Source organism: Camellia sinensis, chromosome 4 (genome assembly GCF_055761805.1).
Source record: "Camellia sinensis isolate YWXY chromosome 4, ASM5576180v1, whole genome shotgun sequence".
Lineage (NCBI taxonomy): Eukaryota > Viridiplantae > Streptophyta > Magnoliopsida > Ericales > Theaceae > Camellia > Camellia sinensis.
The window spans coordinates 198,385,957-198,458,045 of NC_138964.1; the positions used below are offsets into that span (position 1 = coordinate 198,385,957).

Sequence of the window (72,089 nt, forward strand, 5' to 3'; positions counted from 1 at the left end):
ATATGAACCTTGACTGTTTATTTCGGCTAATAATTGGAATACTTCGTCGGCTAACACTTCAAAAATATTTTGAAATATTTTTATAAGTGCTCGTTTCTTTAAAACTCATTTAGTCAAGTACTGCTTCTTTACTTCTATTTGTTGTCTTCTATCAAGACTACTTCTTTCCACCCTTTCCAAGCCTGGAAACCTGGTTCACCATCTCGGCTAATATGTATCTCGGATTCTTTCAATATTACCTCGGCTAACTTTAACTTTTAAATTTTCCTGAAATTTCAACAAGTATTAAGCCAATTCTAGCCTGTAAATTTTTCTATAAAATTTCAACGAGTCCCAAGCACTTTAAACTTTTAAGTTTATTCATCATTCTACAGCTCTCTGCCCCCTAATGTGAACCTAAGTTTCACTTAAGTTCACATTAAGCATTTATAGCCTTTCGCCGAAGTCAGATTCGAACAAAGACTAGCCGAGGTGTTCAACCTGGGTTTCTCTATTAATCCGATTAAAGCACACTTAGTTCCATTTGGAGTTTAACTCTGCCGACATGGCAAATCCAGGTTAATTCAACCCCACTACATGCAAGTATAATTCAACTCTGCCATATAATGGGTCTAAGTTATTCGTCATGTTTCACTCAGAAACATCGCCAACTTAGTTCAATTCTATTATATGCAAGTATAATTCAACTATGACAGGTAATAAATCTAAGTTATTCATCATGTTTCATTCAGAAACATCGTCAACTTAGTTCAACTCTATTATATGCAAGTATAATTTAACTCTACGATATAACAAGTCTAAGTTATTCATCATGTTTCATTCAGAAACATCACCAACTTAGTTCAACTTTATTATATGCAAGTATAATTCAACTCTACCATATAATAAGTCTAAGTTATTTGTCATGTTTCATTCAAAAACATTGCCAACTTAGTTCAACTCTATTGTATGCAAGTATAATTCAACTCTGCCATATAATAAGTCAAAGTTATTCGTCATGTTTCACTATAGAAACATCGCCATGGGACTGATCAGTTCTTTCACACAAATTTCAAATTCATCAAACTAAAATTTTATTACTACCTCGACTAATAAAATTATGACATATACTACGAAAAAACAAAAATATAATGATAGAAAAACTTCAAGTTGCAAGTGTTCCAAGGTCTTGGCAACTCTTTGCCATCACTGTCCTCAAGCCGATATGCCCCATTGCCGGAGAACGAGATGATTCTATAAGGCCCTTTCCAATTTGGGCCTAGCTTGCCCTCCCTAGGATCCTTTTTGTTGCCGATCACTTTCCCCAAAGCAAGGTACCTCACTTTAAACTCTCTTGGTTTGACCTTCTTATTGTAAGCCCTAGCAAGTTGTTGCTGGTATGCCCCCAGCCGAATTGTTACTCTCTCTCGTTTTTCCTCCAGTAAGTCTAGATCTCGGGCTAGAAATGCATTATTAGTACCATTTTCTACTCCCTAGGTTCTGATCCCTAGAATGTCAACTTCTAGTGGGATAACCGCTTCAGTGCCATAAGACATGGCAAACAGAGATTCCCCAGTTGATCTCCTCGACGTAATCCGATATGCTCAGAGTACATTGGGCAACTCTTCCACCTATTTTCCCTTTGCTGCTTCCAGCCTCTTTTTGATCCCACCTAAGATAGTCTTATTGGATGCTTCTGCCTAATCATTACTCTGAGCAAAACTTAGAGTAGAGTAGTAGTTCCTGATTTTGTACTTTGCACAGAAGGTTTTGATTAGCTTACTGTCAAACTATGTACCATTATCTGTTATTATCGCCCTTGGGATCCCAAACCTAGTGATGATATTCTTCTATATGAAGTTCTTTACATCAATATCTTGAATCTTCGCAAGGAGTTCAGCTTCTACCCACTTTGTGAAATAATCAGTTGCTACCAGCAAAAACTTCCTTTGCCCAATTGCTTGGGGCAATTGTCCAACAAGATCCATGCCCCACTGGGCAAATAGCCAAGGGCTGGATACTGTGTTCAAATCTGTTGTTGGTTGATGTATCAAAGGTGCAAACCTTTGACATTTCTCACACTTTCTGACGTAGACTTCAGCATCCTTCTGCATGTAGAGCCACCAGTACCCATGAGTAATGGCTCTATGAGCAAGTGATATGCCCCCAGCATGGCTGCCACATACCCCTTCATGTATTTCATACAAGAAGTCTTCAACCTGGGAGGGGTGCACCCACCTCAAAAGGGGGCCAATAAAAGACCTTCTGTAGAGATGTCCTTCTACTGTTAGGCTAAATCTTGCCGATTTGAATCTGGTTTTGTGTGCCTCTTTGCGATCATCCGATAACTTGCCATCCCTTAGAAACGTCACTATTGCATCCATTTAACTTGGACCCATCTCCACACATTGCTTCATACTCTGTGATTAGTGGTTTCACACTTGGGCTTGACAAATAATCAACCATTATTGTCCTTGCCTCTCCTGATTTCATTGCACTAGCCAAGTTAGCCTGGCGTCAACATCGGCGTGGTTGTTGTCATCTCGACTGACCTACTGTAGTCGGCAATCCTAAAACAAGGCTAGGTGTTTAACAATTTCTTTGACATCGGCTATCATTCTTTCATCTCAGGCTACATATTCGTCTGTTGCCTGGTTTATAATAAGTTGGGAGTCACAAAAGACTACCACCTCGTTGGCTTCCATTTCTGCTGCTAACTTTAACCCTACGATTAGTGCCTCATATTCTATTTCATTGTTTGAGGCCTTGAACCCCAAACGAATAGACTGTTCTAACATTTGCCTATCTAGTGATACCAACACTACTCCTGCCCCCGCTCCTTGACGACTTGAACTTCCATCAACAAATAGGTGGAAGGAGTTGCCGATGTAAATATCGCAGGACTTGGGTTTTTTTTCTTTCTTCTGCTTTGTTATGGGATTTTTCATTCCCAACTGGGTTTCTTCTTGTTCCCCTAGACACCCTAAGCTGCGGCTCACCGGAGCCTGACGTGGGATGGCACCGAGTGTGAACTCGGCCACAAAGTCGACCAGAACCTGGCCTTTGATTGCCGTTCTAGGTTTAAACTCTAAATCATACTGGTCTAATACCACTACCCATCTGGTTACCCTGCCTGTCAGATCTCCTTGTTGCAGCAAGGACTTCAAGGGATGCTCAGTCAACACCACAATCTTGTGGGCTTGGAAATAATGATTCATTTTTTTTGAAGCCATCACCAAGGCTAGTGTTAACTTTTCCAGGGATAAGTACCTGGTCTTTGCACTTGTTAAGGTTTTACTCACATAGTACGCTGCCCTTTGTTCCCCTTTCTCTTCTCTAACTATCACTGCACTTACTGTGTGCTCTGAAACAACCAAGTATGAAAATAGCTCCTCTCCAGGTACTGGATTTGACAGAACTGGAGTTGTGGTCAGATATTTCTTCAAATCGGCCAATGCAACTTCGCACTTCTCTGTCCACAAAAAATATGTGGCCTTCTTTAATAAACGAAAAAATTGTTTACATTTATCTAAACTTCTGCTTATAAACCTATTTAGGGCTACGGCCCTTCCTGTTAACATCTGCACTTGTTTTGCTGGCGTGGGCTTTTCAAGTCTAGGATAGTCTTGATTTGATCTGGGCTTGCCTCAATGCCCTTTCTGGTAACCAAGTATCCCAGGAACTTACCATACCCAACTCCAAATGCGCATTTCGAAGCATTGAGTCAGAGTCAATATGTTCTAAGGATATCAAAACTGCTTTTAAGTCAGCTAGGTGATTCTCAAGTTCTTTGGTCTTCATGACCATGTCATCAATGTACACTTTTACTGTTTTGGTAATAAGATGTCTGAACATCTTGGTTACCAATCTATGGTGGGTTGCCCCTGCATTTTTCAACCCGAAAGGCATCACTATGTAGCAATACAGCCTTTTTAGAGTGATAAATGCAGTCTTCTCCTAATCAGGAGGGTACATTGCTATCTGATGGTACCCCCTATAAGCGTCCAAAAAGCTCATCCTTCCATGCCTTGAAGTGGTATCCACTAATTGATCGATCTTGGGGAGTAGAAAACTGTCTTTGGGACAAGCCTTATTCAGGCTGGTGAAGTCCACGCAGACCCTCCACTTTTCATTCTTCTTTTTCACAACAACTGTGTTTGACAACCAAATTGGGTAGTTTACCTCTCGAATGGCTCTGGCCTCCAACAATTTGTCCACTTCCTCTTCTACTGCCTCCACATAAACCAACATTAGCCTCCTTGCTTGCTGTAGACACCCCATTTTTGACTAACCTTAAGACTCAGACGTCATCGTTTGAGTGCTCGATGATTGTACATGTTTGTGCTCGTTTTGAGTTTCCAGAGCCTTCGGCCGAGCGCCTTGTCTCGGGACCTCTTAACTTCCTCCTCTTGGCCTGGTTTTTGAACCATGCCTTGTTGCCTTTGCCTAGAAGGAAACAGAGGTCCGTAGACCACTTTTTGTGGCCATAGACCACCTTTCTCTCTCGTAGACCACTTTTTGCGCCCGTAGACTAGTTTTCAGGGCTTCCGGCTGCGCGCCTTGTCCCGCGGACTTTTGTCTTGCTTCCTTTTTGGTTTGGTTTTGAACCAAACCTTGTTTTCCTTGCTTGGAGGGTGGAATAAGGGGTGTAAACTAGTTTCTCACCCTAAAGACCACTTTTCTTGCCTGACAGCCAGTTTTCTGGTCGGCCAACTGGTCTTGGTGGTCTTTGGACCACCTAAAGTGGTCGGCAGCCATGCCACCACCTTCCTCTCTTTGTGCGGACCACCTCTCCCTCCTTGTCGACCAATTGTTCTCCTTGCAGACCACTTTTAGTGGTCAGTCGACTAGTGGGAGTGGTCGGCCGACCACCTCAACTGGTCGACACCTTTTTTGCATTTTTCTACAGATATTTTCTTGCCAGCTGTTGGGCACAGAAAGCATCCTCCATACACGTGTATAGAGGGATGGCTTGGAGCCTCTAGCTTGTTGAACAAGCTTGGAGCATGGTTTTCTATAAAAGGGAGCCTCCTCCCTCTTATCTTAGGTTTAGAAAATTGGTTGAGGGCTATACATGTCATCTATCTCTATACTTCATCCTTTCTCTACATATTTGTGCTTAAAAGTGTCATTTCTTCACACTTTTGCACACAAACACATAGTGAAACACCTTCATTCTTGAGCTGAGGTTCTTGAAGGTTTGTTTGAAGCTCAAAGGCTTGGTTTTCCCTCAGAAGTTACTGATTTGCTGTGTTTCTTCAAGGGTGAAACTCTATCCTCTCTAAAGCTTTGTTTTGCTTAAGTCTTTGGCCCTATTTGCATGATGTTTTAGGCTTAACTTTACACTGCAAAAAGTTCTGATTTTAAGTGTTAAGAAAGGTTGTTTAAGGCCTCTTTGGTGTTGGGGGTGTTCTACCCCCTTTTGTACCTCATTTTGCCTTATTTTGAGCTATCCTTTTAAGCTATTGGGACCACCTCTTTTTGACCTTCTCACCACTAAAACTTAGAGGAATTTCAGTGGTGGAAAGTGTGTTTTGAGGTCCCAAATAGGAGGGGGTCATCCCCTCTCCTTCTGTCTTGGTTGCTTGCCTTGTTGGCCTCATGTTCGAGCATATCTTTCTAGCATGTTTTGGCTCCATCTTAGCATGTCTTAGGCATTATTTCAGCATGGCATAGCTTTGTTTTGGGCTGGATTGATCATTGCACTACAAGAAAATGCAGAATTGGCGACCAAAATAAGTATTTTCGTCGCTGAAAGTAGTACCAATGGCGACTAAAATCAGTTTTGTCGCCAAACCTGAGCACTTTTGCCGACTAAAGCACTTTAGTCGCCGAATATAGGCCTTTTAGCGACTAAAAGTCAGTTTAGTCGCCGAATATAGGAGTTTCAGCGACTGAAAAAATTTTAGTAGCTAAAAGGCATGGTTTTTGGCGACTAAAAGCATTTAGTAGCCAAAACTATAGGTTTTGGCGACTAAAAACTACTTTAGTCGCCGAATATAGGTGTTTTACCAACAAACAAATTTTTTGTAGCCAAAAGTAAAGGTTTTTGGCTACTAAAAAAAATTTAGTAGCTAAAAGTGGACAAATGGCGACTAAAACTGAGTTTAGTCGGCAAAAGTGGAGCTTTTGGCGACTAAAAATTAGTTTTGTCGCCGAAAGTTGTTTTTTTTGGGCGGAAATTCTGCATTTAGCGACAAAACAGCATTTAGTAGCCAAAAAGCATAGAATTGGCGACTAAAATTCATATTTAGTCGCCAAAAGTGCTCCCCTATTTTTTTTTAGTAAATACTTTATTTTTTTCGTAAAATATATTAAATAAAAATAATTATTTATATATATATTGTTTTCTATTAATATTGGTCAATATATAATATAAATAATATATGTTGCAATTATATACATGTGAAGTTCTTGTGGCGTAGTGGGTAGAGTGTTGGTAAAGGTTCCCAGAGGCTGGGAGGTTAGTGGTTCGAAACCTGGGAGTAGCAAAGGTTGAATTTTTTTTTCGGAAAAATGCTTTTAGCGACTAAACTGTTTCGTCGCCAAATGTGTTGTTTTGGGCGACTAATGAGTTTAGTCGGCGATTCATGACCTATTGGCGACTAAATTAGTTGTCGCTAAATGGATAATTTGAAAAAGTGGAATTAAGTATTGGCGACTAAAAGTTTTGTCGCTGAAAACCTGACTTTTTGCCGACTAAAACGTTTTTAGTCGCCAAAACCTTGGGCGACCATTTATTGGCGACAACACTGGCGACAAAAAAAATCAGTCGGGGAAGGTATTAAAGTGACTTTTGGCGACTAAAAATAGACCTTTGGCGACTAAAAATTTAGTCGCCAAAGGTGATTTTTGTTGTAGTGTTGGTTGCTTGCATGTTACACTAGTAGTGCAAATTTTGCATACTAGCCTTACATGCTTGTGTTGGTAGCTCATCTTTTTAGCATGTTTTGGTCCTATCTCAGCAAGTGTTTGGTGTTATTTTAGCATACCTTAACACTGTTTTGGGTTGGTTTGATTACCTCTTGCATACTCCTTGCACTTGTAGTGCAATTCCATTCGCTAGCCTAACATGCATCATGCTTTGGACCATCATTCTAGCATGTTTTTGGCTCCACTCTAGGAAGCTTTTACCCATGTTTTGCCATGATTAAGCTCTGTTTTAAGTTGTTTTGGTCATGCATGCCTTGCTTTGTATAGTCATAATGTATTCTAGCTCACTAGCTTTGAGTTTCCAAGTCACTAGCATGCATTGCTTGGGCTATTTGTATGATTTAGCATCATTTGATATGCGATTTCAGTGCATGTAGTGTGGCCACACACTCACATGTGTCACTCTTTCAATGCTTTGGAGGGTTGGTGCTTTATGCCTTAATCATGAGCCATTATGTGTATGCCATCTTGCTTGAGCTTTTGGGCTACCATCTCAGTGGGTTTTTGGTCTTATTTTGCTATGATACAACTCTAATTTTTGTTGGTAAATTCATCTCATGCTTGGTTTTGGTAGGTGTAGAGTAATCATGCTCATTGGCCTAACTTACGTGATGTTTTAGCTTACCATGCTAACTTGTTTTGGCTATACTCCATATATGTTTTATCATTTTTTTGACATGCTTTAGGACTGTTTTAGGTGTTCTTAGCCTTTCGGGGCTTGCTTTGTATAGCTATAGTGCAAGTGCCTATGCTAGTTTCAAGCTTTAGGCCTCCTAGCATGCTTCATTTGTGACATGTGCATCATTTGGCATCATTTAACATGTTATTTCAGAGCATATAGCATGGCCATATTCTCACTCCTTTCATTCTTTGAATGCTTTTAAGGGTTATGCATTATTGCCTTGTTTGTGGGCCAACTTGCATGCATGCATGCCTAGACTTGTGAGCTCCCATCTCAGCATGTTTTGGTCTTTGTTTTGACCTAATTGAGCTCTGTCTATGCTGGTTCAGTCATTTGTGCCATGAATTGCACGCCTCTTGTATAGTTCGTTTTAGTAGCCTTGTGCCTTAGGGCCTCTTGCATGCTATCTTTGAGCTATTTGGATGATTTGGCATCATTTAATACTTGATTTCAGAGCATGTAGCATTGCCATATTCTCATGCATATCACTCTTTAATTGTGTTTGAAGAGTTGAGTATTGTGTCTTGTTTGTGGCCTAACATGTATGCATGTTTGTTTAATCCATTGAGCCTCAATTCCAGCATGCTTAGGCCTTTGTTTTGGCATGCATGAAGTCAGTTTGGGGTTGGTTTGGTCCATTGAGCATTGCATTACATAGCCCTTGTGTTGCATCCTTCACTAGCTTTCATGCTTAAGGACTCTAACTTGATATGTTTATGTTGCATTGCATTATGTTTGGAATGTTGTTGCATTGCATTGTGTTTGGATTGAACGTCAATCTAAACACGAGAAACGAGGGACGTTTCATACTTGAAGTGATGAAACGTGCCTCGTTTCTCGGTCGCCGACCCTCTTGATCATGCATATAGAGGTTAAGGCCCTAATGTGTTATTTGTGCATTCACTGACATTGAATTATGCAAACTTGGCTTCTCAGCCATCGTGCATTGCGATGCTCGGTTGGTGGCCCGAGAGTCGAGTACCGCACTCCCTTGAACTTGAGAAATGATAGGGAGGGTGGTTGCGCACACATATCTTACAAATACACTGTTGTGCCCCTTCTTCTTCTCTGTTGCAGCAAATTGGAGCTTGGTAGGATTTTCTGGTCGGCAAACCAGAAAAAGTAGCTGGCCGACCACTTTTTCTGGTCTGCAGCTTGTTTAGGTGGTCTACAGGTGGTCTACAACACCATTAAGTGGTCGGGAACCTTCCTGGAGGTCTCCATGTTGGAGTAAAAGCTATCTGGAGGTTTGTGAAGTGTTCTGAAATCAAATGCAAACAGAGGCAAGTTGGGGCATAGCGATGGATTTCCAAGCGAGGCGACCGAGCATGCATGCACTTCTCGCCCCGAGGCTCCTTTTAACTACTTTGCTTAGCTAGTTAACTATTTGGTTCTGTAATTAAGTAGTTAATGCACTTAACTATTCATTTGTGTTTGTAATTAGTTGACTTATTGGTTAATTAGCTTCATTTTGTAATAATTAGTTTAATTAACTTAGATTAGCTAGTTAGCTTATTATTCGGACCCTTCATCGAGAGAGCAAATTTTGTAACAAGTGTGCGTGTGTGTGATGCATGTCTTCCAACCCCCATTTCTTTCTCTCTTTTACTTAACCGCTTTCGATGGTTAGTTTAGGGTCATTTTCAATTAGCATCCTTATGCTTTGCATGCATGCATCATTCATTTGTTTTGCATGCACCGGGCTCGGCGCATCATACAAGCTACATTGTATTTCAATACCAATTTGAATACATGTTATCGAGTTGCATTCATATGCCATTCTAGATAGCCGAGCCTATTTTAGTTGCAGTTTGCATGTGTTGCATTAGGTATCTTATATAATTAGGATCATGCAGTGATTTCTAATTGGTTTCTGTTTTGGCTCAGAATACTAGGTAAGATTTTTACACTTTAGCATACTACATGAGATGTGTATGTTGCTATGTACAGCATGCTTGCCATGAGGCTAACTGCTTAAGTGTTTAACTGTATGAATGCCTGTGGATGAAGGCTTCGTTGCTTGAAATTGGAACAATTCATCAAAATGTGCGTTTTATGCCCACTTGAGAATGGCAAAAACATGTTTTCTAAGCCCACTTGAGGGTGGCAAATCCGCGTCTTAGCCTACTTGCGAGTAGCACTTTCAAACCATTTCCCAAAAAACAAACATGAGATGTTTTGTTCCAAATTGAGTGATTTAGTCTATACTTGTATGCTGTGCGTATCACGTAGTAAACTAGATTAATAACCGAAATAAAAACACATGTGTTTTCAAAAACAACATATCATGTTAGTAGAGGCCGATCCTTTGATCGGGCGAGCGGGGGTGCTCATTTCAGGACCTTCCCCTCTTGTACCCAAGTTCCCGAGCTGAGGCAACTTTGGTGATGACGGACACGTGGCCTTAGGCACGAGTCAGGGTTTCCTAAATTTCCCAAAACAAAATATTTAGGTGGCGACTCTGAAATCTGGCAAAGCAGTCCATGTTTGGTGCTTTTTCATTAAAATCGATTTTCCAAAACGATTTGTCGGATTTGGACTCTTTGGTGATTTATCAGTCTTACATTGCACTTTGTGAGATTAGATTTAGAACCGTGATAGGATTTCGAACTGTAGTAGCTAGAACTACAATTCGCGCCCTCGCGCGCGGAGTGGAGTTCGGGCGGTCTACACTCGCTGAATGACAGGTTTAGCTGACCTGTCTACATTTAGTCTATAGCAAGTGACCTCGGGATCAATGTCAGGCATCTCGTATGGCATCCAGGCAAACACCTCTATGTTTGCTCGCAAGAATGACTCTAACTTCTTCTCCTCCTCAGCCAAGCTTGAGCCGAGAAGAAAAAAACACTCTTCATCCCCTTGTCGTACTAGGATTTTCTTTAAGGCTTCCTCACTTTTGTCGGCCGGCTCTTTGCCGACGTTATCCAGGACCTCCATATCTTCGTCCTCAATCTCTACTGTTTCTGCTTCTCGCACGTTGTACGTGGATTTCATTGCTACCATGGAGCAATTCTTTACCTACACCTGATCCCTTCTGATCTCCTCAATTCCATACTCTATTGGGAACCGCAATAGCTAGTGCAATGTTGAGGGAACAGCCCTTACTGCGTGCAACCATGGCCTTCCCAAGATAACATTGTAAGGGGAGAGGGTGTCAATTATTGTGAACTCTATGCTTACCTTCTTGGTGCCTGCCTGCACCTTCAAATTTATTGCTCCCAAGGGCCATGTCGGCGTTCCATTGAACCCAACCATCAGGCTGTTGGACTGCTCCAAATCATCTCGGTGAAGGCAGAGTTCCTTGTAACATCTGACATACATGATGTCACAAGAGCTTCCTTAGTCAATTAGAATACGGCTTATCTAGCATTCTCCAATCTTGAGGGTCACTACCAAAGCATCGTTGTGTGGATGTTGCACCATGTCTAGGTTTGCTTTAGTAAAGGATACCATTTGTCCCTGGTGCTCGTTTGTCCTAGGCCTCTTTTGCTGGACTTGATACACATGTTGTAAGTGTTTCACCTTCTGAGTCTCTCCACGCACCTCGTTCTCATTGACCCTTAAGTGAATCACATTGATCACTCGAGGTCCGTCTGCTTGCGGTTGTGGTGCTGGTGGAGGTGGTGTTGTCGGTGCCTAGGGCAACCTTGCCTGTTCTTTCCTCGTTCTAGCCTCATTTACTAGGTCCCTTAAGTGACCTTGTCTTACTAGATCTGCTAAATGTGCTTTTAGGGCTCTACAACCCTTTGTTAGGTGTCCATCCTTATTGTGGTAAGCACAGTGCTTTCCCAGGTTTCTCTCCATAAATTCGCCAAGGATCCTCTCCGACGCTTTGTAATACGGTTGGTTCTTAATCCTCTCTAGAACTTTATAAATTGGGATCCGGAACACAATGGTGACTGCCTGCGAAGCCCTTAGTCCTGTTTCTTGTCTATTAAATCCAGTATTACCTTGGCCTTGCTTCGGCGAGCCGTTTCTCTTTTCTTGCTTCAGTGCCTTTGCTTCCGGTGTATCCTTCTCTGCTTTGGCATATTTCTCGATTCTTGCCATAAGGTCCTCCATACTCTTTGGCAAAGTCTTTGCCAATGACTTTCGCAACATGTAGTCATCCTTTAGGCCGTTCTTAAAAGATACGACCGCTAACTCCTAGTTGCATCCTGGCATTCGGTTGAATACCTCATAATACCTCTTAGCATAAGCCCTGAGGCTTTCACCCTCGCCAATTTTCAGAGCCATTAGGAAGTCTACTCTCAACGGCTGCTATTTGTTTGTAACAAACTTGGCCACAAACATCTCGGCCAGGCCTTCCCAACTCTTCACAGTTCCTTTCGGCAACTTATAAAACCAATCTGATGTAATTTCCCCAAAGGATGAGGGGAATACCTTACAAAGCAACGGTTCATTCCTGGTATACAGTGCCATTGAATTCAAATATAAGCCGACATGAAAGTTTAGATCGGACTTACCGTCATATATTTGGAATCTCGGCATGTGGAACCTTTTTGGGACCTCAAATTTATCCAACTCCACTGAGAATGGTGTCAGCTTGACCGAGGATGTGACCTCGGCATCCTGTCGCTTCCTCTGGAGGTAGTCCCTCAAATCCTCCTTAGTCTGACCAGGAGCTCGGTTGTCAATGAATTTCAGCCTTTTTGGTGCGCTACTCTTAACATAGTTATGAGTCCTCTTGGACTTCTCTTCATTAGTCTTGTCAAAACAAGGTTCCTTCCCCTGAACATGCCGATGTTCCCTAACATAGGTTCCTTTTGTATGAGGTGTCTTCTGAGACTCTTCTCTTACTGACTCTCCTCGCCCAACTTCCCTAGAAGGCCAATGTGAATGCTCATTCGTCCTGTCATGCTGAGGGGCCGCTAGGACTGCTCTCTGCCCCCTTTTTTAGGAGTCGTTCTTGGCCGCTGGAATCGGCGTGTCCTTCAATGGAAACGATGTTTGCATGACGTTGTTCTGCATCATGAAGTTGACAACTGATTGTAGGTCTGCTAACTTGTTTTCCATTCCTTTCATCTAGCCGTCCCTCCTCAGACATCTATCTTTCCATACCTGGAAGTCGCTTTCATTATAATACTCATCTCAGCCTGATTTCTTCGGTGGGTCTCCCTCTTGGCCGACATCCTTATTCCCGGGATTCTAATCCTATGGTCCTTCATTAGGGTTCTCCTATTCCATGTTAGAATCGGCATGTTTGCCACTCCCACTAGAGATGTCATCCCCGATCTTTTCTTTATGTCCGTCGTTGGCTATCTATTCTCCTTACGTTTCCCACAGACGACGCCAAACTGTGGGTATTGATTTTTGACCACACAAGACAAAGAAACTCAGCAGGAGAGCACCGGCAGAATAGATTAAGCCCAAACAACCTGTTATAGAAAGATAAGAATATGGCAATAGTTCGTCCACCCGGGGGCACTCCGACGATCCAGTCAGTAATTATCTCTCAAAGATAGTCAATCGTGCTTAACTCACTAGACAAAGTATAAAAAGCATACCTTAGACCGACAATGGTGCCCTACTTTTATAGCTAGCACTAACCTGATCCCTATAGAAACCTAGTTTCAATGGACTTTGGCTCAATACTCATCTGGGACTCTCAACTAGATAGAGATAAACTCCCTAAGAAGATTATCTTTATTCAGACTGAGGTCCTCCCCAATTATAGGACTCCTATCCTTTATCCGTTCATCTCGGATTCCGATATCTCCGTAGATAACCTTGGCCTAGCCGAGATCATCTTGGCGCATGACCAAGCCACATGATACCTCGGCTGACACGTCAGCGTCACCCTGACCACGTACTGCCATTCACGAAATATGCCCTCACAGTATTGATTTTAGTTATTCCTAACTAAAGTATACTCATTAACTTATTAATTATTTAACTATTTTGGTGTCCTATCAAAAAAAAAAACTACTTTCGTGAGTTTTGATTTTCATTATAATCACTTCATAATTAATGCATTGTATTTCTAGTATGATTATTTATAATTTTAATCCTTTTTAAGACTCATTGATTATAATTATTATTAATTATACTTTAACAAGCACGTTAGGTGCACTTGTTAGTATGATTCTTTGTTTATGAGTCTTGTTACGGACAAATCATTTTCTATACCATACTGAAAATAGGAATGGAGGCCACGTATCATCATGGCGTCGGTTCTATGAGTAGAAAGTAAAAATTCAGACAAAAAAAAAATATTTAATATTATTTTTTATTTATTATATTATGTGTCAATACTGCATTAATAATAAATATAAATTGTGAAATTTATTAAAATAATACAACATTAATACATGAAAAAATTAACAAAATACAAAAATAATTTCTTACTTTACTTTAAAAAAAATTAACCAGTACCTGACATTAGCCAATTAGTAAATGCGAGGAATTTTAAAAAACTTGGCAAAATGTTTTGAAGAAAATTTTGGCCCCTTTCACAATCATTGGTAAACTTGGTAATAATTTTTTTCAGAAATCTCTAAAGTTTGGCATCTTCTATTGATTAGGGGTAGTGCTAAAAATACAATTTTTTAAACATTTTTCAGAGAAAATCATGGTAGTTGAATATCGTACTCACAAAAATGAAAAATAAAATAAAATAGAATAGAATTATTAAAGGCTCAAAAACAACAATATGACTGCACCCATCTAATTACAAACATTTAAGTGTTTGCTTTGTGTTTTCAATTTCTTTAAAAAAAGCAATATATTTTCTTATTATTAAAAAACATAATACATAACTTTTCTGTAATTCATGGAATGATCAACAGGTGTATCCAATTACTAATTTTGAGGCAATTAAATTGTTAATAAATATATTATTTATAATATTAATTAATAAATATAAGCTGGAGTTCAAGTTGTGGACCATAAATAAGTAATTCAATGGTAGGTTGGGACTAGTTGCCAGTCAATTTGCTATATTAGTGGCCAAGTTTCAGTTGAGCTTGATCTTCCTTCTGCATGACAATGACAATTTTGTGAATAGAAATAGAAAAATTTATAAATAATTTAAGATGTGTCTGAATTGGGGTCACACACTTTAAAATAAAATACACATCAAAATAATTTTCAATTACAAAAGTGCCATCGCGTATCAATATTTATTTATTAATTTTAGATTATAATTTTCCTAAACTTGTGAATTCATTTGCAAGTCCTCTAACCTAGAAATTAGAAATGTAAGAAAAATCAATGAAATTGAATATGATGTATTTTGATTTTGACGAATTTTACATTAGCAAGGACAAAATATATATATGTTATATTCAAATGCTTTTTATATCTTGATTTTTTTTAGTATTAAAAAATAAGCGATCATTGCTAATAAGAGTTAAGGAGAAAAACATTTATAGAGCAATCCTCACCTTCTCCCGTTTATTTAAATGTAGAATTCTTTTGATTTTGTAAAATTCTTAAAGCTTTCTTGCAATCCCTTATTTACACTTAGCTAAAAAATCGACAAAAGCAAATAATATGATCGGTTTCAATTCATCAACTAACAAAATTGTAAAACTCAATTTTGTGCTAAATTTTATCTCGGTGTTAACTAAACCAGTAGGTACAAGTCTACCAAGTTTAAGTCAATAAAATAACGTATATTAATCTAACTCTACTAAAACATCTAACCGTGTGGCCAAAAAAAAAAAAATCTATGAGATTTGCTACATGGGAAATGCAAGACTCCATGCTTAGGTTTGAGGGCCCAATAAAATCTTGGGCTAATTAGGCCTTTTTCCCATTAAAATAATCATTAATGGGCTCACTGATAGCCCAATATATCGACGGGTGACCGGAGATGGACATGTTATTCTTACCATCACCAACAAGCTACCTCACTGTCACCGTTCCTCTGTAACTCTATCCACCTATCATTCCCTGAATCCCCAAGACAAATGGCGTTCCTCACCGGACGATCGTCCTCTCTGGTCGGCCTCTACCATCACCACCGTCCAATTCTCTCAATCACACGGCAATCAAATCTCAACACCACCACTGCTAATCGGTGGTGGTGGTTCAGCACCACCGGCACCGAGTCGACTCCGAGTGAACTTGCCGGAAAAAACGCATACGATCTCTTAGGGGTTTCCGAAACAAGCTCGTTCGCCGAAATCAAAGCTTCGTTCCGAAGATTGGCCAAAGAAACTCACCCCGACCTCGTTAAATCGCTGGATCATTCCTCTGATTCTCATCGATTCGTTCAAATCCTCGCTGCTTATGAGGTATATTGTCAATTGTGTTGTGTTGATCGGTCTTTATTCAATCAACATTTCTAAAAATTCATTTTATATTTAGCTTTGTTTTGATGTTCTGAATTTGTCTTTGTTCTCACAGAAATTGTTTACAAGTGCAAATTATGGTGTGAGAGAATTAAATTCAAGTTGCAATAAAGTTAGACTTGAAATGAGAATGAATTCAGTTTGTATTTTTCTACACAATGAATCTGATTCTGAAAAATGTGGAGAGAACTAGAGCTTAGTGATTATGTTCAGCTGAGAGTTTAATGAGAACAAAAAACATGGTGGCACATTCACTACAAATAACTAGACTGAACACAGGTAGCAACTCCAGCTTGTGAAGTTCCAACTTCATTTATGAAATTGTGGCTAATTTGGAAATTTCTTATGAATGAGTTGTAATTTTGAAATTTCTTATGAATTATTGGTAATTTGTGAAAGTGTACATTTTTAATAAATCATAACAAAGCTGAAGTTCGTTAAAATTTACTATAGGCACTCTTGTGGTGTCAGGATTGTTGCTTTTTTGTATGTGTATCAATTAGTTAGGGATCTTCAATTATCTAGTTAGCAATGCCATGAAACTGTAAGAAAAATGACTTCTTGGTGGAATGTTTTGAATCCATTGGGAAGTAAACATTTTGAATTTTGATTTATTTAATACGATTAGATTCACATGTTTTGTAGGAAAGGTAACATGCAATTGTCTATACAATGTTTTAATATGTGCCTGCAATCCTTGCTTTATTTTAAACACCTTACGGTCGAGGATTATATCTCAAATGTTTTTTTATTTAGTTCTGATTTTGGCATATGTTTCAAGTTGAAAGTGCCTGTTATTTTTGTTTTTCCTCCATCTTGGGCTGTTCATTTGTCATGGAGACTTCCTTGATATTTGTGCTTTGACATCAGCGTCACAGTAGTTTAGGTGATTGAATGAACTTATTTATGGGTTCTAAAACATGCTGGAAATATTGTGTGCATCGCATTGTGCATGGTGGCAATGTCTAGTGCCACAGTATGCTGAAAATATTTATATAAAATGCAGTGTTGCCGTTCTACATAAACATAACGCAATGGTGTACATACAATATTCCAGCATATTCTGGAAACCAGAAATAACTGTTGCTCTCAATGTAAAGGGAGTTCTGACTTAGTAGTGAACAATGAAATGCAGATACTATCAGATTCTGAGAAGAGGACTCATTATGACAGGTACCTGTTATCTCAGAGAATGCGTGTTCAGAGATGTTCTGAGCAAGTTTCAGTAATGTACACATATGAATCACACAGAACAACAATGAAAGAAATGGAAGTTGTTGAATGGTTAAAATGGTATAGGTTTGCTTTAAATGATATTTTGTCAGAGAGAAGAATTGTAGTTGGGTCAGGCTACTTTGATGTACTGGAAAGGGATTTTTATTCAGCCATACATGCAGCATACTATGGCCCAGTGATTGAGTCTATGGATCTCCTCCCTGACTGTTTTGAAGCCGAGGAGAGGTCTGCCTGTGAAACTCCTGAAGTGCTGCACTTGGTTTCAGGGCGTGACCTTTTTGGAATGATATGCCTAGCTGATAAGGTTCCTGAATTATCTCAGTCCTACAATGAAAAACTGTCATCTTTTGCCTCTAGAGGGTTGGGGTTGTGCCAAGCCATAGAGAATCCGAGCAGGCAAACCAATTCTGGAACAGATGATATTGGAATTCATTGGATGCAAGCAACAGAGATTGATTACCATGCATCTGACGCATATAAAGATCTAGAATTGCATGTGTTGGGAAAGGTGGTTGCTTTGGCAACCAGAGTCCCACCTAAAAGCTATTGCAATGGGATAAGAAATGAAGATTCTCAGGATCACATACATGTATACCTTAGTTCACATGAAGATTTGTACATGAGCAAAGGATTTTCTAGAGACTCCTTCAAGGGTGTTGCAGTTGGATCTAGGATTCCACTGGGAACAATAACTGGAATAGGGACCAACTCCGAAGAAGGGTCTTGCTTTGTCTATGATAGCAATGGTATAAAAACCCACATGATTATGAAGCATAGGACACTGATGGTGTGTGTAACAGCTCTCTTTCAGTTTCTATTCGTTTTGGTTTTCACCCTCAGTTATTAAATTCATGTTTAGATCAATATTTATGTCTCTTTGACTTCTTGTTGTGGAATGACATGCTTGTCTTCGTTCCCTGCATTATTGTGGTGGCTCTTGTAAATTTTGCAGTGTGTTCACCTTAATGACAAGAACTTCTAGTTTGTTTGTAGCCTGTAATGGAAACAAATGCTGGGGTTTTCTTGTTTATATCAATGCATATCTTTGTGTAGCACGATGTCAAGAACCATGTACATGTAGTGGAACAAATTCTTTGTAAATAAGTGACATATGCTTTATATTGTTAAAGTTCCTTGTAGTTTCTACTGGAGAAAATGGCTTGGGAGTTTTGATGACCGTACACATGATCAATTGTCTTTATTTATTATTATTTTTTTAAATAAAACTTCTCCATGCATTAGTGTTGACTTTAGTTGCTTTTATTGTCTTAGTTGTGAACTTCCATTGTACCAGGAATTTTGTTGGCCTACTGCTTACAACTTGACTTGCTGCTCAACTAGTGATCCCATGCTACACCCCAGTTTCTTGTCTTTTCTTATCATATTTTCCTGCGATGATAAATTACTTATGAACTTTGCACTAATATGCTAGGTTAGTTGTGGCTTACCTCTACCAATTTTCGTGATTGTTAATTCAATTTTTCAAGACCTGCTTTATGAATGAGTGGATTGATGTATTCAAATACATATCTGTGTAATTAGTCTTTTGAATTTTCTTTTCTTTTGTTACTGAATTTGTCTTAGGTAAAACACATGCACTGGTATCAAGTGGATGATAAAGTTTCTGTGGCAGAGTGCAGATGCAGCAGAGCTCAGTTACCACCAAGCACGTAAGATGTATTATTTTCTCAAATTCATGTTGATAGATAAGTGTAGAACTAATCTTACAAAACCCAAATAAACTGTAAGTGCAACCTAAGCTTTTTGCATCTGAAAAAGAGATTTCTTTCGCCTTTTGCTGGTTCTTCTTTGATGGATTTGTTCAGAGGTTTTCTACCAGCCCAACTTCTAATAAAATGATCTTCCTTCGACTGATCAGGAGAATTATTGTTTATTGACAACTGATTATTTGCAAGTGAAATTCCCTCTAAATCATTGTGTGGTTCTCTTCCCCTTCTGCAAGAATGTTATTACTCGTCATTTGTACTCTTCATTTTGTGCCACATTATTTATTATTTATTTTTTTGCATATTTCTGGTGAATGGCCAAGTACTTTCCATTGAATACCTGCTTCTATGCCTTGTTCGAAGTTGAAAAACTTATACTGTTTTTCAATATCACTTGCTGGGTTCCAATTTAATTAGCTGAGTAATATCTGAAATGGGTTCGGAACTTCATTGTTGTTTTCATAACTGAACATTAAATATTGAGGTCAACCCAGAGGAAGTACAAAAACAACAAGATTCTCAAGATGAGGTTCATGTTGGTTTGAAATCACTAGATGTTTTTATATATTTTTTCTAATCACAGCTTCCTTGTAAGAATATTTTGTAAAAATAAATGAGCTTCCTGATCAGTGAACCCCATAATAATTGATGTTTTGAACCTTTTATGATTTCTTTCAACAGATTTTGGCTGTTTGAGCCTCGATGTGGCATGCATGACATTGGAGGTTGGTATGTGGAGACATTTGGCAGAGATAGGAAAGGCCGGACTGTCCCATCCAGAAGGTATTGGGATGGCTTCAATGCAGATGAACAGTTTGAAAAGTAAGTCAAATGTCACATAAGCCTCAGAGGCCTTTTCAGAGTTTCTCTTTGGGTTTGCATGTTTAAGCATTACTAATGTTGTGTTTGGTTGGAGGATTTGGGAAGAGATTTGGAAAAGGAAATGGAAAAGGTAGGTGAAATGTAAATAAAATTTACCTATATTTCACATAGTTTCACACACATTTTCTATTTCTATTTCTAAATCCCTTCCCAAATCCTCCAACCAAACACAATGTAAGCTAGCAAAAAGTTTCTACTAATTCACATGCTGGTTTTTTAAGGACTACATTAGCATCATATTTTTTTACCCACTCAGCCCTTTGTTAAGAAATTATCCAAAAAAAAACTAATAGGTCCAGAAATCTCATTGCTATGTATTGGAAGTTTACAATATGGATTTGAACTCTGGCACTTTCCAGAATAGCTTGACATGGAATTCCAAACTTATTTGGAAATCTCTTTTTAGTTGCATAACTGTTGTTGGTTTCCAGTCCTAACTAAAAATATCGAAACTTGGGCCCACACCTCATCTCTTTGTGAGATGTCTTGTATACTATACACTCAAGACTACTTTAAGAGGCTTTTTATGGTGGCCTGAGCCCGGAGACTAGTTGGTATATATTGTAATTTTCAGTTAGGGTTTCATGGAATGTTACAGAAAAAGAGAGTAACATTGAGAAGTTCAGAGTGTTTTGTAATCCTTATTGAATATAGTGAATTTGTTCTCCCTCTCTCTCTCTCTCTCTCTCTCTCTCTCTCTCTCTCTCTCCATTGTGACGTAGGCACACCCTGCCAGTGTTCTTGTTTCTGTGTGTGTTTGTTCTATCATTTATTGTCTACACAACAAAAAGCTTCTACTTGTCCTAGTGAACATTCCCTCGCCTCATGCTTCAAATTTGAGTGCAATTTAAAATTGTGGTATATGTATATAACATATTCTTTGGATGTGGCATTATACGGTACTCAATATTATATATTATCTGCAGGAGACTTCATCCAGCAATGTATTTGCTTGCTCTTGCATATAGAACTCTAGATCTTGAAGATGCAAAAAGAAGGAAACAAACAGTGAGAGATAACGTTGAACGAAAACTGTCTGGAATAATCAGTTGGTGCAAGAAACTTGTATGAGTCAGATTAAATATGGAGCTTCTGGCATGAAAAGCATTTCAACTCTCATATATAGTACATTCTTCGCTTCTGCTGCCTACATATTTACCAGTGATTTTCTTCAGAACAGATCCAAATGGCATTGGCTGTGGCATCTACCAACTCCGTAGTTCTACGTCGAATTCATAGAACATTAAGGTAACAATTGCCTTATATGCAGATTCTAGGATGCACGAAGATTATTTCTGGGATATATTGAGCATTTTAGTAGAGCTTTGTGTGGTGTTTTGTGTTGTGGTGCACTGATGGTGTGAAGCCTTGAGTTAGGGGTGAAACTGGGAGTTCACAGACGGTGACACAGAGAGAGAGAGAGAGAGAGAGAGAGAGAGTTGTATATATTTCTTGGTAGAGAGGCCTAAGCATATCGGTGGTTATGGAATCCGGAGAGAGTCATTAAGTTGTATATATCTGACCGAGTCAAGTGGAACGAATAGACTCTTTTTTGGTAGAGGGGCCTAAGCATATCGGTGAGAGAGAGACAGAGAGAGAGAGAGAATCATTAAGTTGTATATATTTCTTGGTAGAGGGGCCTAAGCATATCGGTGGTTATGGAATCTGGGAGAGAGTCATTAAGTTGTATATATCTGACCGAGTCAAGTGGAACAAATAGACTCTTTTTTGGTAGAGGGGCCTAAGCATATCGGTGGTAATCATTGAGTTGTATATATTTCTTGGTAGAGGGCCCTAAGCATATCGGTGGTTATGGAATCCGGGAGAGAGTCATTAAGTTGTATATATCTGACTGAGTCAAGTGGAACGAATAGACTCTTTTTTGGTAGAGGGCCCTAAGCATATCGGTGGTTATGGAATCCGGGAGACTCGGGACATGTTAAGGACCACATTATTCAGCTTTTTGCTTCTGCATCAAGGGATGTAAAAGAGTCATTAAGTTGTATATATCTGGCCGAGTCAAGTGGAACGAAGAGACTCTTTCTTGGTAGAGGGGCCAAAGCATATTGGTGGTTAAGGACAACATTATTCAGCTTTTTGCTTCTGCATCAACTGTCATAGCGGGTATTAATTTTTCGCTTGGGTATCTTGACTCTACCAAGAGATGTAAAAGAGAAGAGGGAACATTCTCTAGTAGTCCATTCAGCTGCTATTGTTGTCAGATGGTTGCTTGTGTTGAAAAATCAGCAAATGTTATTCAAGAAATAATTCTATTGAAATATTTAGGTTTATATTTGGTTTTTGACATCTTCCCTTAATGTATTATCTTTTCATATCAGCTTCAACTTCTATCTGATAGTTTGCCATTTTTCTTTTTCCATTTTACTTTTATTGTACATATGTTCAGTCACGTCATAGCATGAATTGTTCCAGTATATCAAGCAATTATCAGTTAATGAATACCTTCCCACAATCCTCTTGAGTTGATTCCTTTAGCCTTATGATTCCACTTTAATCATACAAATCATCTTTGATTGTTCCCTTATACAATAAAATCGAATTTTTAACTTGTCTTCAACAGTATTGAATGACAAGGCTTATCTCTATAAAGTTTCTAAAAAGTAATACGTTGAGCAAAAATTAATTACTACAATGATTCATCTCACTAAAAGCACCACCGCTAATAGCACTAATGCATTAAAAAAGTAAAAAAAAAAAAAATAAAAATAACTCTAAGATCAAAATATCACATCATTAATAGTGGGACCCACTGCCACCTAATTAGTGGGAGCACTAATTAGTGCTCCAAGCATTTTTCAGCAATTATAAAGCATGTAACAAATCATATTACATTTTTGTATGTACTATGTAATATCAAGTACAAACCAATCAAATACAAAGTTTGTACATTTTATAAAAATGTTAAAACATTATTTGTTGGAAAAAATAATTTTTGGTGACTTTAATTTAATATTAAAGTGTGGTGACTTTAATTAAATATTAAAGTGGGTCTTAATCATTTATTGTGTTGGGTCCAAGTGGGCCAAAAAATCATTGGGTTTTGAATAAGAAATTGCCTCATGATATTAGATTCATAAATAGGATTTTAAAAGGTATTTACATTTTTTTTTTTTGACTAAAGGGTGTGAATCTTTTGGGTATCCAAACTTTTCAATTTTTTGGAAAGGGACTATGGATGCTTATTAATGGTGTTTTAATGACCAGCCTTAAAGGCTGGAGGCTCTTCTTCTCTCCCCTATACATGTATAAATTGAGACCCTCCCGTCAAGTCTCAATACAGAAATTTTTTTTACTTCCATTTTACAAGTTAGTTTGACAGAAAGTTCCTACTGTGAGAGAGTGCTGCCACTGTTTTTGTTCGCTAAGCTAGACAGAAAGTACTTCTGCCGTAACTGGTTTTTGACCGTCATATCCTGGGAGACAGATGCCAGGATTCCTCAAGCACTCGACCCGTGAGGTAGCAAAATCTGTTTTAAGGAAACTGCTACCGTGCAGGCTTCGGTTTGGTTTCTTTACCATTTTATTGTTTTTGTGTATTTCTGTTGAAATTTAGTTGTAATTATCAGCATATGTTCTTGGTTTATAATTTTGATTTCTTCATAAATCTATTTATTTAATTTCACAATTTGAACAACAAGCTTAAAACAGATTTTTATATATTTTCTATGAAATTGATCGAATAGATTTATATAGACAATTAGGTTAGCTTTATATAATGTTACTAGGAACTGTTGCGGAATTGCTCACTGTTTCAATTATACAAAATATAAATTTGCATGTTTAGAGATTCAAGTAATTTATATGAATAGGCCATTGTTTCATTTTCTGTCGCTTAATTGTTGGTTCATGATTTTGCTTCTTTGCATGCACATAAAACTATTTCCATGCCTTCTTGCACTGATTCATCCTTCTGAGTAAATCAATATATTTGTGTTTGCTAGTGAATAGATCCATATGTGTTTTAGACATATTACTTGCTATTGCTTCTGTTATTTAAGTAGACGACCTGTACTAAAGAGAAAGTCCACTATTTGTTTTTCCTTTGAAAATTCAATGATTGTAAATTATGTAATGTTATTCTCTAAGTGCTTAGTTTAATTAGAATGCTCTATCATAATTTCCATACTTAATTGTATTAGTATGATCTTATTTTATGCGTATGGTTCATCATTACCCTACCATGATTTGGATGAATTTTAAGGTTATAAAATATAATTTATGAATGTTGCAATTTTTACATGCTGATTCTATTTTAGTTTTTAATTTGTTACATGCTTATTATTTTCTAAACTAGATTACATAATTTAATGTTTTTAGAATTATTTGCATATGTTAATTGCTAAATGGTTATTGGTTTGTAACTCTTGCCTATTAATTTTAGTTTAATGTATTTCGAGTTATAGGGTTTTTATGAATTGTGTACATGATTAATTTGAATTAATTGGGTGCATTAATCTAAATTATCTAATTGGATGCATTAATCTGAATTATTTAATTGGGTGCATTAACTTTGAATTTAACTTATTTATTTGGAGTTGTTAGTTTAAATGTTTATTATGAATTAATTTCATTCATAACTCACGAGTTTGAACTTTATTTTAAAGTTTTAATTAAATTGGCATTTTAATTCATTAGTTAATTTTATAAATAGTTGGCTAGATGGTTTCAATTATTTATTATATTTATTTTTTTGCTTAGATTATTTATTTGTATTTTGTTGTGGTTTTTTCTGCTAACTTTCTTTACAGGAATACTTATGCGAAAGGGAATGAAAAAACAAATATAAAACCAAATGAATAGTATTTGGGATGTAAAAAAAAATAAAAATGTTTGGACTACTAACTTTTGTGTTGAATAGGAATACCTAAGCGTGGAAAGGCTTTTAGACTAAATAGAATCCTTATGGATTGGCTATTTTATTTAAATGTTTGAAGCATGTTTTGCTTGAGATTTAGTTGGTTTGTTTATCAATTTGTGGTAGCAAGTTTTATTTGCTTGTTTTGTTAGAAGCATTTTATATGAGTATAATTGTTATAGCAATTTTTAAATTACTTGTAAGTTTGGAACTTGGTTTGGTTTTCTGTGATAGAAACTAAAGTTTTAACTTTGGCTAAAGAGTAGTTCTTATTTGTTCAGAAATGACAACTAAGACGGATTTGGTTTCAAACCTTTGGAGTTTGAGGAAGTCTTTGGGTTTGATCATTTTATTCCCAAAGTGTTGGAAAGTCGTGTTTGGAGAAAGTCTTTGGTTATAATCTGATTATGTCCAAAGTGTTTTGGTTTTGAGAAAGGAAACCAAATTTTAGCATTAGCTAAAATATTTTTGATTTTATTTAGAAATAATGGGCTTAGTTCCGGGAGTACCGGTTAACTTTTATGAGTGGTGTGATTCTAATAGCAAATTTTATTTGCTTGGGAATCGGTTTGTTATAACCTGGTTTATTCCCTGAAAATCTTAATTTTTAAATTGTTTCCTATGGATTAGGAGTCAACATGCTCTTGAATGTTTTGTCAAAAGGTTAACTGGGTTTTAAGTGGGACCAATGTAACCCCTCCAGTCTTCTTGGGAACATTCTTGACCATGTTCGATTCTAGGTTAAATGGTGAGACTAGTTTTAAATTAAATTTCCATCTGAGAGATTTTCTAAGGGTTAAGTTTAATTTCTGGAATCACAGAAATGAAATTCTGTTGTGATGTTTCAGAAATGGCTTCAAAAGGTGACAAATAGAAATGTTGTTCCACCTGACAACCTTAGCCTCGCGAGATTCTTAAAGGAAAATCTTGAGATATCAAGTATGATTAAGGAAATCATAAGATTGCATTAAAATATCTCTTAATTGGCAATTAGTATGGTATCCTTATGTTATTTATAGCATTTATGATTGCTATGTGACTTTGCTTGAAAGTTGAGACAACCTGTTATAGTAGGTGAATAGTTTTTGGATTTTTAAATTTCAAATATATTTTTAAATTAGTGGCTCCTAGTGAGTACAAGATCACTGATCACAGAGATAGAAAACTGGTAGTTCCTAAGAGGTGTTAGACCACTGGCTACATAGTTCTGAGATTGTGGTTCCTAGTAGTGAACAGATTACTGATCACATGTCAAGACATCATGGTTCCTAGTAGTGGAGAGGCTACTAGTCATATGTCAAGACATGATGATTCCTAGTAATGAAAGAGTCTATTGATCTTATGTCAGGACGTTGTGATTCCTAGTAGTAAAGTGACTACTGATCACAGGTTAAGACATTGTGATTCCTAGTAGTAGAAAGTCTACTGACCACATGCTGAGAAATTAGTGATTCTTAGTGATAAGACTACTGGCCATGTTATGAAGTTCCGAAGAGTAGACTATTGAACACTGGATTTGTGTTTCCTAATAGTAAGACTATTGGCTTCAGAGTGATAGGTCAGACCTAATATATTTGGGTGCCTAATTCGGTTGATGACATTCTGGGAATGTATTTACTGTGATATGATTTTTAGAGTTTCATAATCATTGTGACTCAAGGATTTATTTAAAACTATGTATAAATTCTACAAAGAAGACCTAATTATCCGACTCCGTAATGAGGTGGATAATAGAAAGAAATGAGAGAGTACCTCCTCAGTGAAGGCCAATGTCATTGAGCATGGCAAATTTTCTAGGATGAAGAAGAAGCCCCCCCTTGAACAAGGGCTCTAAGTTGGGGTCAAGGGGTGGTGTTGCAAAGAAGCTGGCATACAAGCCGCAGGAACCTGGTTGTCGGTTCTTTGGGAAGTGCTATAACTGTGGTAGCGAGGCTTTTAGTTTTACTAGGGCTACACGCCACATCTGCTCCGAGAATGAGCTGTTTACAACTTTCGAACCGGTTACAAATGGTAAGAAGTTGTTTATAGGAAACTCTACTACCTCATTTGTTGAGGGAAAGGTGGTCCTGAAGTTAACCTCAGGAAAAAAGCTAACCTTGAACGACGTCCTGCCTGTTCCAGACATTCGTAAGAATCTTGTTTCTAGGTCTCTTCTCAGTAAACATGTTTTCGCATGGTTTTTTAGTCCGACAAGGTCGTTCTGACGAAACACAAGTGTGAAACTTGTGTTGAAGCGAAGTAGACAAGATCCCGTATGAGTTATGGAAGGCGTTAAGCCTTCTTATAAATTCTTACGAATGTGGGGGTGTCTTGTAATAGTGGTGATTCCTACACCCTAACGGGTTAGGATAGGCTCGAAATCCGTGGATTGTATATTCATTGGTTATGCACATAATAGTAGTGCATATCGGTTTCTTGTACATAAGTCTGAAACTTTAGACATTCACAGGAATACCATCATGGAGTCAAGGAATGCATGTTTCTTTGAAGACATTTTTCCTTGCTGAACCTAAGAAGGGGTTCTGAGGTTTTGGAGCAATTTGGTGAGCTTGCTAGTGATGATGATCATTTTGATGATCAAGTTGAGAATCAAGGCGATGATCAGCCTAGAAGGAGTAAAAGGGCTAGGATGTCCAAGTCTTTTGATCCAAACTTCTTGACTTTTATGGTTGAGAACGAACCTCAAACTTTTCACAAAGCTGTGACTTCTCCTGAGAGTCCTTTATGGAAAGAAGCGATCAAAAGTGAGATTGACTCCATCTTACAAAACCACACCTGAGAGTTGGTAGATTTACCTCCAGGTTGTAAGCCTTTAGGCTGCAAATGAATTTTTAAAAAGAAAGATGAAGGCCGATGGGTCTATTGACAAGTATAAGGCGAGGCTCGTTATCATAGGGTACAGGCAACGAGAAGGCCTGGATTACTTTGATACGTACTCACCTGTAACTAGGATAACATCCATTTGCATGGTGATTGCGATAGCAGCTTTGTGCAATCTGGAGATACACCAGATGGATGTAAAGACAGCCTTCTTAAATGGGGATTTGAATGAAGAAATCTACATGGAACAACTTGAAGGATTTTCAGCTCCAGGGCAAAACAAGAAAGTCTGTAAACTTGTCAAATCATTGTATCGTTTGAAACAAACACCTAAACAATGGCATGAGAAGTTTGACAACGTAATGTTGTCATGTGAGTTTTCAACGAATGTGACATGTGTGTTTATGTCAAAGACACTGACAGAGGTTATGTCATTTTGTGTCTATATGTTGATGATATGCTCATTATAGATAGTTATGATGAAATGATTAAAACTACCAAGAAGTTGTTAAATTCTAAGTTTGACATGAAGGATATGGGTATTGCAGATGTTGTTCTGGGAATTAAGGTTACCAGAACATCTGGCGAAATTGTACTTTCTCAGTCTCATTATGTTGATAAGATACTTGAGAAGTTTAGTAAATCAGATACGAGTGTGTCATCGACACCTGTAGACTTAAGTCTACATTTTACCAAGAATAATAAAGAAAGTGTCTCTCAGTTAGAATATTCTCGGGTAATTGGAAATTTAATGTATCTGATGAGTTGTACTAGGCCGGATATAGCTTATTCGGTTAGCAGGCTTAGTAGATACACTAGTAATCCCGATGCTTCTCATTGGAAGGGCATTGTGCGGATGTTAAGGTATATATGCTACACTCGAGATTATGGGCTGCATTATACTTGATATCCAGCAGTGCTTGAAGGCTATAGTGACGCAAATTGGATATCAGATATAAAGGACTCAAAGTCCACTAGTGGATATGTGTTCCCTCTTGGTGGGCCAGCCGTGTTTTGAAAATCTTCCAAGCAAACGTGTATATCTAGATCAACGATAGAATCAGAGTTTATTGCTTTTGATAAAGCAGCGGGAAAAGCTGAATGGCTTCGCCATTTTCATTAAAGATTTGCCACGTTGGTCTAAACCTGTGCCAGCTATTTGTATTCATTGTGATAGTCAATCTGCAATTGGTAGGGCACAGAGCAATATGTATAATGGAAAGTCTAGACATATCCGTCGTAGACATAATTCCATACGACAACTACTCTCGAATGAAGTTGTCTCTATAGACTTTGTAAAGTCGAAAGACAACATTGCAGATCCGCTAACCAAAGAGTTAAATCGAGTGTTAGTCGAAACGTCGTCAAAAGGAATGGGGTTGAGGCCTTTGGAAGTTACCGGAATGGAAACCCAACCTAGTTTACTGGAGATCCCAAGATCTAGGTTCAATGGGACAACCTAATTGCGTGTAATGGTGGTATGTCACTGAGGAGGTTAAACCTCCAGTCATTCCTTCTATCAGTGATACCTGGAAGTGTAGAGGTTAAGCTGAGCTTTTAATGGCTCTAGTGTGTTAAGTTGTTGAGCTAAGTATAGCAGGATACTAAAGTAGAGTCACCTATGTGAGTTTAAAGTGGGGCCGCTTCTAGAAGAATTGAACATGCCAAGATTCTTTGAAACCACTTGCTAAACCAGGCTAGTGCCTTGGGCCATACAGGTCACACCAGTGAAAACAAAATGGTGGTAGGAGTAATTCCCGTATGAGATTTATTGTCTCAGTTTACATAAACAACAGAGCAGTTCAAGATGTCATATTCACTGATTAGCCAATAAACTCGATAGGTTTTCACTGGGAGAGGTTCAAAACCAAAAGCTACCTTCTCTGATGTCGGAGTTAGTCCGTTGTACTCTCTCTCCGAGTCTTTATTGTTGAACGGTGTCTGTTTGTTGAGTCATTCGGTCAATTTTTATTCATGTGGGAGATTGTTGGAAAAAATAATTTTTGGTTACTTTAATTTAATATTAAAGTGTGGTGACTTTTATTAAATATTAAAGTGAGTCACAACCATTTATTGTGTTGGGTCCAAGTGGGCCAAAAAATCATTGGGTTTTGAATAAAAAATTGCCAAGAAATTGCCTCATGATGTTAGATTCATAAATAGGATTTTAAATGGTATTTAAATCATTTTTCTTGGCTAAAGAGTGTGAATCTTTTGGGTATCCAAACTTTTCAATTTTTTGGAATGGGGCTATGGATGCTTGTTAATGGTGTTTTAATGACCAGCCTTAAAGGTTGGAAGCTTTTCTTCTCTCCCTTATGCATGTATAAATTGAGACCCTCCTATCAAGTCTCAATACATAAATTTTTTTGCTTCCATTTTACAAGTCAGTTTGACAGAAAATTCCTACTGTGAGAGTGTTGCCACTGTTTTTGTTCGCTAAGCTAGACAGAAAGTGCTTCTGCCGTAACTGATTTTTGACCATCGTATCCTGAGATACAGACACCGTGATTCCTCAAGCACTCGACCCATGAGGCAGCGAAATCTGTTTTAAGGAAACTACTACCGTGCAGGCTTCGGTTTTGTTTCTTTATTATTTTATTATTTTTGTATATTTCTGTTAAAATTTAATTATAATTATCAGCATATGTTCTTGGTATATAATTTTGATTTCTTCATACATCTATTTATTTAATTTCACAATTTGAACAACATTATTAACATTAAGTGATTATTTGACAGTTTTGCGAATGAATGAATGAACAAACCAGCTAAAATCTCTCTTCATCCACAAGGGCACATCCTAGATTTCCTTGTGGCATTATTACAAGTTCGAGCAAAGAAACATGTATCATAAAATTTTCAATGTCCACAAAAAATTAAAAATAAATAAAAATAAAAATACACCTTGGTTAGTATATCTCAATTGGTGGATCTCATGCAACGTCTTCTCAGCTGAGACATTTATAGACTTGAACAGCAATACGTGTTCATCCACAAAATTAAAAGCTCGATAATCACACCATGTAAACCTTTTATCCTTGTTAGTTTAAGCTTCAGTTAATCGTGTGGTGCAGCAAGGAAACAAATGTGAGCCCCACAGAAACAGAATCAGCAGTTGAGATCAGTGTCATGTATTTATCCACTCTTCAACTTTCGACTTGAGAATTCTGTAGAATCCAGTGGAGATATATAATATCAACTCTGTTCTCATTGTTTTTTCTTCAATTAATCGGCAGATCTCTTGAATGGCTTTGCAAGGGTTGGAATTTCTTCATTTCTGACCTTTTCTTCAATCTCTTCTCTTACCAATTTGGTAAAACGTAGATCCGCCTGCACTGGCCATTGATCTTGGAAACAAGGATATGGAATCACAATTTGTGGCAGTTTTGGTGGCGTTGCTTCCCCCAGCGCTTCAAAAGATACATGCAACCTGCCGCGGAGAATAGGCCAAGAGCAGCAAATGCCATGATTGTTGAATTCTCAATGTTTTGGTAGTAGCCTCTCTGTAACAAGGTAGCAACTAATCTCAATATTTGATGGTAAGCCAGGAAGAAAAATGAAAATTATCACAACAATCAGAGAAAATATTTTTGATGCTTCATAATCTGAAAATAACAAAATGTGATGTGTTTAAAAAGTTGAATCCTAAGAAATGTAGACAAGACAATTATGCAAAATATATCAAATAGCGGAAAAATTCACAAAATCTTAAGGTTTTGATGCTTTCAACCAAAGGATCATTATATGTAACTAGGGCCTGCTTAGTATTCTTTAGGGTGATAGGGTTTAATAATTGAATATGACATGGGATTGGAATTGGGATTGGGATTGGGATTGAGATTGCTTTCCAATTTCTAAGCTGAATTTCAATTTAAGTTTGTCAGATATTCCAGATAATGCCCATTTAAAAACTTTAGGGTGCTGGAGAGAGCCTACAGCAGAGGGCTGGAGTTTGAAAGTATAGAGATAACTGTTGGTCCTTTAGGCACATCATCCAGGTCAAAATCCAACAAAATCACAGGCTGATTGTGATGAAAATTGGAAATTCTGCCGCCAGAGAAACAGAGAAAAGTAAAAAACAACATTGCTCTTGTACATACATGAAATTTTGAGGAGGTACAGGCATATAGCTTTTTATACATCCTATGTGCAGGGTTTATGCCTATTTGGCACCTACGAGTATGATTATGACTAAAAAATTAAAACTCTGGAAGTTTTTCCTACTATGGACAGAGGTACATACTTGCAATAGGAAAAACAGAATTGCTGCATTTGCAGGGGAATGAGAAAGGCTTATCATCCCTCCACGCAAATTGTTTGGTATATACCTGTATATGGAACAAGCAAGCAGGAAAAGTTCCTCTCATATATAGACAAGTTACTGAATGAAATAAACTCCCACCAAACAAAAGCCAAAATCAGTAAGAAATCACAAACAAAGGAGCATTAGTATAATTTACATGGTCCTCAATCTGGCAAGTGAAGGTAAAATCAGGCCAACACAAGCATGAAATAAGCAGAATAGTGCCACAAGAACTCCAATTTCCTGCACATATAAGTACAAGCTATAAAAATTCAAGAACAAGCTTCAGAATCCAAAAAATGGAATGGGAAAAAATTAGTTCTCTAAACGATCAATGAGTAAAGCATCCCCACCTGATAATCATAAGCCACTATGGACAAAACAAAACCCATTACAATGAACCCGTACACCAGGCAATCCTCAGGTTGAATAGATAACCTTCCACTGAAAAACCATGGAAATGCTGTGCTTCCTAGCATCCTAGCACCCAGCAAACAAGGATATATCAACCCTAGATGCACTTCTTGTCCATCAGCCTAAAATCACAAGAACATCAATTGAATAAATTGGCAATTTCCATAAAATTTGGCTACATGGTGCTATTAAAAAATAGGTCTCTCAATTTGCACCAACTGTTAATAAGCAGTTAATGCAGGCCAAAAAGAGCACAAGAAAAAGTAAATATGAAGAGATGGCAAAAAAATACGAAAGTAGTTGATTTCAAGTTAGGACCCGTTTGGGACCTTGCGTTGTCAATAAGAGTCATGTTATGCATAGTTTTTGCTTTAGTATGCTAAAGAGAGTTTTAATTATGTCTGGTTAAGTTTTTAAGAATTAGAGTTATTTTGGTAATTGGAAGAATTTATAGACATGGGCTATAAAGGCCGCTTAGGGTTGTCATATTAAGTTTGTAATTAAGGTTTTACTTATAGGTCTTATTTGATTTTAGATAGACTTTAGATGTCAAAAGTCCAAATTTCCAAATAGGAAGTCAAAATTATATTAGTACAAAAAAATCTCTAAAATGTGTAAAATGTAATGACTTAATTCAATAGAGATTAGTTTTAGGCCGTATTTGGTTCATGGATTTGGATAGGGATTTTGAAATGGAAAGGGAAGGGGAAAAACTAGGTAAAATGTGAGAAAAATATAGCTACTTTTCACATTTTTTTTCTTTCTCTTTTCAAATCCCTATCCAAATTCATGAACCAAACACAACATCAAAGAATTTTTCAAAGCTTTGAAGCTTCTTTCACATTCAACAGTTTCTAGATGGCAAGGAAACAAAAATGATCCATCAGAAACCAAACTGAAATCAAATTTAATTCCACTCAGATTGAGGTCAAGGGTGTACCACTATAGTGGGAGCCCACAGAATCCAGAAGACAGCAATGGAGAACTGAACACAAGCTTGTGCCCAAGCCAAAAGCCATACCCGTTTATCTAACCAAAGAAAGAAACCATTGATTGGGTACATAGTTTCTCAACCAATAACAGGAAATTTATAATCTGTAATTTTTTTTTTTTTGAAGTAAATCCACTAACCAAAAGAAGATTAAAAGATTAAGAAGAAAACTCAAAGAGTTAGAACAAGCTAAAACTTATAGCTTAAACACCCACTTCTCAATCCCAAAACAAAGGGAGAGGAAGACAGTTGTTGTAGCATTCTTAAAATTGCATAAACGATGGTCCAAAAGCTACAGAATACAGGCTAAAACAACCATTTAAAAGATTCTAGGGTTATCCTAATAAAAATAAGATCTCAGCCCTTTATATAAGATTAATCTAATGTTATTATTTTGTCCAACCAAATAAAAGATAATTAAGGCCAAGTTTGGCAAGTTGAAAAAAAGTCAAAAAGTCAAAAAAGATACTCAAAAAGTTAAAAAATTATCACTATTCACCAAAAGTCAAAAATTACGACTGCACAACTCCCAATCCTAATTTTCCCCTACAGACTAATTTATACAATTTTTTAATACACATTTTTCTATAAAAAGTCAAAAAGTTAACCCAAACAACCATATTTTTTTCCTCAACTTTTTAGTCCAAAAAGTCAAAAAGTGCACTTATTTAGGACATCCCAAACAACCCCTAAATGACTAATATGCCCCTAAAAGTAACTGGCTTAAAAATCACATGACCTTTTTAAATTGATGTATAATGACCAAAATACCCCTCGAGAACTTAAATGACTAATTGCCAAATCTGCAAATACTAAGATTGCAAATAAAAAAAAAACACAAAATGGCCTCATGAGCTGATTGTAGGTGGATCCCAATGGAGTTTCTACTCATATAGCTATTACTAGGATTTTCAACCCACGTGATTTGCATCACAAAGTAAATTTTCAATCATCCTTAGGTGTTGCCATATGTACCATGGCGTCGCCTTTCTACATCCATATCATGCAAAATAGGAATTCATTTGAAAACGACTTAGATAATGACCATGGTGCAAAAGGTAAGAATTGCTATAAGAACACAAACTATGGCCACAACACTCATTTAATCTTTTCTTTGTTTTACAGTAATAAGATCTTTGTAAATTTACACCACTTAATTTTTAATTTCAAAAAAATTGAAGTTCCCTTATAAAAATTTTATACCCTGACCACTCAACCTTACCTAAGATTTGATAAATTCTCATCCTGCCAGCCTTCAAGAATTTCATCTTATCTAAGGAAAATTAAGATAGCAGACTGAAAGTAAGGATGCATTTCATACCACCAAAGATGTGTGCATTGAAAGATATCCTATAATCCTTGAGTGATGCTGTTCGCAGATCTTTTTTCCATCCTCGAGTGATAAAAATGATGGAGAGAATTGCCAGAAACACTGCTGCAGTAGAAGCAGACAGCATAGTTTTGTCCACGTAACTACCAACCAACGAATTTGCTATCACTTGGCTACTGATGAAAGATGCAGATTCAGTGAATGTCATTAACCAAAACAAGTCATTCAATGTGTCTTGCCTGTACACTAGCTGCAAAGAAATACATGTTTAGGATCTGGAACAGGACCGGCCAGTTTCATGTAATAGAGTTTCCAACACCAAACATGCGGCCAATGTCTAATCCAAAATTGAAAACTGGTTTTTTAACACAAACCTTGTCATGCTCAACCACCATCCATGTCTCAAAACTGAATGAAAAAATTGAACTGGCAAGTGAGAGACAGATACTTGCTAACCAGACACTTGGATGTGCAATAATTCTCTTCCACACTCCAACAAAGAGGTGCAGCATGCAAAATATCAAACAAACTTTCTTTTGACCTCTGCATTAAATGATAAATTGCACTATAACTTAGCAGAAAAAACAAAACATTGAAAATGGATACAATTTAGTAGTATACTATGCCTTGTAACCCCCAAATTAGAAAGCATTTCAATAGAAATAGCACTCAATGAAGTGATCATACCGTAATCAGTAAAGCAAGAAACACAAGACAAGCTGTGTAGTAGTAGCACACACAATAGCTCTATAACTTATCAGTAGAAGCTACAGGCATGAATGCTGGTGAGACGGTTATCAACTTATTAAGTTGAAATAACAACACAAAAGAACCTGTGCAATCTTCTTGGCGAGGCAGAATTGCATACAAGCAGAGTACATAGTCCAGAAGTATATTTAATTAGTTTCGAACAAACTATCATGCATTTTGAAATCATTGCCATGCCATTTCGTGAATTTCTTGATGTTATCACCTACTTATTCACCGATTACTCCAGATATTGTGAATAATCTCTAAATAACCTGAAATTTTCCAAAAAATACAGAAAATGCTTTGTTTGCTTCACAATTCAAATCAACCATCTCACTGATTTTGTTATTCCTAGGTGTATGCATTTGCAAGAATGAAGTATATATGTATTAGACCACAAACCTATTAACTTTGCATCAAACAAAAAATAAAAATAAAAGAAGAAGAAACAAGAAACAAGAAACCACAGGCAACAACAATATGCACTTACATTAAATCAGAAAGCATGCCTAAGAAAGTACCAAGGAAGAGAGCAGCTGCATAACCAACACACAGAGACAACACCATTTGCTCCCTACCAACACCATAATATGACAACTCATACTCTCCAAGCACTGACCACAGCCCTTCCATCACTGAGAGAAACATAGAAGAAAAAAAACAAAAAGATAATCAGAAACTGATAAGCAACTAAAGCAAGATCAAAATCTAGGCTTTTAGCTTAATAACAAGTATATTGAGCTTTTAATTTTTAAAATCTCAAGTTTTCTTTCTCATTTTTTCATTATTTTTCTCATCAACCAAACTGAATGGCACTCTTTAGAAACGTACAATGCAGACCTGAAGAGAGAGAATAGAGGAGAAGAAAACTTCTCTGGAAACGAAAGAGAGAAGAGGGAAGAGAGTGATCGAACGGAGTGCGAGCGAGAGTTCTGTTGGAATTCGACGAGAGCTGAGGTAGACAGAAGATTGAGAGGGAGCAGGATACTAAAATGAATACATATAGCGCCCGATTCGGTTCCCATACGTCGGTCACGATGGTTACTCCCATTGTTTGGGAAGAGAGAAAATTAGGGGAAATTTTCCAGATCCCAAAACCCTAGTTCGGGAAATCGAACTGGTGCTTGCGGAGAGAGAGAAGTGTCTGAAACAGCTTTACGCGTATCCTCGGTTCATTTTGAAATTTAGGCAAGTGTCTCTTTCACGTAAATTAGAAAAATGTTATAATCATGTCAAAAAGTTAATAATACATACGGCAAATTACATAATACATACGGCAAATTACATATACCTTGACATTTGATTAAATTATAAATATCTTTGAAATTTAAAAAATTATAAATTTTTTTCTAAATGTTATATTTGCATAATAAATTAAGGAGTAATTTGTTATAAAATATAAATTTCAAGGGACAAATTGCTATTAAAATACAAACTTCAATAAGTGAGATGTAATTTCCGAAACCTCAAGAGAATATCTATAATTTAACCAAATCTTTGCCCTAATACATAATGAAAATTAAACCTCCGATCTCGAAGGAACACACTCACACGCCCTAAGTTATATCTACAAAGGCAAAGTCTTGGGTTCACTTGCAATTTTTCATCATAAACTTCAAAATTTATCCCCTTCAAAATATTATACAATCCTTTTTTTTTTTTTAAGTTAAGAATCTATTAGTAATTTATAGAAAAGTGGTAAAACTAGAGCTGTAAATAAACTAAATTGTTTACTAACATGCTCGACTTGGCTCAATTTAACTCGTTAAGGGTTCGGTTCGATTCGTTTAGTAATCGACCTGAGTTTAAATTCGAATATTAAACTCGTTTAGTAAACAAGACGAGTTTGAGTTCGAATAAGTTTGGCTTGTCAAGTTCGACTCGTTTATCTTTATTTAAATTATATAATAAATATATTATTTATATATTAAATAATATGCAAATATATAAATAATAGTATAAAATATTAAATAATATAAATAGTATTAAAAAATATCTTATCGAATAAAACGAGTTTCATTAATATTAACAAGTCAAGCCGAGACAAGTTCAAGCTCAAGAAACGAACTCTATAAGCAAATGAGCCGAGATTGAGCTTAACAAAACTCAACTCATTTACAGTCTTAGATAAAACATGGCTACAAAACAAAACTAAAAAGAAGAGTTTTGTGCTAATTAAAGTAAAAAAAATCTTGGAGTTCTTATGAAATTTGAAAATATTAGAAGCGATCTTAGGGATGTTAAATTGGGTGGATGAATCTTTACTTTCTATAAAAGATTAAGGGCTGGTTTGGTATCATCTACAAAAGTTAAAAAGTCACTAAAAAAGTAAAAAAGTTCACACTGTTTGGTGGGAAGTCTGTGAGTTCAAAAAAAATAATAGTGCAGCATAGTGCTGCAGTACAATTTCTCTGCATGCAATACATGGCTCAATGTAAGCCACACATTCCCATAGAAAACATAAATTGAAATGCACAGACAGCCTGTTGCATGTGTCAGTAGGGGTAATTCTGTCACGACTCGCTCCCCGTACTCAAGAGTTAAGCATCATGATGGCCAGTAACTGAAGTTACCTACGGCCAATTCTTAAACAAATAAATAAACGCAAGCAGAAGAAATATTTCAGTAAGGGTACCAAAATAATCATTGGAGCTTCTATTTTTATTACAAAAAGTATTGACCAAAAAGGTCGATATTTACATATAAAAAAAGTGCTATGTATGTCTATTCCGCAGTCTCGCATCTAAGACTTTCCAGAAGCTATTTCAGAATTGCATGTTTCCTGAAAATTAGTAAACAACTATAAGCACATGGCAGAGTGAGAAATATTATACCAAGAGTATAAGGGACACGAAATAACCATGGATAGTTAATTAGGCCAAAACATTTATATAAATAAATCTTTTGAGTAACATAAATCATTTGAATAGCAGAACTGAAATACATAGATTATGTAAGTAAATAGCCATAACCATAGAACAGAACAGAGGTCACAGAAGTGATAGTCAGAACAGAGGTACGGATTTAAGAGGTGGCTCGTACGGATTTTAGAGGTGACTCCCACAATAGTGTAGCACTTAGTTCCGCACAGCACTTTGGTCCACACAAAACAGAAGTCAGTGGATCCATGACAAACAGAGGACCACAAAGTAGTCAAACAGAGGCCAATGGTTATTTAAGTCCCCCAAGGCGTAGGACTTCCGTGGTAATACTTACAAAACATAATTGTGTATAAGGTCATAGCCAAATATTCTTTAAAATATAAACAAATATATCCATGAGTTTCCTTTTAAGGAAATAGAGTTTAGGAGATAAACCACGTAACTGAAACTTTTATGAAACATAACTTTTATTAAAAACATAACTTGTATAAAACAGATTTTGGTAAGTTAAAACATACGTAAAACACATTTTGATAACTTAAGACATAATATAACTCACCTTAACTTTAATATCTCACTCTTTCTTTCAATTATTAAACACCCTTTCACCTTTCACCATTTCTTCCTCTTTCTCTCCTCTATTTTCTTCTTTCATTTCTTTCTCTTTCTTTTCTTTTCTTTCTGTTTTTCCTTCTTCTTTCCGTTCTCTCTCCTGGCTCCTCCGTATTTATAGAGGAAAAAGGACTGGCAGATTTCAATAATAATTACAAAGGCTTATTCTTATTCTTAATAGATATTTAAGATAATTATCTTTTAATCTAATATTTTAATATAATTATATAAATAAAATAATTCTTAATTAAATTATATTTTATTGTATACTAACAGATATTAATTATTTATTTTAATATCACACTCATTATTATTATTATTATTATTATTATTATCTATATTATTATTATTTATATTTTGATTCTTAAATTTTTAATAATTATATTATTTTACAAAATTACACATAATAATATATAATAAATTATATATTTTCAGAACTGAGATTAAATAATATTAGTATAAATTTTACAGAATAATTAAAAATCTGGGTTGTTACAAATTCGATAATTTTGTTAGTTGATATAATATTTTATTACACATTTTTTTTTATAAAAAATCAAAAAGTTATCCTAAATATACATATTTTTTTCTTCTACTTTTTTAGCAAAAAAATCAAAAAGTACACTTATATAATTCATCTCAAACAATCCCTAAATTATGTGTAAAATATATAATACATTTATTAAAATTTTAGAATAATAATGTTTTTATTTAGTAATCTAGTTGGCAAATTAGTGATTCCATTTGCACTTTGTCACTAAAATAAAATAGATAAAGTATAAATAAAATCATCAAATAAGAATATTATTATTTTAAAACAATCAATAATATTTACTATTGTTCTAAAAATTTAATAAATGTGTCATGTACTTTATACATGATATGATTTTTTTTAAAAAATTTAACGAAAATAATTAGTTTTAATGAAATAATACTTAAAGAAAGTTAACGGCTGAGTTTTGAAATTTAAAAAAGCAAAGTAGAAATGAGTGATAATATGAGGGGAATGACTGTAATTTACCTTTATTTTTATTGATCTGCTACGATGAATTTGGGCCTCAGCTTTATCAGTCCAGACCATTGGTGTCTGGAACCAAATGGGGTACTCATGTGGGCCTGTGGAGGTACGAATGGGCTAGCAAGGAGCAGTCTCCCTCTACTCCTGGATCACTGAACTGGACCTATATCCCCAACTTTTACACTGGGAATGGGTGATTTGGTGAGAAATAATAAGAAAGAAAATTATTTTCCTATATGTTTGGTTTATAAGTTGAGTGAGAAAAGATGAGAAATTGTTAACTTTTTTACTAAGCCTATTTCATTTTTCACTAAAAGTAGTGAGATTTGGTTAGAAATAATTTGTTCCTTGAAAAAAAAAAATCTCACTCATATTTCTTTCTTATATGATGTATTTTCTTACTCATCTAATATGATAGTGAGAAAATACAATAATTTTTTTTTTCTTTTTCACCTAAATGAAACATCCTAATCAATTTTTTTTTTCCCCACACCCTATCACATGTCCCATTTCTGATAGAGGAGTTTTGTTTGGTTATGGTTTTTAGAAAATAGTTTTCAAAAAAAATTATTTTTTTATTTTTCGTATTTTAATGTTTTCCATGATTTTTTTAATATTTTAACAAATTTTTTTTAATTTTTAGACATATCTAACATAAATACACTTAAAAAGTATAATATTTGTGAATTTTTTTTTAAAAAATACACTAAATACAAAAAAATAAAAAAAATTATGAAAATTCAGTACATTTTTCATATTTTTGTGTATTTATTAATTTTTTAAAATATTTTCTCACAAATATTTTACTATTTAGATACATCTAAGTAAGGTGCATTTAAAAAAGTAAAAAAATTACTTACAATTTTAAAAATATTTACTAAAAATACAAAAAATACAAAAAATAAAAATTTAATTTTTTAAAAAACTAAATTCAAAAAACTAAAACCAAACATTCTAATATCAAGACGATCAAGCTAGGACCTTTGTAGGCTCATCAAGTCTATTTTGAGGGAGTGCCTACGATTCTCTGTATACACAGTAATTTTACGTTGTCGAGCTTATTTAGGCTTTTCTTGCCTGGCTCCACAACAGATAATGCGAAACCGCATTTTCATATAATAAAAATAATATATATATTTTTAACTTTCTTAAATAATTATTTACAATATTTTGAATTTAATAATATATATATTTATACTAAAAATTTATTCAAAATAAAATAAAATAAAATATTTTTAATTTTATATTATTACTCAATATTAATTTTTGAACCTTATGATATTTTTATTATATTTTTCTCTATATTTTTTTTTTTGTAATCAAATTACATTAGAACATAATATTTTCTGTACTAAAACCCAATAAAAAACCATGGGTTTGCTTCCCATCACAAAAGAAAATGTGATGGATATACGGATGCTATACACCTCCATTCTTTTTAATTTCTCTTCATTTTTATCTTCTTTTACTCTTTTCTCATTTTTTTCATAAATTAGGCCTAACTTTTCCTCACATTTTATCATCTTTTGCTTCATTGCTTCTTCTTTCTCTCTCTCTCCGTTTCATCTTTCTCTATCTCTCTCCGTTCTCTCTCTTTCTCTCCACCTCTCATTCTCCAAACTCTCTTTCGCCTTCTTTATCTATGTTTTTCCTCCTCTCCCAAACCCCATAGCCACGGCCTTAACCCACACTATTACCAACCCGTGAACTTCTCCACCACCGGCACACTGTCAGACCGCCGCCACCACCATCACCTAATTCCATTATCATCTAGAACCACCATTTACAAGATCTATAAAAAAATAAATTTAAATTATTATTGTTAAAAAGTCCTAAATTTTTAAGCACTGATCACAAAGACGCCAATTATGCCTACCAATCGACATCCTAAGCTTATTAAGTTCGTTCTCACAGGCTAAAAATTCAAGCACCTTTTAAATTGACCATTCATTCTATGTAATAACTAATTGTGCATTACAAAACACACTTCAACAGAAAATTCACAGAATATTTTAATTTTAACCACTAAAATGAATTATCAAACAGCCATAACATGCATTTCTGCATTCTTCTGACTATCTAGTAGGAGTTCTGTCATCTCATGCTGGCTAAATGTGTTAGCAATGATAATAATAATAACATTAACAACAACATGAGGGAAAACCAAAAAAATAATGTTCATTAACATCAATATTCAAAAAATATAAAGCCCATTTGACACAATAATTTAGTATCACAAACTTTCATTAGCGACACTGTAATCTATTTAATCTATATTTTCAAACTTTCCAATGTTCTTATCCTATTTTAGGAGAGACAATTTAAACTTCTCGGTTTGTTTTATGTTTTGCAAGAAGACACAGGAACAGCAAACTGGATGCATGTATTTGAATCGCTAATTATAGCCACCAAAAATATCTATATACGTACACACACACACACACATATATATATATAAAGAAACAGAAATTTTTCTTTAATCCAAATTATCAAATCTTTCCCAGTAAACCCCATGAAAACCAGGGTTATGAATTCCAGGAATTAAGTTACCATATAGACACGTGGCTAGTTCTTCATTTACACAGAAAAGCACGATATATATATATATATACTTGGTTATAGCTGCAACTGAAGCTTTGAATACTTGAACCAAACTCCTAATCAAAGTTTCCCATTGTTGTAGAAGCAAACAGCAAAGGATGTCACTCTTTCTCCTGCATATCAAAGCCCAACCGAGTTACTGAATGAAAAATTGTCATTTTCAGTAATTTTGATGCTACAACATGAGCCACCAAACAAATAGCTAAAACCAAAAAGTGGAAGGGCAAAATGGGAAAAGGCAAACAATTCATCCAGTTACCAAAAAAATTTCAGTCTTTGATCAAGGTTAACTGATCCCACTAAAACTTCTAAAAATAGTTGGGTTTATACAAAATTTCGAAGGTTTGAAATATTTACAATCAGCTTCGCTAAATTCTTTAAAAATTAAAAGGTGGCAATTTTAACCACAAAAGGGTGATGAAAAGTATCACAAATAGAACAAGAAGTTTAAAACCAATTCAAAGAAGGTGATCATTTGTTTGAAGTGATTGGAACCATGCATGGATTGTGTGTCAATCTAAAAGAACAAAAATGGAGGTAGAAAGGAGATAACCACTTGCAGGAGTTTCTTCTTCAACCCAATAAATAAAAAAGCAAGTAAAATAAGTCTCCAACTCTAAATTTCTTCTGGCGGTTTAAAATTTGTCCAATTTTTTAGTATTTTAAAAGAAAATATTGTTAACTCAATTTTGTAATTTTATTTACATTTGTTTAGTTAGTTTATAGTTCGGTTAAAAAAATTATTAGCTTTATGAGTTTATCTATACAAGTGGTTTGATTGTGATAAACAGAACAGATCCAGTATTATGATACTTTTGATAGACATTAGACAATGTTAAAAACCACTCCACAATAGCCTAAGTACCCATAAGAACCAAGTTATGAAATCATTACAAAATTAGTTTTTTTAACTCATGTGCCCAATTCCCACACCACAATAGAAAAATTCTCTGTATGTTTTCTCTTCAAGTATGATGAACTGTCTATTTATATTAATATAGTTAGATAAAGGTTCATATAATGTTAAAATCTTCCACATTACCCATGAGAAAATGAAAAAGATGGAAGCTGCAATACAGTATTCGAAAAAATAGAAATACGAGAAAGAGCAATAGAACACTGATAATGAATCATGAAAATATAAAATGTGAGAAGAAACACTAGATACCTTAACCCAGTAAAAGGTTTCTAGAAATAAAGAAAACAGAGATACTGTTTTGAGCTACTACATTCTTGCCATTTAAAACTGGTCAACAAAAAGCCAAAAGGCAATAATGATGACAATTTTTTTTTTGTGTCTCAGTAAAAGTAGACATCCAAATGCATATCCATATTGGTAAGGATGTTATGTAATGTACCATTCCATGCAAGAAGATTCGAAAACCTATTGAAGGCAATTCATTGGCAATGAACTACGTATTACGATAACAAAAAAAATGTAAATGAAATTACATGAAGAGAACTACCAGTCCAAACCTATAGCATGAATGGTCTAATTTATCTTATGCTGTTTCCGAGGAGGAATTGTAATAAGCATTTCAAGAAGAGATCGCTAGTACATGGTCAATTTGCAATGCAAATAATCTTTTGACTAATACCATACAGAATATGTTCATCATCAACATGCATGTGTCAAAGACTATAAGGCTTAACACCAATCATGATTTGTGAACATATCTAATACTATACAGCAAAATTACAATAACAAATGAATCCATGTACATACTTTGTTTGTGATGTTTGAAAGCTCAACACTAATCATCCTGCGTTCTTCATCACAACAAGGCTTCAGTTCTTCCGCCAAACTGCATGAAAGGTAAGAGAAAGAAGTAACAGATAAATTAAACTAAACCAACAGACAAAAACCAATCTTTAAACCCATTAGGCCATTACCACTTGTTGAACAAGTCTCTAGAAAGTGAAATTAATTTTTACCTTTCATTTTTTGTACCAGTTTGCTTATGTAAATTGGAAGGTAGATTAGTATATGATCTTCCATCTGAGAAAATCTGTTTACCATCCTGTGGCAAGAGTTATTCAAGAAATACAATTACCAATTTTCAATGTAAAAATTATTCAAAAGTAAAGAAGCAATAGATGCTGAAGGAAAATACTCCTTTTGTGTCATCCCCCATCCATCCAGGAATGCTCCTTGACAAAAGGGTTATATATTGCTCCATAGCCACCTCTCGGTTCATGTCCCCAAGCTGTTGCCAAGTATTCCTAAGACAATATAACCAGTTTGCCTCATTAATTACACAAAGAAGCTGCAAATCTTATTATCAAAACTAAAAGCCAATTACACACCAGAATATAAATAAGGAATAAGGATGAGCAATAACGTAGGCCATGTTTGTTTGGACGGACTGGATTAGCATTCTCAAGACTCATAGTCCTAGGACTACAAATCCGTTAGATTATATATCCTATCTTAATTAATAGTCAAGTTTAAAATAATTAATCCGTACTTCAATTGTTTAATCAAACATCGGATTAATAATTTTATTGGACTATTAGTCCAATCCCAAGCTCATGTCCACCCAAACAAACATGACCATAGTGTACAAGTAAAGTCCATTTGCTTTATACCTACCTTAACTTATGTTATGAGTTTGTAATTGGGAGAGGTTAGTATGAAAAAAGGCAAGTAGACAGGATGAACCCAACTCTGTGATTTGTTCTCAGAAGTAAAATGGATTAAAAACTTAAGAAAGGTAGCCATTTTTAAGCATTCCTTTCTTCTTTTCATTCACTCAAAGATTCATGTAGAGCCTAAACCATAAGGAACCATAGGAATTCATCTAAATTTTTTGTTGAACATCATCTTGGCATAATAAGGGATCATTTCAGAGTCAAGAATTATGAAACTACTAAGTAACAAATACTAATAATAAAATTAATAATAAAGTAAACATGCACATATAAGTTGGTTTTTAAAAATTTAAGAGTCATTTTCCTGTTTAAGAAACCTAATAAGTATATCCCATCCTATCAGATTGCACCCATGTCAATCTTCAAACTTCTCAACTAGTCCGCATTGATTATCTTTCCAAGATTGAACCTATCAGCCATAGTTCTATTCCGAGAGTCTGCGCTTAATCATCCTAATACCAAATTATGATTTTTTTTTTCTTTTTTTAATTATCATTCAAGTCTACTAGTTTAGTAAAATCTCTCTCTCTCTCTCTCTCTCTCTCTCTCTCTTATACCTTCATTATCAGCTCTGTTTTATTTATTCACTATTTGTTATACCTGTACATTTGGTAAGCATTAGAATAAAAACAAACTAATTATTTATATAACCCATTATATTCAAGAATCAGAGGCGAAGCTTACTACCACTTTGCACGAGCAGAGACCTTCAATGCCATCGGCTGTGGCACGCAACAAGGCCCTTCAATGGCAACCTTATGAAGCCCAATTAACTGCCTCTTCGTATCACTATCAATGCTCGAAATCCGATCAGCATTGTTCTTAGAACCAACAAACACCACCGCGGCGCCAAATCGCTTGTCCAGCTCTGTTCTCTCTATCCCCTCCCAGTCATCAAACAACCCTTCTTCTTCTTCTTCTTCTTCTTCTTCATTCTCACTGCTCTCTATACCAACACTCTCATTCCCCTTATTATCGTCACTCTCCAAAACCCTAGCCTCTTCGTTTTTCTCCTCCTCCACGGCCGATTCTATCCCAATTTCTCGAAAATTCGCTCTCTCTGGACTTTTTTCAGCTAGGTCGTCCGATTCTATTCCGATTTCACGAAATTCGTCTCTCACGTAACTTTCATCAACCAAGTTCTTCTCTTCAAGTTCCTCGGTAAAAACACTATTTTTCGAACCCTTATTTTGCGAAACTTGTTCACTATCATCAATCTCATCATCGATTGTTTCAACCCTAGACTCTTCCTCTTCGAGTTTGTTAAATTTAACTGCTTTATCCACAAAACAAACTCTTCTCTCGCTTTCGGGTTCCCAAATTACCAATTTTTCGCTGCAAAAAGCTGATTCTTCGACCGACACCGACACCGATACCGACACAGACACAGAGTTGTCTATAGTGTCATCATCATCATCACAAGACGACGCCATTGAAAATATCTTGGTGAAAAAGAAAGAGAAGAGGAGAGAAAGAGCGACAGTGAAGAGGAGTTCTTGAAAAATCTCCATTAATGGAGAGAGAGAGAGAGAGAGAGAGATGCGAAGAGTAGTGGAATTTGGGTTATTGACGATTAGAGAGAGAGAGGGGGGGGGGGGGGGTTTTGCAGAGCAGAGCAAAGTATCTTCCGGCTTGGCTTTTGCATTCAGCTTCCACATTTGAATGTCGGTCCCACTTTGTTTGCGAAAGATCGGAAAAGAGGGGGGGCTGAGGTGTCCGAAAAGGACTGCCTCACTTTCCTCGTTATGACGATAGAGATAGATTTGGGCCCGTTTGGCCGAAGAATCCCGCTTTTATATGGTTTATTTAATTTCTGAATACCTAATTTATGTTGAAGGGATTTGTCAAAAGAAAAAAAAAAAAAAAAAAAAAAAAAAAAAGATGTTCAAGGGGCCTATCAAATAAGGAAATTAATAATTTAGTGAATCAATTGTTATCTTAAGATAAACACTATTTAAAGGGTAAATTATACAAATATATATATATATGTGTGTGTGAGATCACTACAAAAAAATGGGGCTTAAAAGACGGAACTATTTGCGACGGTACACTTACCGTCGCAAAAATACCGTCTCAAAAAATCAGAGTATTTGCGACGGTAAAAAATACCGTCTCAAAAAACAGAGTATTTGCGACGGTAGAAAAATACCGTCGCAAAAAAGGAGAGTATTTGCGACGGTATTTTCTGCCGTCGCAAGTACTCTTCTTTTTTTAGACGGTATTTTTCTACCGTCGCAAATACTCTGTTTTTTGAGACGGTATTTTTTACCGTCGCAAATACTATGATTTTTTGAGACGGTATTTTTTACCGTCGCAAAAAGTCACTTTTGTGGTTTTTTTTTTAAGTGAATATTTTTAAATTTTTAAATATTTTTTTTAGATACACTTTACTTAAATGTATCTAAAAAAAAATTTATGAAAAAATATTTTTAAAAATTAATAAATACATACAAATATAAAAAAAAAATGTATTGAATTATTGTATTTCTTTTGTATTTTTGGTATTTAGTGAATTTTTGATTTTTTTACTTTTTAGGTGTATTTATGTTAGGTGTGTCTAAAAATTAAAAAAATTAAATATTAAAAAAATTCAGTAAAAATAATATAACATGGAAAACAAGAAAGTATAATTTTCTCAAAAGAGTTTTTGGAAAACTCTAACCTAACATAGTGATTGTGGTTTTGAGACAGCTTCATATATATACAGTCACAAAATAGTTTGAATAAATTCAACGGTATTTTTCTGTCACAAAAAAAATAAAAAAAACGATGTCGTCTTACTCTTTTAATATAACATCTCTTTTTATTCATTTTTTCATCTTCTTATCTCTCTGTATTTATCTCTCTCTGTTCTCTTTATCTCTTTCACTCATCACTCTTCTTTCTCTGTCTGTCTGTGTATCTCTCTCATTTTCTCTCTGTGTCTCTCGCATATCTTTCTTCTCTCTATCTCTTATGTCTTCTCTCTTTATCGCTCTCGCTCATCTTTCTTCTCTCTATCTCTCTCATTTATTTTTTTCTCTCTCTCTCTCTTATTTATATCTCTCTCTATCTCTCTCGCCCATCTCTCTTTTTTTGTGTATCTCTCTCGCTCATCTCTTTTCGCTCTATTTCTCTCTTTTTGTCTATCTTTCGCTCATCTCTTGTTTCTCTCTCTTTTTCTATCTCTCATTCTCTCTCTCTCTCTGTCTCTTTTTCTGTTTATCTCTCTCTCTCTGTCTCTCTCTCACTCTCACTCTCTCTCACTCATCACTCATCTCTCTCTGTATGCTTGTCTATTTGTGTATTTCTCCCTCATTATATTCGTCTTGCTCACTCTCTCCCTCTCATATTCTCTATTTATCGAGCTTCTCCTCGATTTATCTATCTTTTCTCTCATCTCTTTTCTCTCTGTCTCTTTCGTTCATCTCTCTTCTCTCTATCTCTCTCGTTCATCTCTTTTCTCTCTCTGTCTCTTTTTCTGTCTCTCACTCTCTATCTTTTTCTCTCTTTGTCTCTCTCTCTCTCTCTAACTCATCAATCTTCTTTGTTTGTCTGTCTGTCTGTCTCTGTCTCTCTCTTTCTCTCTTTCATATCTCTTCACTCTATCTCTCTCATCTGTCTTCTCTCTCTGCCTCTCTCACTCATATCTCTTCTCTTTATCTCTCTCGCTCATCTCTCTCTGTCTCTTTCTCATTTATCTCTTTTCGCTCTTTCTCTCTTTGTCTATATCTTTTCATCCATTTTTTCATCTTCCTTTCTGTCTTCTCTTTCTCTCTCTCACTCATCACTCTTCTCTCTCTGTCTGTTTGTCTATCTGTCTCTCTTCTCTCTATGTCTCTCTCTTTTTCTGTGTCTCTCTCTCGCTCATCTCTTTTCGCTTTATTTCTCTCTCTTTTTGTCTATCTTTCGCTCATCTCTTGTTTCTCTCTCTTTTTCTGTCTCTCCTTTTATCTCTCTCTCTTTCTCTTTCTCTTTCTCTCTCTGTCTCTTTTTCTGTCTATCTCTCTCTCTTTGTCTCTCTCTCACTCTCACTCTCTCTCACTCATCACTCATCTCTCTCTCTGTATGCTTGTCTATTTGTCTATTTCTCTCTCATTATGTTCGCCTTGCTCACTCTCTCTTTCTCATATTCTCTATTTATCTATCTCTTCTCTCATCTCTTTTCTCTCTCTGTCTCTTTCGTTCATCTCTCTTCTCTCTATCTCTCTCGTTCATCTCTCTTCTCTCTATCTCTTTTTCTGTCTCTTACTCTCTATCTTTTTCTCTGTTTGCGTTGCTCACTCTCTCACTCCCGTCTTCTCTATTTACTGAGCTCCCTTTCGATTTATCGATCCACTATAAGAAAATGCACTTTTAGTGACCACTTTGTCTCTCTCTCGCTCATCACTTTGTCTCTGTCTGTTTCTCTCTCTCTCTCTCTTTATCTCTCTCCTCTATCTGTCTCTCACTTATCTCTCTCTCACCACCCATCTTCTCTACTATATTCACCACTACTGCAAATGTCATTCCACTACTACCACTGTTGTCACTCCATCTCCACAACTATCATTACTACCATCATCGCTACCACTCCACTACCACCACTACTACTACCATTACCTCTCATCTACCACCGTTATTCTATCTCCTTTACTACTACCACAACTTCACCACTTATCTCATTCACTATCACTACCACCACTACTATCACCTCTTATCCACCACTTTCACCACTACTGCCATTTCTATCCTCTACCACAAAAAATTAGTTCTTGATTTTTAGTATAAAAAAAAAAATGAGTCACAAAAAAATTATTTTCATTGACCACAAAAAATTAACTTTATTTTAATGGAAAATAGTATCCCTACTTCTACCAAATAAAAAAAATAATAATAATTTTTTATTCATTAAAATAAATATGAAACAAATAAATTTTCAACCTTACTAAATGTAAAAAAAAAATAAAATTCATCAACTATAAAAAAAAAATTTATTTTAATAAAAAATAATTTTTTTAACAAATCTTCCGTTGCAAAAAAAAAAAGAATCATTTTATTATTTAAATATTCATTTGTAATAAAAATAAAAAAAATTCCAAAAAAATTTCCATTCCCCCCCCCCTTTTTCCATTCCCACTCGGGTTCCCCTACCCCAAACCCAAAATCCCCAATGTCAAAAATCCCTAATCCCTTCCCCCTTTTCCATTCCCGCTCGTTTTTCCCCCCTCAACCAAAAATCCCCAAAAAAAACCCTAATATGCACACAGCTCTCTCATTCCTCTCATTTCATCTCATCTCATCAGTCTCTTTCTCACTCTCATTTTCATCTGCACAGATCGACTCCACAACGATCAAACTCGCAAGATCGACTCCTCACCGATAGACCTCACTCTCTCATTGCACCGATCGATCTCATAGGTAAGCTTCTCTCTCTCTCTCTCTCTCTCTCATCTCATCAGTCTCTCTCTCACTTCATCTCATCAGTCTCTCTCTCACTCTCTCATTTTCGTCTGCACAGATCGACCTAGTAAGATCAACTCCTCACCGATCAACCTCGCAAGATCGACTCATCACCGATCGACTTCACGGATAAGTCTCTCTCTCTCTCTCTCACACATCTCATCAGATCTGTTATTTATTTGGAATTAAATATGTTCATTTCTGTTAGGCAATCAGATCTGTGTGTGATTTTTTTTTTTTTATGGCAACAGATCTCTGAGTTGGAATTAAATCTGTTGATTTCTGTTCGAAATTAAATCTGTGATTGGAATTAAATATGTTCATTTCTATTAGGCAATCAGATTTGTGTTTTTTTTTTTTTTTGTGGCAACAGATCTCTGTGTTGGAATTGAATCTGTTGATTTCTGTTTGGAATTAAATCTGTGATTAGAACTAAATCTATTCATTTATGTTTGGAAGTAACCTTTCTTAAACATTTGAAATAGAAATCCTGGTTAACATCATGTATGTTTACAGAAGCAATCTTCTGCCTAAGCACTCTTTCCATGGTGCATTTTTGCATCTCGTCATGTTTGATCTGTTTTTGCCCGTGCTATCTTTATATTGAACTTCTCAGTCATTTATTTACCTTGAATTGATTCTTGCAACTGGAACTTCAGGAATATTGGTACCGAAAGTGAAGATGAATATGATTGATGAATGTCATGAATCCCTTGCGGAAAAGCTCAATCATGCCCTCAAGAGAATTTTGCACTTGATTTTTCTTATTTTCCTGATCTGCTTATATCATGCTTTACATTGATGTTAAAACACATTGCATACAGGCTTCTGTAAAGGAAGAAAAGAAATGCGTGAAGCACTGGGTGAAAAAAGAAATGAAGGGACTGTACAGATGTGAAGCCCAGCGTGCTCGGAGAATTAATGCCTTTACTGGTCTATCTTCCATTCATATTATGCAAGCATGCTGACCATTGGAGATGTTCTGATTTTTAGTATTGGTTGAAATCCGTGCATGGTTATGACTTCAAATGACAGCCCTTGTTTCATTGATATCTTATTTAAATTTTGTTCATGCAAAAAATGCCCTTGGTCTAATTTTCTGTGGGATTCTTGTTACAAGTATATGTGATCTTTTATTTTGACATTTTGTGTTTCAATCTGGTTTTAGATTTCAGTTTTTATCATCTTGGAATCTAATGAGCTACTTTCTAGGTCAGTGCATCAGTAATCACATTTTTTATTTCTTTGGTAGCATAATATGCTCATTACAATTCTAGTTTTAAGCCTTTGTGTCAAATTTGAGAGTTGTCTAAATTGGCCTTCTGGTTTCCTCTATCAGTTAATTGTAGAATCACTTGAATGGATTGTACCCTGCTAATAATTTGAACTCTCTGTTTTAAAGCTGATTATTTTAGTATTATGATATTGGATTGTCATATATGAGGTTCTTAATTTCTGTGAACCTGCCAATATGTATTCTTCATTTATTTGGATTAGATTGTTCTATTGTATACATAACAGGCATGGTAAAATATATTCATGAAAATGATCATGAAAGATTCTCCACTGTTAGATTACACATATAATAAAACCTCACACATTAATCAAAGGACAAAAAATCTTCATGAAACATTTCATGATATTTTTTTCATGATCCCTAATATTATTCAAGAAATTATCATATTAGTTTTTAGTTAAGTGTCTGCTGTGATACAATCATACAGGAGGACATCAATAACCAATGAAACTAACAATGATGGTACGTACTAAAATCCTAAAATATCTTTATGCTATTTTATGTTTTATTTTTACTGGTCAAAAAGGGTAGGAGGGAAAAGACCAAGTGGTGTCCCTGCATGGAGAATGGGCCTCTATCCAATCATAGTTGGACTAGCACTAGTAGATTATTGTTATTTAAAGTCCTGTGCAAAATAAAGTAATATAAGCAGATGACTTATAAAAGAGAAACACATAGGCTTATTTCTTATTATCTCGTCAAGGGATGCTACTATTTGTTCAGTATCATCATGTTTAGCCATGGAATTGATTGAAAGTGTCAGCCACTAGGCTATCCCCAGTTAATGTTTTCAAGGACAACTGAACATTGTAACCTAAATCTTTTTGGCATGAGGAAAAAGAAAAGAAAATAAAGAAAAATGGGGAGGCGTTATGGATCAGTTTCATAGGATAATAAAACATATACCTTAGTTTTTTATTCGAGAATTTGTAGTCTGCATTGCGGGATTCCTGCAAGAAAATGCCTGCATTATAATTTCTGATATTGTTTCTGAATGGTGATTAATAGGGAAGAACTAATACAGAAAAAAATTTGACCTGGATAGGTTAATGCATCATATGATTGTTCAGGTCTCTTATGAACATGAAACTTTTGCATGAGGAATTGGTGCGGTGTCACCACCACCACCACCAAAATATGGTGTGGGATTCCAGTACCCATAATCTTCTTCTACAATCATAGCTTGATTGGCACGAAATTCGAGGTGTTGACGTCCCAAAATCACCCAACGGGGTCGGATTGGCACGAAACTTGGCACACAGGACCGCCTAGGCACAAGAGACTTGTGGGAGAAGACGAGACTCCAATCGGGTTCCCGAATTAGGAGTTAGAGACGAATTTCACTCTAGGCAAACTAGTTCTTTAAGAAATTTGAATTCGAGGTGTTAACGCCTCAAAATCACCAAAAGGGGTCGGTTTAGCACGAAACTTGGCACACACGACCACCTAGGCACGAGAGACTTGTGGGAGAAGACGGAACTCCAATCGGGTTCCTGGTTTGGGAGTTAGAGCCGTATTTCGGTTTAGGCAAACTAGTTCCTTAAGAAACTTAAATTCGAGGTGTTGACGTCCCAAAATCACCCAACAAGGTCGGATTGACACGAAACTTGGCACACACGACCGGCTAGGCACAAGAGACTTGTGGGAGAAGACGGGACTCCAATCGGGTTCCCGGATCAGGAGTTAGAGACGGATTTCACTCTAGGCAAACTAGTTCTTTAAGAAACTTGAATTCGAAGTGTTAACGTCCCAAAATCACCAAAAGGGGTTGGTGTAACAACCCTCATACTGTTTACTGATTAAGGACTGATTGATCACCGATTACTGTTGAACGAAACGGATAATGACTGATAACTGACTGACTGAAACTGGAAACCGAATTGATTGAGTATATGTTAGTTAAATTGCATTATATCTGTTTGACTGTATGATTATCTGTTCATGTTCATATGTTTAAACTGCTAATTGAAGGCCTTATCGGCGGCCGAATCTGAAACCGATTAGTGTTTTGGGACCCTCATAATTTATGTGATTTTATAGTATAATTATCTGAAAATTGATTAGGTATGATTAAATTAGATTAAATTAAGCTAATTAAAGAGTTGGACTTAATTACCATTTTGCCACTTAAGTGGCCCACTACTTGGATCATCTTTGATTCTCATTATGCTCACACATACACATTTCATCAGCTCATTTTGAGCACACCACCGACTAGAGAGAGGGTGGTAGGGAGTTGGAGTGAATTCACCTTGAATTCCTTGGAAACTTGAAGAATTGCTTGGTAATTGAAGTGTATTTGCATATTTGAGCTCCCTCACTCCTAATTCTACAAGACTAAGGTAGGACATCCATCTTCTTGTTGCTGTTCTTGAGTTCATTCTTGCATGATTCATGTTAATTTTTAGAGCTAAGTCATGATTTGGTTCATTAGTGATGGATTGAAGATCATTTCTTGCATGCATGTTGGTATTGTTGCATTTTGAGGTTGATTACATGGACATTAGGGCATGCATGCTCATATTGTTGTTATAGACCATGTTTCCAACTGGTTTGAAAAGAAATGAGCTCATTTGATCAAGCTTTGGAGCTTTAATTTGGTTTAAAACTCATACATGACATGTTTGAATGTTGTTCTTGAAAATGGGTTTGAATGTGGTTTTAATTGACTCACCTTTGGGGCTTGAATTCATCAATTGAGCTTTGAAACTTGTTATACATTGAATTTAATGATGTTTTCCAGAATTTGGGCCCAAGAGGTCGAGTTTGGAGTGGTAGAATGCTTGGTTTGAGCTTGGGAGGCAGATCTGGAAATTCCAGATTTGGCTTCCTCGCTCGAGCGAAGGATTCCCCGCTCGAGCGAGCACCTTTGTCCAGGGCTCCGCTCGAGCGACCATCGAGCGACGATCGCGCGTAAAATTTCAGCATCCAGTACTTTTACTGTTTTGCAGACCGCTCGAGCGAAGGATTCCTCGCTCGAGCGAAGCCTTTGATTTTGAACTTACGCTCGAGCGTAGAAAGTCTCGCTCGAGCGAGGCTCCTATTTTCAGCAAACTTTGCGAAATATTTTCTAAGTGTATTTTTGCATCCTCATCCCATCCTAGGCATTCTTAGGCCTAGTTTAAGGCATCTTGATGAGGATATCATTGTAGAACACACCAAGGCAAATTAGGGATTAAGTTATGAGATTTCCCAACTGTGTAGCTTAGTGTGTTCAACCTGTGAACTGTGTAGGGTTGGCAACTGGGGAGACACGCTCTAGCATACTGTAGCCCAGAACTCTGTGAGTAACAATTGTGTAAAGATATGTTCAACTGATTATCTTTTGAATACTGAACTGAACTGTTTACTGAACTGGTATTATTTACTGAATGAATGTATGTCCTTTATTTCTGAACTGTACTGTGGCATCCTTAGTACCTACGGTTTACTGTTACTGTTACTGTTACAGAGATCTCTGTCGGTTCCCTCGTGGAACCACTACTGTTTACTGACTGATGGCCATCATTACTGTTCGGTCTTTTAAGACCTACTGTTACTGTTATGCTAATGGATGTACCACATATGACTGTTTACTGTACCGAACAACTGAATGACTGATTGAAATGAACTGTTTTCATACTGTAAGGACATTCATTCTTAACCTCTTTACATATTGTGTTATTCACTGGGCTTTAGCTCACTGCTCATATATATATGTAGGTGTACAGGCACCAGATCGGAGCTAGGAGCGTCAGGGTTACTCCAGTTTTGTCAAGCCAGCCTTTGCGCCTCACTGCGAGGTTCCGAGTTGCCATGCTATGGCTTGGGGGTGTTTTGGTTGTTTCCCCCACCTGTCTTCTGTACTGTCTAACTGTTCTGTATAGACTGACTGTTTACTGTACTGTTATACAGGGATTAGGTTCCTGTACTGTGTGACTGTAAATTTTGTATAGACCGTACTGTTCTGTACAGGCTGACTGTTCACTGTACCGCTATCTAGGGTTGAGTCCCTAGTTTGAATGAATGTCAATATTGTACATACTGTTCTGTACTGTTTATGTATGAATGCATGAAAAATCTTTTGCATACAGACTGTCACAGCTCATTGGACATTGTTTAATTACTGTATTGGCTTCCGCCAGGCCCTGTACTCTGTTTTACTGTATTACTGTTAAGCAGGCCTTCGGTAATCTCGGATTACTGGCCGGTTACGGTGCTAAACCCATAGGGCCGGGTTTGGGTCGTGACAGAGTGGTATCAGAGCGATACTTACCACGAGTTATACCGCACACACGTGTCCAAACGAGCTATAGGGTGTCCTAGAAAAGTGATTAGGGCATCTCATGAACTTGAAAAGTGTGTGGTTACGTTATGACTGAATATCTGCTAATGTGTTAAACTGGTAAACAAATGACTGCTTATGTTTAAAACTGTTATTACTGCTTATAGTGAAATGGACAATGCAAATGAACCTGAATCCTCGTCTACCGAGGCAAGAATGGAAAGAATGATAGAACTGATAACTGCTAGACTTGAACAACAACAGAACCAACCGCCCCCACCTCCTCCTCCTCCGGTACAGCCGGAACCTAATGTTAATGTGGATGATGGGGATATTATTGCTCTCACCCATAAATTCAGCAAGATGAAACCGCCATCCTTTCAGGGAGGCCTTGAACCATTAAAAGCTGAAGCTTGGGTTCTGGAAACGGAAAAATTGTTCGAAGTGTTTCCGTGCTCAGAAGCAAACAAAGTATTGTTAGCTACCTTCACCCTACAAGAAGAGGCTAGAAGGTGGTGGATGTTAATCCGTGAAACAAACACTGTTATGACTTGGGCTCAGTTCAAGGAGTCCTTCTTTGAAAAGTACTTCCCTTAGTGTGTCAGGGATAGAAAAGTGACTGAATTTGAACAGCTGAAGCAGGGCACAATGTCCGTTGCAGAGTATGAAACAAAATTTACTGAGCTTGCCCGTTATGCACCACACATGGTGGATACTGAATATAAGAAGGCCAGAAAATTTGAAGGTGGCCTTAATGTGGCAATACTTGACCGGATAAATGTTTTGAAATTACCGACTTTTGTGGGTGTTCTCGACCGGGCATTGATGGCCGAGTCGAACATTGCAGCGGTGAAACAATCTGAAACACCAACAACTGAATGGCATGGAAAAAGGCAGGGTTTCAAATTCAAGAAAGGCAAGCATAACCCGGCCAACAAGAAACAGAATACGGGGTCGACAACTAGCCCCAGCCAAGGGAGTGGGTTCATACCACCCTGTCCTGAGTGTGGCAAGAAGCACAAGGGGGTCTGCTACAGAATATCTGGAGCTTGTTACAGGTGTGGCAAGGTGGGCCACATGGTTAAAGACTGCCCCTCTGCTCCACAAGCCGGTAGTAAAGCTGCACCAAGCGCAGCAGCATCAACTGTAGCACCAAAGCCTAACCCCAGAGCTACCGGGAAAGAGCCTATGAGGCAAGGCCGAGTGTTCGCACTAGTACCGGGAGATGTGCAGAATACCGAGACCGTTGTGTCAGGTATTCTCTCTATCTGTACTCAAAATGCATATGTATTGATTGATTCGGGGTCTACACATTCTTATGTATCGCATGATTTCTCACAGAAATTGAATAGACCCTTAGAACCTATGAACTATCTGCTAGCCGTATCATCACCCGTAGGGGGATCCATGACATGTGCTTATATGTACCCCGCATGTGAAATTATTGTTGGGGATATGCATCTGTTTATTGATTTACTGCCATTGAACATTGATCATTTTGACGTAATATTGAGGATGGATTGGTTACAAAAATATCATGCCACTATTGACTGTGTGACCAAGCAAGTTGTTTTCCGTCCACCTGGTTTGCCTGAATTTGTGTTTAATGGGAGTGGAGTAGTACCTCCTCCGTATTTGATTTCATCTGTGAAGGCTGTTAAACTGATTAGGAAGGGCTGTAAAGGATATCTGTGTTCTGTACTGACTGTGCCTACTGATGATAGTATTAAAACTGATGTGAATTGTATTCCTATAGTCAGAGAATTCCCAGATGTTTTTCCAGATAATCTTCCAGGAGATTTGACTGACAGGGAGATTGAATTTACCGTTGATGTGATTCCCGGAACACAACCAGTTTCTAAAGCTCCATACAGAATGGCTCCAACTGAACTGAAAGAATTGAAAGTACAACTGCAGGAACTGCTGGATAAGAAGTTTATCAGACCTAGCACTTCGCCATGGGGTGCTCCTGTTTTGTTCGTCAAGAAGAAAGATGGCTCACTGAGACTGTGTATAGACTACCGTGAACTGAACAAGGTAACTGTGAAAAATAAATACCCTTTGCCACGCATTGATGATTTATTTGATCAGTTACAGGGTGCACAAGTGTTCTCTAAGATTGATCTCAGATCGGGGTATCATCAACTGAAGGTTAAACCGGAAGACATTGATAAAACTGCTTTTAGAACAAGGTATGGACACTACGAATTTTTGGTTATGCCTTTCGGAGTCACGAATGCCCCTGCTGCCTTTATGGACCTCATGAACAGAATTTTTAAACCATACCTTGATGACTTTATTGTTGTATTTATCGATGACATATTGATTTACTCCAAAAGCGTAGAACAGCATGAATATCATCTGAGACTTGCCCTACAAACCTTAAGAGAACAGAAACTGTATGCTAAACTGTCTAAATGTGAATTTTGGCTTGACCATGTTATGTTTTTGGGGCATGTTGTTAGCAAAGATGGAATTTCTGTTGATCCGCAGAAAATTGAAGCTGTAGTGAACTGGCCTAAACCAACGAATGTGACTGAAGTTCGAAGCTTTTTGGGACTGGCTGGATATTACAGAAGATTTGTCAAAGATTTCTCCAAAATTGCCCTACCATTGACTCAGTTAACTCAGATGGGGACATCATTTGACTGGACTGACCAAAGAGAATCTGCCTTCCAGGAGTTGAAAACTCGATTAGTGACTGCACCGGTTCTTACCTTACCTTCAGGTACGGATGGTTATACTGTATTTAGTGATGCTTCTCATAAGGGTTTGGGATGTGTTTTAATGCAGAATGGGAAGGTTATTGCTTATGCTTCCCGTCAACTGAGACCACATGAAAAGAACTACCCGACCCATGATCTGGAACTTGCTGCAGTAGTATTTGCACTGAAAATCTGGCGTCACTATCTGTACGGGGTGACATGTGAAGTATACACCGACCACAAGAGTTTAAAGTATTTCTTCACACAGAAAGAACTGAATATGAGGCAGCGGAGATGGCTGGAACTGATTAAATATTATGACCTACAAATTTTGTACCATCCGGGAAAAGCCAATACCGTTGCCGATGCATTGAGCCGGAAGTCGATTGGAAACTTAGCCTGTTTGCTTACAGGACAGAAAGAGTTGCTTTGTGACCTTGAAAAATCTGAAATAGAAATTGTTTTGAGAGAACAAGGTGGAACCTTAGCTGCTATTTCTGCTCAACCGGCGCTGATTGAGGAGATTAAAGAGAAACAGCAACTGGATGACTTCTTGAAGAAGATCATCAAAGAAAGAGAATCTAAACCGAGACCGGGATTCAAATTCGAGAACAATGTACTGAAATTTTATGAAAGACTGTGTGTACCAAATGATACTGAACTGAAAAGAAGAGTTCTGCAAGAGGGTCACAACTCAAGATTGTCTATCCATCCGGGGAACACGAAAATGTACCAAGATCTGAAACAGAACTTCTGGTGGCTGGGAATGAAGAAAGAAATTGCTGATTTTGTATCCAAATGTCTTCATTGCCAACAGGTCAAAGCTGAACATCAACGACCTGCCGGATTATTGCAACCCCTACCCATACCAGAGTGGAAATGGGAGCATATCACGATGGATTTCATTGTGGGATTACCTCGCTCCAGAAAAGGTATGGATTCAATTTGGGTTATTGTTGATAGACTAACCAAATCTGCTCACTTCTTACCTGTCAAGACGATTTATAATGCGGACAAATTGGCGGTTATTTATATTGATGAAATTGTAAGACTGCATGGAGTGCCTGTATCTATTGTTTCTGACAGGGATTCGAAGTTTACATCGAGGTTTTGGCAAAGCCTACAAACTGCACTGGGTACTGAACTGAGACTGAGTAGTGCCTATCATCCTCAGACAGATGGCCAATCAGAAAGGACCATCCAAACTCTGGAGGATTTATTGAGAATGTGTGTCCTTGATTATCAGGGAAACTGGGAAAGTCACTTGCCCTTAGCTGAATTCGCCTACAACAACAGCTACCATTCGAGTATTGGTATGGCGCCTTTTGAGGCATTGTATGGCAGAAAATGTAGATCTCCAATTTGCTGGGCAGAAGTTGGAGATGGGCCTTTGCTTGGGCTCGAGATTGTGTATGAAACAACTGAAAAAGTGAAACTGATATAGCAAAGACTGAAAACTGCACAGAGTAGACAGAAAAGTTATGCAGATGTCAGAAGACGGGACAGAGAGTATGAAGTGGGTGATCACGTTTTTGTGAAAGTGACACCAATGAAAGGCCAGACTCGTTTCGGAGTCAAAGGCAAGCTAGCACCGAGATACGTCGGACCATACGAGATTATTGAGAAAATCAATCCGGTGGCGTATCAAGTTGCGCTTCCTCCTGAAATGGAGCACATGCATAACGTCTTCCACATCTCTATGTTGAGAGACTACCTTCGGGATCCTTTCCATATAATAGAGCCTACCCACGTAGTGTTGAGTGATGACTACACTTACGAGGAACGGCCTATACAGATTGTAAACAGACGAATCAAGAAACTGAGGAACAAAGAGATCCCGTTAGTGAAAGTTGACTGGCAGAACCATGGTGGCGTGTATGCCACTTGGGAAAGGGAAGATGACATGGCTAAACGATATCCTGAACTGTTTCCACTGAATCCTGTTTTCTTCCAGAATGAAGGTAACTCGAGTTTAGAGGACTAAACTCTTTATAAGGAGGGGAGACTATAACAACCCTCATACTGTTTACTGATTAAGGACTGATTGATCACCGATTACTGTTGAACGAAACGGATAATGACTGATAACTGACTGACTGAAACTGGAAACCGAATTGATTGAGTATATGTTAGTTAAATTGCATTATATCTGTTTGACTGTATGATTATCTGTTCATGTTCATATGTTTAAACTGCTAATTGAAGGCCTTATCGGCGGCCGAATCTGAAACCGATTAGTGTTTTGTGACCCTCATAATTTATGTGATTTTATAGTATAATTATCTGAAAATTGATTAGGTACGATTAAATTAGATTAAATTAAGCTAATTAAAGAGTTGGACTTAATTACCATTTTGCCACTTAAGTGGCCCACTACTTGGATCATCTTTGATTCTCATTATGCTCACACATACACATTTCATCAGCTCATTTTGAGCACACCACCGACTAGAGAGAGGGTGGTAGGGAGTTGGAGTGAATTCACCTTGAATTCCTTGGAAACTTGAAGAATTGCTTGGTAATTGAAGTGTATTTGCATATTTGAGCTCCCTCACTCCTAATTCTACAAGACTAAGGTAGGACATCCATCTTCCTGTTGCTGTTCTTGAGTTCATTCTTGCATGATTCATGTTAATTTGTAGAGCTAAGTCATGATTTGGTTCATTAGTGATGGATTGAAGATCATTTCTTGCATGCATGTTGGTATTGTTGCATTTTGAGGTTGATTACATGGACATTAGCGCATGCATGCTCATATTGTTGTTATAGACCATGTTTCCAACTGGTTTGAAAAGAAATGAGCTCATTTGATCAAGCTTTGGAGCTTTAATTTGGTTTAAAACTCATACATGACATGTTTGAATGTTGTTCTTGAAAATGGGTTTGAATGTGGTTTTAATTGACTCACCTTTGGGGCTTGAATTCATCAATTGAGCTTTGAAACTTGTTATACATTGAATTTAATGATGTTTTCCAGAATTTGGGCCCAAGAGGTCGAGTTTGGAGTGGTAGAATGCTTGGTTTGAGCTTGGGAGGCAGATCTGGAAATTCCAGATTTGGCTTCCTCGCTCGAGCGAAGGATTCCCCGCTCGAGCGAGCACCTTTGTCCAGGGCTCCGCTCGAGCGACCATCGAGCGACGATCGCGCGTAAAATTTCAGCATCCAGTACTTTTACTGTTTTGCAGACCGCTCGAGCGAAGGATTTCTCGCTCGAGCGAAGCCTTTGATTTTGAACTTACGCTCGAGCGTAGAAAGTCTCGCTCAAGCGAGGCTCCTATTTTCAGCAAACTTTGCGAAATATTTTCTAAGTGTATTTTTGCATCCTCATCCCATCCTAGGCATTCTTAGGCCTAGTTTAAGGCATCTTGATGAGGATATCATTGTAGAACACACCAAGGCAAATTAGGGATTAAGTTATGAGATTTCCCAACTGTGTAGCTTAGTGTGTTCAACCTGTGAACTGTGTAGGGTTGGCAACTGGGGAGACACGCTCTAGCATACTGTAGCCCAGAACTCTGTGAGTAACAATTGTGTAAAGATATGTTCAACTGATTATCTTTTGAATACTGAACTGAACTGTTTACTGAACTGGTATTATTTACTGAATGAATGTATGTCCTTTATTTCTGAACTGTACTGTGGCATCCTTAGTACCTACGGTTTACTGTTACTGTTACTGTTACAGAGATCTCTGTCGGTTCCCTCGTGGAACCACTACTGTTTACTGACTGATGGCCATCATTACTGTTCGGTCTTTTAAGACCTACTGTTACTGTTATGCTAATGGATGTACCACATATGACTGTTTACTGTACCGAACAACTGAATGACTGATTGAAATGAACTGTTTTCATACTGTAAGGACATTCATTCTTAACCTCTTTACATATTGTGTTATTCACTGGGCTTTAGCTCACTACTCATATATATATGTAGGTGTACAGGCACCAGATCGGAGCTAGGAGCGTCAGGGTTACTCCAGTTTTGTCAAGCCAGCCTTTGCGCCTCACTGCGAGGTTCCGAGTTGCCATGTATGGCTTGGGGGTGTTTTGGTTGTTTCCCCCACCTGTCTTCTGTACTGTCTAATTGTTCTGTATAGACTGACTGTTTACTGTACTGTTATACAGGGATTAGGTTCCTGTACTGTGTGACTGTAAATTTTGTATAGACCGTACTGTTCTGTACAGGCTGACTGTTCACTGTACCGCTATCTAGGGTTGAGTCCCTAGTTTGAATGAATGTCAATATTGTACATACTGTTCTGTACTGTTTATGTATGAATGCATGAAAAATCTTTTGCATACAGACTGTCACAGCTCATTGGACATTGTTTAATTACTGTATTGGCTTCCGCCAGGCCCTGTACTCTGTTTTACTGTATTACTGTTAAGCAGGCCTTCGGTAATCTCGGATTACTGGCCGGTTACGGTGCTAAACCCATAGGGCCGGGTTTGGGTCATGACAGTTGGTTTAGCACGGAACTTGGCACACACGACCGCCTAGGCACGAGAGACTTGTGGGAGAAGACGGAACTCCAATCAGGTTCCCGGTTTGGGAGTTAGAGCCGTATTTCGGTTTAGGCAAACTAGTTCCTTAAGAAACTTAAATTCAAGATGTTGACTCCCCAAAATCACCAATTGGGGTCGGATTGGCACGAAACTTGGCACACACGACCGCCTAGGCACGAGAGACTTGTGGGAGAAGACGGGACTCCAATCGGGTTCCCGGATTAGGAGTTAGAGACGAATTTCACTCTAGGCAAACTAGTTCTTTAAGAAACTTGAATTCGAGGTGTTAACGCCTCAAAATCACCAAAAGGGGTCGGTTTAGCACGAAACTTGGCACACACGACCGCCTAGGCACGAGAGACTTGTGGGAGAAGACGGGACTCAAATCGGGTTCCCGGTTTGGGAGTTAGAGCCATATTTCGGTTTAGGCAAACTAGTTCCTTAACAAACTTGAATTCGAAGTGTTGACGCCCCAAAATCACCAAACGGGGTCGGATTGATACGAAACTTGGCACACATGACCGCCTAGGCACGGGAGACTTGTGGGAGAAGACGGGACTCGAATCGGGTTCCCGGTTTGTGAGTTAGAGCCATATTTCGGTTTAGGCAAACTAGTTCCTTAAGAAACTTAAATTCGAGGTGTTGACGCCCTAAAATCACCAAACGGGGTCGGATTGGCACGAAACTTGGCACACACGACCGCCTAGGCACGAGAGACATGTGGGAGAAGACGAGACTCGAATCGGGTTTTCGGTTTGAGAGTTAGGGTCGGATTTCTATCTAGCCAAAATTATTTACTTAACTATCTTTGTAATTATATAGTAATTAATTTTTTATGTTTTTTTGTAATTAAAATATTAACACATAATTATGTTGTCATTAATTTTTTTTTTTTTTTTTTCAGATATTTCCTGAGTAGCAGTTTGCTTATTGTGGAATGCAGCCGTGTGAAGATTGCGACGGACTTTTGTTTTTTTAACCCACGGAAGAATTATGAAGAAAACTTTTATTTTTGATTTACGTTATTTAGATTTGTGAACAACATTATGTATGTATTATGCAAAATTATGTGGTTGGATAATTTTGATGATGTGTTGTTATGAATGGAAGAGTACTTTAATTATGGATGAAATTTTATTTACATACAGGAATTTTTATATTATTATATAATTATCAATTTTTTTTAGCGATTTTTATTTAATACAGGTAATTTGTATATTTTTAATAATTTTATTGCAGCAGTTTTGTTAGAACCAGGTTTTTGCGACGGTAGCGTAGCCGTCGCCAATGATGTTGGCAATATTAACAAAAGGCCTTTAGCGACGGTATTTTTACCGTCGCAAATAATATTTTAGAGACGGCACATTTTTCTGTCGCAAATAACAGTATTAACGACGGTATTAAACCCGTCGCAAATAACCATTTTAGCGACGGTATTTTTACCGTCTCAAATAAACCCTTTCGCGACGGTATTTTTCCGTCGCAAATAACCATATTAGCGACGGTATTTTAGTGCCATCTCAAAAACTTCAGATTTTTACACATTAATTGCGACAGTATTTTGCCGTCGCTAAAAGGCATTTTTGCCGTCGCCAATATTTTGCGATGGCGTCTTACCGTCGCTAAAGACCTTTAGCTACCCCTTTTTTTGCGACCCCCCTATTACCGTCGCTAAAAGCTATTTACTGTCGCAAAAAAGCTTTTGAGACAGCTTTTTGGGTATTGGCGACGGTATTTTACCGTCGCAAAAAAATAAATTTTTTGTAGTGGATCAAGAAATATCCTCTCACATGAATTGTAGAGATCCGATGAATGGATGAATTTTGTCTTGATAGACCTGCAAAGATGAGCATGATCGGCGCCACCCAACCGGGGTTGTCGGCCGGAGACACTCCGATGGTGAAGTCAGTCACTTGATAAACAGAATGAAAGTCTAAAAAATATAGAGTGCTTGGTGTATAGTGTAGAGAGAGATCACTTCCCTTCTCTTCTGGGAAGCCCCCCTTTATATAGATGGGGGGTGTGATATTTATTTGAGCTGGACCCATTATAGGCCTTGTTTGGGTTAACCCAAATAAACTGATATTTTTTTTTTCTGGCTCCCACAATTGCCCCAAAACTTTCATTGTTTGCGATAGAAGGAATACGAGTTTTTCTTGCCGAGTTACGTTGTTCAAATAGCTGTTAGGTTTTTTGATAAAGAACATTTTGGATAAATGAATAAAATGTATGAATAAATGACTGCATGTATGCTTGAACGTATGTATAAATGTACGTATGTCTATCATAGGATGGAGAGGTGAGCTAAAACCCAGAAAGGAATATAAACAAATCATAACGATGGGCCACGGTATTGTTACCCCCGGGCAAGGACCGTAGGCCGTGGTATTATGACCCCCGGGTGAGGGTGTAGTATATCACCGAGTGCAAAGAGCGCTTCAAAATATGGACTTTCGTACCGAGCTAGAGATATTTCTATGTGCCGAACACGAAAATGATTACCTGAACCAAATAATGTAGATTAAATAAGGTAGATATAGTGGCCAAAAAATGGACCACGGTATTATTACCCCCAAGCGAGGGTGTAGACCTGCAGTATTATAACCCCCAGGAGAGAGTGTAGGCCGCGGTATTCTAACCCCCGAGCATGGGTATAGGCCGCAGTAGTATAACCCCTGGGCATGGGTATAGGTCGAGGTATTATAACCCCCGGAAGAGGGTGTAGGCCGCGGTATTCTAACCCCCGGCAATGGGTATAGGCCGCAATATTATAACCCCCGGGCATAGGTGTAGGTCACGGTATTATAACCCCCAGGAGAGGGTGTAGGCCGCAGTATTCTAACCCCCAAGCATAGGTGTAGGCCGCAGTATTATAATCCACGGGCATGGGCGTAGGCCGCGGTATTATAACCCCCGGGAGAGGGTGTAGGCCGTGATATTCTAACCTCCGGGCATAGGTGTAGGCCTTTGTTGATGGCGCTTCGTGCCGAGTGAGAAGATTACGCTGTACTCGAAGACTTTTGTTGATTTTAAGTGGCGATCAAGTGCCAATATTGCAAGGATTTTGAATGATGCATCCTGGCAGTGATGGCCTATTTAATTCCCGAGTAAATGTTGGGCCAATTAGCATTGGCCGATTTGCATTTTGCATTTAGTCCAATGTAGACTTGTCCCATTGATTTCGAATGACAGGTGTTTGTCAGAAGGAATACATATTGGACTAGCCCCACTGCCCTATGGTGTGGGCAAAGTCGGCTCTAGTAAAATGATGGCGTGCAAAAATATGCAAATTGCCGACTGCCAAGTGTGTAATATATTGCCCCAAAACTAGCGCTTGCTTGGAGTGGTGTGAAAAGGAGCGGAAGTTTGTAACTCCAGTAAATTTTGTTGTAATGTTGGTACCAAGTTGGCCGAGTATAGCAGAGGTACCAAGATTTTGATCGACTGAGATGCCCCAATGGGAAAGCGGGAAAATGACTAAGATGTCTTAGTGGGTAACAAAATGGCCAAGGTAATGAAGTGGCTGATCGGGGAAGATGGAGGTTTATTTCCTAGCCCTAAGATCTTGCTGCTAAAATTGCATGCCAATCAGATATGATTTGACGGTTGATCTTGCATTTAATGTTCCCAATTGGATGATGTATTGATCGGAATATGCGACTCAGAATTTGCAAAATTAGACCACTCGGATGTGTTCAGAAGGCTTAAAATAGCTGGAAACAACTGTTGGATCGTTGGAAGCTGACTCCTAATGACGAAGTGGTAGCCAAAAAAAAACTGATGGCTCAAATCGGTTGAGAATGGTGCTCTACGAAGCACTGGATAATTGCTCATATATTGCTGAGTTAGACGGCTTGGCTTGGTGGCTTAGCAAAAATTAAAAAGAAAGTTGTTGCTGGTGAGAATTGAACTCTTGTTCTTGGAATGAAAACATAATTCTAAATCACTTTGCCATGACATTTGAATAAAATCTGCAATTATTATTATTATTATTATTATTATTATTATTATTATTATTATTTATTTATTTATTTATTTATTTATTTTGGAGTTGAATTTGCAAATTTTGACCGTTCGGATAGGCGCCAAAAATGCGTCAAATAATTGGAAATGACTATTGGATCGTTGTGATGGGAGTCCAGATGGCTTAGATTTCACTAAAATAGAATACATGGTTCAGATCAACCAATTACAACGTAACTGCGAAGTACATGATGATTTCCCAGTTGCTTGTTGGTTTTTTTTCTTCGACAAAACATTGGATTTTCTGGGCAAAGTTGGACGGGTTCGTACGACTTCGTTTTAGAACCGATTTTGACACGGTTTATTGCGTTGGATTTGTCTCGATGAGTACTTCACATTGGAATGATCAAAACTTGATTTCGACAACTTTGAAAATTTTAGTGTTCATAAAATGTGGTCTATTTTGGCTCCTCAGGTTAGTGGGTTTGGATTCCTTGAGTTGACGTGAATCCTCTTGTTTATTCAGATGTTGATTTTGGCAAGCCGAGATGCTAGTTCTATGTCGAGATAATAAGCATGAGATTTTTGCCGCAGAGGTAGATAAGTTTATAATTGTAGTTTTGTGTCGAGAATGTCCAATGCTATGGAGCATGTCACTGTGTGGCCAAACAGTATTGCCGAGTAAGCAATGAGCCAAATGTTAAGCAATGTTAGCTGAATAATGTTGTCAAGTAAGCAAGGAGGATGGTATAGTGTAGGCAAATTTAAAGCTGCCGTGATTGCCAAAGAAGATAGACGGGATGATCATTGTTGAGTATGGCGATGGATTTATGGAGCGACAACTCATTCAAAGTGGCAGCTACTCGGCATTACTGTGGCTTTGCCAATTGACCGGTGTTGGTGTGGCCGAGTAATGAGGTTTCACCGAATCATGATGTTGCCGAATTGTGGGTTATATTGCCGAATTGTCAAGCATTATATATAGTCACTATGCCGAGTAAGCAATCTCATCGGGCTTCATTGCTGTAATTTGACTCTTCGATATTGCTAAATAGGCGTACTTGTGATAGCTAGACCTTGAGTCTGAGCCTATGATCACTAGATAAGGATTTTGTTGGTGACCCGACAAGCTTGTGATGGCTATTGTCAAAGATTTTGTTCATTGAAATGGACTACTCAAATAATGTTTCCAATGCTCCCGTTCAGCAACCTTCGTATTTGATGATCTTGCCGAATAATATTGTTGACCCAATCATAATGTTTCAAGCCATCTCTATGCAAACCTTAATAAAGTCCACACCTTTATGCATGTAAATTATAAGTTCATTAAATTATATTGGAGACAGAGATTTAGAAAACAGTAAACTTAAACAATATCAAGATCCACTCATTGTAATTAAAATTCTCTAGATTATTTTATTTTATGTTCAGACGCCTTATTCCGCTTTTGTTTGGATGCCGTCGGATCTCCAAAAGTTGACCAATAAAATTGTGCTATTACTCTTTTTTTTTTGGGAGGTTCGGCTCTTGTCCTCTGTGCATGGTGTGGAAATGTGCTTCAGCAAGAGTTTGGTGTTTCACATTGTTGAATTTGCACTCAGCGACAAATAATCGAGGTTCTCGTTGCCAAAGAATGGAGCTCGGGGTTATATATCTGCCGAGTAGCTTTGTAGCTTTGCCGAACAATTTGACATGAGTCGCGACACTGCCGAAATACATATGCATGGGGCCGAACGCCGAATATAAAAGGGGGCTGTAACGCTGTCGAGCAGCCTTGTTGAGTTGCCGAGCAGCCTTATTGTGTTGATATTAAACGACCATCCTCTTGGTGCTTGTCGAGCTTGACCCAACTATTGGTGCTGATCGACACTCCTCTTAATTAGCTTGCCAAAATACTTGGTCGGCATTTGTCACTAGAGATGGTGCATTGAACTCTAGTTGTAAACATCTTTTGGCAAGGCATAATATTTGTAATTAAATTGAAGGTTATATGCATATATGTATATAGAAATCATACAAAAGACAATGGTTATTCAAAAAGAAAAGAATAGAGGTTCCATTTTAGAAGTGGGTTTCCCTGTGATAGTGCTCATACGTCATGTTGTGCGATTGGGTAACAAACCGAGGAATGATGGGTTAGGGTCGGAGTTGTTGAATTATTGTTGATCGGATTGGAACTAAGTGAGTCGACCATAAGAATAACTATAGCGTTGCCGAACTGAAGTTATGGCGAGTTGGCCATTCGGCTTGCTTGAACCATAACACAATTCTTTAATTCCTGCTAATCATTAGTACAACACATGCACATGTATGTATATTCCAAGAATCAACCTTTGTGAGGCAATAATTTAATAAATAAAGTCCAGGGTGAGTGTGGCCGGGTAACCTTTTTGTAAGGCCGGAAAGATGTTCTCACAAAGAAAAGTGTGAAACCCATTTTTAGAGAGAGAAAATCTATACTTAATTATAGATCCACTACCTTCGTATTGTTCTTTCAACTTTTCTAAACAAAATTAAAATTTATTTGACAGAAGCTGTGAGCATAAATATATAGACATATACATACATACATACATATATATATATATATATACTGATATTTCAGAAACATAATAAAAAAGGAAGAAGACAAAGACCCAGCTGTAGATAGTACACTGGTTCGAGCTCTTTAAGGGTGGTGTTTGCTCTGCTCTTCATTGAATTCTTAGACGATTCCCACAGACGGCGCCAATTGTGAGACTAAGAAATATTCTCTCACATGGATTGTAGAGATCCAACGAAGAGATGAACTTTGTCCTGGTAGACCTGCAAAGATGAGTATGATCGACGCCACCCAACCGGGGTTGCCGGCCGGAGACACTTCGTTGGTGAAGTCAGTCACTTGATAAACATAATGAAGGTCTAGAAAATGTAGAGTGCTTGGTGTATAGTGTATAGAGAGATCACTTCCCTTTTCTTCTGGGATGCCCCCATTTATATAGATGGGGGGTGCAATATTTGTTTGGACTGGGCTCATTTATACGCCTTGTTTGGGTTAACTCCAATAAGTTGATATATATTTTTTTCTGGCTCCCACAATATATATTAGAGATCTTAAAAGTTTTATTAAAATTTTTACTAAATTTCTCATATGGGTGTCACACCCACATAAGATCAACATGGTGTGAGTCTCATGGTTATGAGACTCACACCCATGTAAGACATTTGGTAAAGATTTTGATAGAACTTTTGAGATTTCTACCATTATTCTAAATTATACTGACATCGCCTGAGATTTGGTCTAATTACATTTCATCTCCTCACGTTTTTAAAATTATATTTATATTCTTGTAGTTTATAATCTCATACCACAAGTCCCCGCTTATATATAAAAACAATAACTCCTAATAAAAAAATAGATGAATTACATTGAAAACAAAAGTAAAGTAAAGAAAAGGAAAAAGAAAAAGAAAACAGAGAAAGTAAAAAAAAAAAACAGAGAAAGTAAAATAAAGTAAAAAAAAAAAAAGAGTGCATGAGCCTCCGTTTGGGAAGTGTGTTGGCTTTTTGGCTTTTTGGCTATTTTAGCCTGGGCTATTTTAGCCTGATTTGGGAAGGGCTTTTTGGCTTTTTTGACTTTTTTTGTGAGAGAGGATTGTAATGATTATGGGTTTGATTTGATGTTTTGTTTTTTGTGGTTAAAATAGCCTATTTTGTTTTTTGTGGCTATTTTAGCCCCAAACCAAGTTCCCAAACAAAGGCTGAGTTTAATGTTTTCATTCCGTCTAAATAATTGTAATAATAAGAGAATTAGTATAATTTTTCAAACATAAAGGAGTAATGTATTAAATTAAAATCTCATGGGGTATAAGTGTAATTTACTATTATTTAAACTATAAATGGTGATATAGAATGATAAAAAAAAATATCAATTCTTTATATGAAAATATTTTAAAATATACATATAAATTTCTCATGACGTAGCAGTACCTTTATTATTATTATTATTATGAAAAACAAAAAACAAAATTGTCAAATCCAAGTCGTTTGTTTGAATATGAGATTATCTTTAGCTTGGTCTCTAAGCAATGGATCAAACAATTAAAATAATAGCAATGATTCATAATTTTAAATTTAAAATTTTAATAATAATATTAATGATATAATATGAAATAAAAAAATAAAATAAAATAAAATACAAAACATATATATCAAATCATTTATAAATAAGACCCACTGTCACATAAATAAAGCTCTTATTAGAGAGTTTTACTTAAAAAACCCTTAAACATTTTTGTTAAAACAACTACTACAATGGCCTTGTTTGGGAAGTGATTATTTTAGTAGGCTATTTTAGTTTTTGGCTATTTTAGTAGGCTAAAATTTTTGTGTTTGGGAAGGTGATTGGATTTTTTTGTGGTTGGATGTGATGTTTGTGAGAGAAAAAATGAAATAATTATGAGTTTGATGTGATATTTTGTCTTATTAACTATTTTAACCTATTTTATCTTTTTGTGATTTTTAACCTAAACTAGGCTATTTTTTTTCTTTCCAAACACCCCAATATGTACCATGAGACAGAACGATGTTGGACCGTAAGAGGAAAACAGCAAAGTCTAATTTGGAGTTTTTAAAAATAGTTTTTTGAATTTTAAATTTATATATTTTTGATTTTGTTTTTAGTGAATTTTTTTAACATTGTAATAATTCTTTTTTTTTAATAAAATTTTTAGATTTACTTGGTCTAGATACACTTAAAAAATATATTTGCACAAAAAAAATATTGAATACAATAAAATATAAAATGTACTGAATTTTTATAAATTTTTTATATTTAGTTAATTTTTAAAAGACTTTTGAACAAATTTCATGCTTTTTAAGTACATATAGATTGAGTTAATCTAAAAATAATAATAAAAAAAGGCTAAAATATTAAAAAATTTACTAATAACAAATTATGGATT

At 36.8% G+C, this 72,089-nt stretch overlaps 3 protein-coding genes and 1 long non-coding RNA gene across 6 annotated transcripts; 2 read left to right on the forward strand and 2 right to left on the reverse strand.

The window, feature by feature from the left end:
• Positions 1–15,383: 15,383 nt before the first annotated feature.
• Positions 15,384–22,102, forward strand: LOC114277068 (uncharacterized). Of its 2 annotated transcripts, XR_014365457.1 has the most exons (6): positions 15,405–15,834; positions 17,027–17,914; positions 18,422–18,559; positions 18,712–18,797; positions 19,536–19,676; positions 20,663–22,102. XR_014365457.1 is itself a non-coding variant. In XM_028218892.2 (5 exons), the coding sequence occupies exons 1-5, from the start codon at positions 15,508–15,510 to the stop codon at positions 20,805–20,807; spliced, it is 1,587 nt and encodes a 528-aa protein (XP_028074693.2). In that variant the 5' UTR covers positions 15,384–15,507; the 3' UTR covers positions 20,808–22,102. The 2 variants fall into 2 exon arrangements, 1 of the variants encoding a protein (XP_028074693.2); XM_028218892.2 differs by lacking the exon at positions 18,422–18,559 and having other exon boundaries at positions 15,384–15,834.
• An 8,089-nt stretch (positions 22,103–30,191) lies between these two features.
• LOC114277067 (uncharacterized) lies at positions 30,192–36,435 on the reverse strand. Of its 2 annotated transcripts, none has more exons than XM_028218891.2 (9): positions 36,064–36,435; positions 35,714–35,858; positions 34,848–35,016; positions 34,465–34,723; positions 33,093–33,181; positions 32,092–32,274; positions 31,896–31,981; positions 31,679–31,763; positions 30,192–30,938 (listed from the first exon to the last, which is right to left on the reverse strand). In XM_028218891.2, exons 1-9 carry the CDS (start codon positions 36,272–36,274, stop codon positions 30,804–30,806), a joined length of 1,362 nt encoding a protein of 453 aa, XP_028074692.2. In that variant the 5' UTR covers positions 36,275–36,435; the 3' UTR covers positions 30,192–30,803. The 2 variants fall into 2 exon arrangements, with proteins under 2 accessions (XP_028074692.2, XP_028074691.2); XM_028218890.2 differs by having other exon boundaries at positions 36,055–36,416.
• Positions 36,436–42,188: 5,753 nt separating this feature from the next.
• LOC114277066 (uncharacterized) lies at positions 42,189–46,781 on the reverse strand. The gene is made up of 5 exons (XM_028218889.2): positions 45,676–46,781; positions 44,451–44,559; positions 44,272–44,357; positions 44,063–44,141; positions 42,189–42,449 (listed from the first exon to the last, which is right to left on the reverse strand). Exons 1-5 carry the CDS (start codon positions 46,644–46,646, stop codon positions 42,438–42,440), a joined length of 1,257 nt encoding a protein of 418 aa, XP_028074690.2. The 5' UTR covers positions 46,647–46,781; the 3' UTR covers positions 42,189–42,437.
• LOC145823201 (uncharacterized) lies at positions 44,545–46,635 on the forward strand. Its single transcript, XR_014365458.1, has 2 exons — positions 44,545–44,682; positions 44,897–46,635. It is a non-coding gene; the product is annotated as an uncharacterized LOC145823201 (long non-coding RNA).
• Positions 46,782–72,089: the final 25,308 nt, after the last annotated feature.

Bases quoted from the DNA above. Each gene is read 5' to 3' on its own strand.
- LOC114277067 (XM_028218890.2), bottom strand. From the start codon at position 36,274: ATGGGAGTAACCATCGTGACCGACGTATGGGAACCGAATCGGGCGCTA. The intron at 34,724-34,847 runs GTTTGTGTTAAA...ATTTCTTTGCAG, and splicing joins TGGTGGTTGAGCATGACAAG to CTAGTGTACAGGCAAGACAC. The intron at 31,764-31,895 runs GTAAATTATACT...TTCCATATACAG, and splicing joins CTTGCCAGATTGAGGACCAT to GTATATACCAAACAATTTGC.
- LOC114277068 (XM_028218892.2), top strand. From the start codon at position 15,508: ATGGCGTTCCTCACCGGACGATCGTCCTCTCTGGTCGGCCTCTACCAT. The intron at 17,915-18,711 runs GTGTGTGTAACA...AATTTGTCTTAG, and splicing joins TGAAGCATAGGACACTGATG to GTAAAACACATGCACTGGTA. The intron at 18,798-19,535 runs GTAAGATGTATT...TTCTTTCAACAG, and splicing joins GCTCAGTTACCACCAAGCAC to ATTTTGGCTGTTTGAGCCTC.
- LOC114277066 (XM_028218889.2), bottom strand. From the start codon at position 46,646: ATGTGGAAGCTGAATGCAAAAGCCAAGCCGGAAGATACTTTGCTCTGC. The intron at 44,560-45,675 runs GTAGTAAGCTTC...ATATTGTCTTAG, and splicing joins GTCTCTGCTCGTGCAAAGTG to GAATACTTGGCAACAGCTTG. The intron at 44,142-44,271 runs GTAAAAATTAAT...CCTTTCATGCAG, and splicing joins ACTGGTACAAAAAATGAAAG to TTTGGCGGAAGAACTGAAGC.